The 72,089-nt window shown below is 36.0% G+C and overlaps 2 long non-coding RNA genes across 2 annotated transcripts; both read right to left on the bottom strand.

Annotated features, from left to right (window-relative positions):
* Nucleotides 1-18,011: 18,011 nt before the first annotated feature.
* On the bottom strand, nt 18,012-27,312 carry LOC134477180 (uncharacterized). The gene is made up of 2 exons (XR_010049090.1): nt 27,234-27,312; nt 18,012-18,147 (listed from the first exon to the last, which is right to left on the bottom strand). It is a non-coding gene; the product is annotated as an uncharacterized LOC134477180 (long non-coding RNA).
* Nucleotides 27,313-48,485: 21,173 nt separating this feature from the next.
* Nucleotides 48,486-49,865, bottom strand: LOC134477179 (uncharacterized). The gene is made up of 2 exons (XR_010049089.1): nt 49,588-49,865; nt 48,486-49,277 (listed from the first exon to the last, which is right to left on the bottom strand). It is a non-coding gene; the product is annotated as an uncharacterized LOC134477179 (long non-coding RNA).
* Nucleotides 49,866-72,089: the final 22,224 nt, after the last annotated feature.

Here is a 72,089-nt window from a genome sequence, read left to right as displayed (position 1 = left end):
TGGAAAAGCCAGGAACGTGGATGATCCAAGGAAAGTTGCAAAAAGCCAGCAGAGAGGATTTAAGAAAAAAGTTGCAGGAGCTGGTATCCCTGGAAGTGCCATGGGGTGAAATCACCCAAGCCTTTTGGAGCTTGTAACCAGATTGCTTCAGATGCTGAGCATGGAACTCTAGGACTTAATGTTCATCCTGCTGGATGTTGGACTTGCTTTGTTTCCAATGCTTTCTATTCCCCTGCTTGTAACTTTTGGAATGGTAATGTTTATCTTGTGCCTTTGAATTTCAGAAATGTTGAAGCAAGGTTAAAGGGGGTTTACATTTGTACAGGGGTTACAGTTAAGAGTTTACTATAGATCTTGGAGGAGACTTGGGACTTGGACTATTCAGTAATACAGAAACTGTTAGGACTTTGGCTACTTTTGGAGGTGGACTAAATGTCTTTTGTATAAAAGATGAACATGAGCCCTGGGGGCCAGGGGTGGAATGTCATGGTTTATGTCTGTGTCCCCCAGGCCTCATGAGTTTGCATTGTACATTTGTGATGATGCATTGTCTAGTGTTTGTATTGATGATGATAGTGCTACACCCATCTAGGGGTGGAGCCAGGATGTGATGTAATAGCAGGAAGAAGGTGTGTCTTGCTCTTTGCTGGTTCCTGTTTGCTGTTTGCAGCCGCCATGAACTGTGGCCCAGCCATGCCCACCTGCCTTGGAGCCAACTGAGTGTGGACAGAAACCTCCAAAAACTGTAAGAAATAAACCTTTCCTTTCCGAACTTGGGCATCAAGTATTTTGTCTCAGCAACGAGTAAAAAGTAACCAAGACACATGACTATCTTCCTAAAAGGAAAAATAGTTTCACTTTTTTTGTAAAAAAACTTTGTTCCACCTCATTTCCTGCACACATATTTGAATATAAGATAGAATAAATAAAAGTAGCCTTTTCTTCCATTTCCACTCTATTTTTCCTTTTTATGTAGCTTTTAGACTATACTGCTATTAATATACAGTTGCCACCTAGTGGCAAAAATAAAACTTTAAAAAGTGAACCAATGATCACTATTATTGTATTTAAGGCTGCGTTTTTGGAGGACATATAGTTACAACATATAAACAGATTGCGATAATGGCAGCACAAAGCACTATAGTAAGAAATTTAAACTATTCATTTGAATGTGTATATGATTCAGTGTTTAATATTAGTATTTTTAATTTTTTTAATATTAGTGTTTTATAATATTCAAGACTAAACCATAATATAAACCATCATATTTTAAAGAGAAAAAATATAGCCTCACAAAAACCCTTTGATCCATGATCTTTGATTTTTAGTACATCATAATAATTTAGGCTGCTAAAATATTTGGTATGAAGCATTCCTGCAATATATCATGTGGTCCTCTTGACATCAATATCACTAATTGACATTTACAGCCTACAACAACAGTGCATTTATTTTGGTTTTTAATTTTGCTTTTAATAGTGAAAAGTAAACCATAAACAAATTTGTGATGTACATGCTTAAATTTTAAATCCAAATTACTAAATACTTAATACTTTCATCCTGAGTTGTTAACATAGAAGTCTGTGTTCATTGGCCTTCTTCTAGTCACCTCCTGGGACTTGAGTATCATTTAATTTATTAATGGTCACAGCCACTAATTAAAGTAGCAACTTATTAGGGAAGGAAACAAATCTGCTTGTTTGCTGGTCTGGTATCCAGAGGATAATTAATATTTTTATTACTGTCCTATTTCTAGCTCTTCCCAGCTGCTAACCCACTGCTATGAGAGCATAAATCAGAACGGTTTCTGCCTTACCTTGAGCTGAACTTCTTGCATTTACAACTTGCTCAATAATGGGTTTCAAAAATTGCAGTTCTAGAAATAGGAGGTACTCCTTAGGGACTTCGAACACTTCACCTTATTAATACTTTTATTATTATTTTACAATTATAGTTAGTTGTCTGTGATTTTTCTTCTTCCTAGAGGGAAACAGTGAATCATTTATTTGCAGTGGGGATTCATGCCTGTAGGAAGCCATCAACAATTTTAATGTTATAAAAAGAATAGAAAATAAGTCTATAAATGAATGATGGTTAGTAAGTGCCTGTAACAGAGAAACATAGTGACTTAATACAAGTGACCAAACCTACTTTCAGGAAGGGTAAATAAGGAGCTGGTCAGGTCTCATGAACTCCAACATGCTGTATAATAGGCAGGTCCTAATGCATAGGTCTTCACAGAAATTGAAATCTCTTTAAGGTATCAAAAAGCTCCTTGCTCCACAGTCTTGGTGACCAGTGAGCTACAGAATCACCATGTGCATGAATCTCCTTATAAATGACCACAGTAATTTCCCTCCTCCGAAAGTGACCCTGAGCATACATTACTATCATTCTCCAATTTACTGATTTCAAAATGTAAAGCAACCTACATTTATTTTATTATATGCTCAAATTTTGCTAGACACTCCTCCTATGTCATTTCCTGTACTAAGCACATATTCTTAGCTTATTAATGAAAAACCTCAGGCTAAGAGCTACTCGCGTGCCCAAGGTCCCAAAGCTAGTCAGTGTCAAGTAGGAAGCCATTAAATTTGTTTCTTTGTGTCACTTACCCTGCTCTGAAATGGTGGGAGTCAGAGGAAATTCAGTTCATATTATTCGGGGATGTACTTTGTGTAAATATACAAGCCAATTTTTTTGTCATACTGCATATTGTGATGTTGTAATGAGAAAATGCTGAGTCTCAGTAAATTGATGTCCAAAGGTTCTGTGATAAATTATTTAAGGTTGAGACATTTTAGAGAGAGAAAAAAGCTAGAATATGTAAATCATAAGAGCTGGCTCCTGGACTCTTTCCAATGTCTTCTGAGGTGAGAGTACAAAGCTCATCCCGATTGAAGAATTCATAATTCTCTAAATTAGGCATCAGCTGTCACTAATGGAAGTGAATGGAGAGAATTACTGGCCGCTGGCACTCATAGCTAAAATAATCAATTACAATATAAAAAATAAAAGTAGTAACCACTATCAGGATGGAAGTAGAAAGAAGGTAAATGTGATGAAGAATCAAAATTTAAAACTCCGAAAGTATTAAGAATTACAAAGTGGCCAAGAACCTAAATAAAAATCATGTTTTAAGTTTCAAAATTTAACCATGACACAATATGCAACCTTTGGTGTGCCACTATGGCTTGATTATCCATGGAAATTATTTGGTAAAAAAATTCTCAAAGGAATGCTATGACTATATTTTTGTCTCCTTATAAATGCTAATTACTTCTTTTACAGCAGATTTACAGCAGATTCACTTCTTGGTTATAATTTTTTTCCTTTTTGGGGAATGGATAGTATATTCTATAAATATACACTTTAGGGAACTACGAGTTTATTGACCCACTCATTGTGTTTTTTATCCATACTAAATTTTCAGGCATTATTCTAATTGGTATTGCTTCACCTAGGGTTTAATATTCAAAGTATTAATCACTATGAAGATCAATTGGTCAGAATAAACTGATCAAAAATCCCTCTGGAAGTCATTACTTGTAAGACACAGGCACAGGCTTCAAGGGGAGAATTCATTTAGTAAGGAAAATTGGTGAGCTTATAGGCAAATATCAAACAATATGACACCTGATCTAATAAAAGCAACACATCATGTAAAATATCTTTTCAACTAATCAATTCCATTAGTTTCTTCCAATTTCTCCCTACTCCACTACTCTGGATGCATTAAAATTCATAATCTAGAGGCATTTAATTAAGGCAAACTGCTATATTTGGATCATTTGATTTAATTTAAAATCATTTTCAGTACATTGTAGGAAGAATTGAATTTGGCAATCAGTAGCTTTTCTTCAAACAGGACATAAGTATTTTTGTAGCTGACATCATCCATTTAAAACCACTTAAATATTCATTCCTTTCTTTCAAATTCTTGTGTATATAAGTTGTTGTGTGAGGGTTACTACATTGACCATATGTCATGTTCAATATACTTTATGAAATGTAATGATTTTTCTAAGATATCTGTCAAACACATCAGTAGAAGCAAAGGAAATTAGTGTTTTTAACTGAATCAGCCAACTAAACAATCTTTCACTTCCTTTGTTCTTGTGTGGAAACCTAGCCAGAAATTTCCAAAAACAAATAAGTGATTTTTAAGGGGAAATATCTTGGTTAATTTTTAAGACATCGTTTACATAATTGTTCATTTAGAAATCAAGCTCTCATGCATATACTAAAGCAATATGCAGGTCTAATATTAGTTACAAGTAAAAATAATACTGTAAGAACACATTTTGCAGACCCAGAGGGAGGTTTGTGTTTTGAGATGGTTCAACTGATCTGATTTTTTGGAGCAATTTACGTGCTTTTCTTCTAAAATACGTCATCAGGTACATCATTCAATGTGGTGCATTGCAGATGTTGTATCAACTCGAGTTAATTTCCCCTAGGTGGCGATCTTTTCAAAGAGTATCTCTTAACAACTGAGATCTATATACCCTACTCTAGGTACGGTTTTTACCTTCTCGGAGCCAAAAATAACAATACTGAGACACAATTTGATTTTAAAGTATGTGTTCAAAATCTAAAACTGAGGAGATGGATGCTATATTCTTTGAAAACTTAAGATACACGTAGAAGGAATGTTTCAAATCTATTAGTTGGGATTTTAATTATGGACGTGGCTGTGAAAATTACACTGAAATACTAGACACTGTTATCTGTTGAAAAGGTTTATTAATCTATTTAGAGTGACAGTTCTGCATGGTTTAAATAGCAAGTGTTTTGGAACAATGCTTTCAGATGGACATTCTGTTAAATGCAGAGAACTAGCTAGGGTAAATGGGGACAAGAAGTAGGTAAACGCAGGGGGTTCAGTTCACTACAATTTAGAGCTTTCCATAATATACAGAAAGAAGAAGGAAAGAAAGAAAGACAAAAATTGTAAGATTACTTAGCTGCAAGAGAATTCAATAGCATTAAAACTATTACCAAATTCAAAAATACAGGCTTTCTGCTCAATCTTTTTCAAAGATTGTCTTACTCCCAATATAACTCTCCCAAGACATTCACTGTTACACAAACTTCCCAGCCTTGGAACTTAGCCTTTTAGTTTAGTTTTTTTTTTTTTTTAATTTTAAAAAGAAAAAAAAAGAATAAAAACAATGATACAGAATTTCAAAACAAAGTAACAGGAAATTAACAATGGTCAATATATTGTGTATTGTCATTCATCAAAGTTGCTGCTCAGATTAAAAGATACAGGTATGAAAAACTGATCAAGCAATGAAAGCACAAACGTTTCTTCTTGATGAACTAATGAGATTAGTAGTATAATTATGCTGTATATATATAATCTTTTCCCTTTCCTCCCTTCCCCCATCCTGGTTGTTTCCTTTTGAGCAGTTTCTTCCCTTTTCACTTTCAAACATACACAAAATCTGAAAGAGTAAATAAGGTAAAAAAAAAACGCAACAGATATTGTGAAAATAGTTTTGAATTTAGATTTTTCCCTTGCTCTACCCTAAGGCGTTACTCTTCAAGGGACATAAGTCTTTGAATGGCAAAATGTAAGTGCAGCTTCTCTTTGCTAAATCCTGTCATTTGAAGCAGTCTAAAATCCTTCAAGAAGAAAAACATGATAAAACTTAACTCAACTTTATGTAGACAGTTGCAAGAAAACTTCACATTCATTATATCCTTTGATGTTTTCTTAAAAGCAGAAAAATTAAAAAGCAGGAATTATAAGCACTGCCATTTTACAGATAAACCTGAAATAAATTAAGGTCTTTCATCAGTCAGAAAGTCGGTAACCGAAAAAAGCAGGATTTAAGATCTTTTCTTTTTCCTCATAAGCTCAGTTGGTGCTATGGTTTGTGTTTAAACATCCCCCAAAGCCTCACTGGTCACGGGAGGTAGGCCTTCAATGGCGGCTAAGTCTAGTGTTTGTGATTGGTTCATTGTCTAGCATGGGGATTGGAGGTGTGAGTGCTGCGCCCGCCCAGGAGTGGGCAGCTGGCATACTATATAAGGCTGGGAAGGAGGCCTGCTTTTCCCCCATTTGCTCGTTTTCCTCTTTTGTTGCTTGCAGCCACCATGAATGGCTGCCCCTCAGCCATACCACCCTGTCTAGAGCCAGATGCATATGGACTGAAACCTCCACAAACTGTAGATTAAGTAAACCTTTCCTCCCTTCCTTTTGAGTGTCAGGTATTTTGTCTCAGCAATGAGAGAAAAGTAACCAAAACAGTAGAATTTTGGTGGTAGTCAAGTTCAAAAATGAAATACATATTTTATTTCCATTGCCTTAGGTGGCCTTTACCTGCTCACCCATATTTCTGTGTCCAGTATGTTTCAAATTTGAAGCGAAGTGTATCTAAATAGCCCCTGGGAAAGGATTTATTGAGCCAAGTTGTAAAACCCTTTCAAATTTCTGTTTAGTATCCTAAGTAGAGGCTGTCTACAATAAAGTTAACCATTAAAGTTTAATGTAATCACTAAAACTTAAACTAGATTTCCATTTGGATTTTGACATCCTAACCTCCCTGTTTCTCATGAATTTACACTTTGCCATTGCTCAAAATGTGAAGTTCCTTATCCACCATTACCTCAGTTTACCCATGCATCCTTTCCAGTATTTCCATTGCTGAGCCTTCTTCCTAACTGTCCACCATCAGCCTTTCAATTCTCTTTCCAGAATGAACTTTGAACGCCTTCAATCAGGACATATGATGTGATTTGTGGATCCTATACAAAATGCCTATGCAGGATTATTTGTACAAGATGCAGAAAGGAGAGGATTTTGTTTTGTTTTCATTTCTTCTCTAGTTTCTAAACAAGTTATTTTTAATTTTTCATCTGAATAATGGAATATCATGCTCTCTTGAATATGGAGGTTTCATGCTAGGCAAACAAATAGACTTTCTCAAATGCCTGGACCTCACTCATAACTGCAACTGTAGGGCACATATATCTGACCCTGCCCCTTCCCAAGGCCAGTAGGAACCTGCAGTGATCATTGCATTAGTCCCTGTACAGAAGCTGAGGATCAGATAGCAGAGATTGCAGCCCACGGAGAGGAGGCAGGAACACATAGAGGCCAAATATCAAAGCTCTAGTAAAATCTCCAGGATTTCATCAGATGTCACTTACGAAACACAAAATTATTAAGACTTTGAAGATAATATACAGAGAGCAGTAAGCCTCAAATGCTATGAGAGGGGCCTTATCTGAGCAGACAAAGAGCGGTCATGAAGCCAGGCCAACCCCTCCAAGGTGCTGTCCCGATAGCTTCCCCCTTTGCTCAGATCAGATCTCTTGTGCTTGCCTAATGCTGTGCTTATCAGTTACTTGGCTCCCACTGAACTCCTGGCACATGACTTGCTTATTTTCCCATGCTCAGAAGAACCAGAGTGCAGAGGTGGGAGGCCCAGTTCTTAGGTGTCTGAGTGACAAAGTATTAAAGTTTCCCTGCATACAAACGGATATGTATCATGATTGCAACCTCCTGTACTTCTTTTCTTCTATCTGCTGCCTGTACATTATTCACTTTCCATGGGAACTTTTGTAGTCTCTAAAGTCAAGTCTTCAGCCCCATCCTCCAACACTGTCATCTTCCTAGCTATTTTGAAAGGACACAGAAGAATCTTTGTGTCATGGGCCTTTAACTTTAACCTCCTTCCTGTTCAAAGCCACGTTAATCGTTAATCAGTTACCATGTTAGTCAGATTGTAGGTGTTCCTGTGAACAGGATGCACTAGATCAAGAAAATCTTAATTTAGTTCCTTATTTTGGGGCAGTATTCTTCTCTTATTCTGTTCTCTGGCCTGTTACTCTTACAGAGATTTACATAACACTGTAGTGGAGGGAAACAGATTGGGTGCAGAAGATAAAGAATTTTATTTTCTTTTTAGTGTTTAAATTGTCACATATTAAATTGTCTAGTATATGTTTTAAAAGTTTTGTAATTGATTTCATGTTCTATTCGTTATCACATTTTAAACAATTTAATACACACACATACCATATACAGACACCCAGAAATACACAACACACACACACACACACACACACACACACACGTCACACACACACACACACACACACACACACACACACACACACGTCACACACACACACACACACACACACACACACACACACACACCATTCTGGAAATGTGAGGGGGAGAAGATGGGTTTTCCTTTCTATTCTCCATTCTGCCAACGGTCCCTGTAGACTGACTATACATTTTTCTTTGACTTTCTTGAAATTCTCAGACCCTTCCAGCCCTCATTTTTCTTTCATTTTGCCAAATCTTTTCTGAGTTCACTGTAATCAGTAATGTGTCTAAATTTAATGATCTATTATTGGAACTACTTTCTTAAAAATATCTTCCTATCCTTCATCTCTCCTTTGAAACAGTCCAGAAAACTATGAATTACAGGTCCAAAATAATACCAAACATCAGATGCTTCATACGATTCATCATGAATTCATCTATTTTAATCTTCACAGTGAGCCGATGGTGTGAATACAATTATACTCAAAATGATGGTTAAGCTTCATTGTCTCAATGTGATTGGCTTGGGAATGCCCTAAGGACACACTTGTGGTGTGTCTGGGTAGGTCCTGGTAGATGATGTTGGGTACCATGTATGACCTCTGGCTCTTTTCTGTCTGGCACTCTCCTCCTGCTCTGCTTTCCAGCTGCTGTAAACTAAGCATCTTTAATCTACCACCTCCTCAGCCATGATGTTTTTCCTTGGGGCCAGTTACCCATGAACTGAATCCCTGAAACAGAGAACCAAATTAAATCTCTTCTCTTTTAAATTGGGAATGTCTGTTATTGTGTCTCAGCAGTGGGAAAGCAGACTAAATACACACAAATTACATTTAAAACAGTAAGAACTGGGCAGAAGTGATGGTACACACCTGTAATCCCAGCACTCAAGAGGCTGAGGTAGGAGGATCACTGCTGTCAGTTTGAGGCCAGCCTGGGCTAGAAAGTGAGCTCAAGTTTAGCCTGAACAGCACAGCGAAAAGGATCCCCTCGTCCCCCAAAACATTGACAAAGCTTAATAATCTGTTAGTATAGTTTCTTAAATTATAACTTCCCAAACTTTAATATGTGAAAATATCATTCATAGACCTTAAATGACATTTTTGTGTTCCGCCCTAGCAGTTCTGATTTGGGAGGCTTGCATGTGGCCCGGGAATCTGCTTGTTACACAAATGTTCCAGAAAAGAGTTCACTTGAGACTTTCAAAATTGCCTTTCTATTGGTTCTTCCTTCATATTTTCTCTGATAGGGCGGAATTTCTTCAGCAACAGAAGGCAGCTGGAGGACTGTGTTCTTTCTGGGAGGAGCCTATTTATATTATCAGTTCACAGCAGCATAAAGTATGGTTACCCACATTCAAAACCAACCTGACTTTGAAAAATAAATCATGCAATGAATATAATAAAAATTTGCTCTTATAGCCAATTGTTTGCAAAATAGATTTACCTATGTTACTGGAATAACTTGAAATCAAAGTATTAGTTATAATCAAATATAATAGTTTTTTTTCATTTTTTACCAGTTTTGGTCATGACCTTCAATAAAAATTTTCGAATAAGAACAGTACCAATAAACTGTTGCAATACTTTTAGTTCTGGTCATGAAGAAACAAAATACATAGAAGCATACAATGATTTTGTATAATTATTCAAATAATTATAGAAGACCATACTATATATCCTGTTACAATAAAGTAATAATAAAAGTTTTGCAAATAAAAAGTTTAAATGTCACTAAGAGAAAATTTTACCTTTTTCTTTTGTTTAATAATCTATGGGTTTTCTTGCTTGGTATTTGTGTGCTGTGTACAGCATCACCTTTAAGAGTCTGGGACCCTTTTGCACTGTAGATACATTATTTTTTCCATAATTCTTGTATTTGCATGTTAACCAGATTTCACTGCATTCATATTATTCAGAAGTCCTCAGTGTGTCTGAGAAATCTCTGAATGTTATATTCTATTCTTTTTTATTCCCTTATGTCAGTAGCTGCTTTATTAGACATAGACAGCTGGGAGAGCATATGCTTCTTTACAAGAAACCTTTAAAATTTAAAAATTGGAGAGCATAATTTTAAATTACCCACCAGGGTAAATTTTATTTCTTATGAGACTTAAAACATATCTGAGAGGCTTCAAGACTCAACACATAAGAACTCTCATTCTACACGCTAAGGGGTCCTGTATTAGGAGTTAAGTCCAGAGTTGTTTTCATTAACTTTAAATTCAGCTTCATATACATCATTCTAATTAATGGTATTATATTTCCCTATTTAAAATTTCAGTCAACATTGCTTGCCATATTATGTTAGGATATGTTTGTTAAGACAACATGAGTTAATGAAAGTAAAATCATCCCACAAGGAGTTGAAGGTAAGAAATGGGAAACAGGGGCTGGGGATTTAGCTCAGTGGTGTAAGCATCTGCCTTGCAAGCAGGCAGTCGTGAGTTCGATCCCTGGTACTGATAAAAACTAAAAAGACAAGAAAAAAAAAAAAAGAAAGAAAGAAATGGGAAGCAAGATGGTGTTTTATGGGCACCTGTTAAGTTCCAGCTATGAATCTTAAACATACCACATGCATTTTCCTACTTGATCTTTAAAATCTGTTTGGTAGAACTGAGATAACAGCCTTATTTTAATGAAAGAATACTAAGACTAGAAAAATGAGATGCTTGCTTAAGCCTAAATACTACGTTATAGAGCCTCAATTAGGAAATTCTCTTGATATCACCTTATGCGTGTACTCAGGATCTAAGCACTGCTCCCTGTTACCACTCTGATATAAGCTACCATCAGTTCTTGCATGGAACACTGCAATAACTTCTCACCCATCTTTGCTGTTGTCTTTCTGCAGTCTGTTCTTAGTGCATGTTATAAAAGAGATCCTTTAACATTTCTCAGATCATTAACATCTCTTTCAAAACTTTTTGATACATTTTTAACTCCCTGGGAATAAATGTCAAAGTCCTTATTATGCTGTACAGCCCTTCCACTATCTGGGCACTCATCTTTTATTAGGCCTTTGACTTCTTGAAGATCTGTTATTATCTCTACCTTGCAGGGTCTGATCTAGCCATGCAGACCAGTGTCCCCCTCTTGCCATCTGTCCCATATCCTAGGCACCAAAAATCTCTTCTCATAGGTGGTCTCTTGTGTCTGTTCCTCCTGTCTTCAAAATTGTTTTGTTTTGTTTTTGATTAGAACAAGTAAAAAAGGAATTCATTAGGTCACATAACTAACTACTTCAGCAATAAATCCTAGCGTCATCTCAAGGGCTCAAAGGATCTCATCAGGATTTGGTTGGTCACTGTCCACTCTGGCTTTAGTTTCCGTGTTCTGAGTGCAGTATCAGACATGATCCCCCCCTCACTGCAGAAGGCTGCCAAATGTTTCTAGGCCTACACCCTTCTGTCTTCTTCCGGAGAAGAAGCTTTGAGTCTTGGTCTCAGTGTTTATAGACAGCTTTCTGTCATCCTATTGGTTCGGATGGGTCACATGAATATCTAGAACAAGTTACAGGCCCAGGGGCATAAAACTTTGTGTTCCTGAAGTTCATGTCATACGATTTAATCCTGCAGCCAGGAAACAGTGAATTCTAGAGAAGTGGCCCAGAAATGGAGAGAATTTCAGGTATTGTTTCCTGGGAAATTGATTGCGTTTGGGGCATGTAACAACACAAGAGAAGTTGAACTAGGTGTCATGTTACCATTTGACATATTTTCTTTCTTCTTTCTTTCTTTGTTGAAAGACATATAGCATTTTTAAAAAAAATTTTCAGATCATTTCCTTTGCTAGTACGTTTGTAGGACATAATGCTTACCTTTCCTGTGTAAACATTGGTACAGAAAACATCATATATTCTCCCTTTCCCTTTTTCTTAAATCTATTTCCTTGTAATAAAGATCTATCTTCCTGTTATCTCTCTTATTTTGGTGTTTGTTTATATTTTGGGCCTCTTACTTGAGAGAATACATGTAAACTTTAAGTCTGTGTGTCTGATTTATTTCGTTTCACATTATGGTCTCAAGGTACATCCATTTCCCTACAAATGACTCAACTTTATCTTTCTTTCTTTTGTTTTTCCTTTTTTTTTCATTTGTTTTGTGTGTGTGTGTGTGTATGTGTGTGTGCGTGCGCGTGTGCGTGTTGTGTGTGTGTGTATGTGTGTGTGTGTGTGTGTGTGTGTGTGTGTGTGTGTATGTGTGATTCTAGGACAAGATCTCACTATGCAGTTATGCTGTTCAGGCTGTCCTCAAACCCACTTTTTAGCCCAGCCTGGCCTCAGACTCACAGCAATCTTCCTGCCTCAGCCTCTCAAGTGTTAGAATTATACGTGTGACATGTAAATACCACATTTTAAAATCATTATTAATGAACATATATGCTCCTTCCTAGATTTAGGTATTAGGAGTTGTGCTACAAAATATATGAGTATGCCATGTATCACTGTAATGCAAGTTCTTTAATTTTTTTCAGGAAAATACTTAGAAGGGGAATAGGTAGGTCAAATGGAAATTCTAGTTTCAGCTTTTTTGAGTTTCTATATTGATTTCCGTAATGGTTCTACTAGTTTAAATTCCTACCGACTCTGTAGACGGCTTCCTTTTGCCAGTCCCTGTCAGCAGTCTTTAAATAAATATTTGACTTCTTCGTGATGACTATCCTGTCTGGGGGAAGAAAGAATCTCAGTGTTGTTTTAATTTGCTCTTCTCTAACAGCCAGTGATGTTGAGCATTTCTTTATATATTTATTGGCCCTTTGTACTTCCTTGATGTTTCTACCCATTTGGGTGGCCAGTTTTTTGATTGGGTATTTCATGTGGGGAGTCTGGTTTCTTTGAGTTCTGTATACAACCTACATTTCTACATTTCAGTCTTCAATCTGAGGAATAGTTGCCCATTTTTTCCTGTTCCACAGGCTGTCTTTTCACTCTGTTTAGTGTGTCTTTGGGAACAGATATTTTCTATGATCTAATTTTATATGATACCATTTTTTGAACTTTTATTCTTTGCTCAAAAACCACTTCCTAACCTAAGTCTTAGCTAGGTTGTACCATGCCCACCCCTTACTCTTAGAACTTCCTGTCTTCACTGTATTTTGCTCTTTACCACATACTACCATCTGCTGTAGAAAAACAGGGCTGAGGGCTTCTCTCATTCCCTTCCTGGCACATACGCCTCATGTGAGTAGCCCTCTTATCTGGTTTTACACTGTGGTTTTCTAACTATGAGGCATGATTGAGACCCTTTCCATAAGTGGCTTTTGGCCAAAGCAGATCTGCTTCACTAAGGTAAGCACTTGTCCTTGGAGGGCTCCTATTCAGAGACTGGCGGATGAGAGATGAACCCAGTTTCACAATCTGGGCCAATTCTGAAAAGCCATTGAGCTCAGGAATTGATCCAGAGACAGGCTAAGGACATTTGAGCAGCTGTGTTACATACAGTTCAGCTCTACTCTGTTTCTTTCCTTTTTCTCACAAAACTTCTTCCTAAGGACACCTCCCAATAAGCTTTCTGCAAGCACAAACCCACTGCACATCTTACCACTCGGGGAAACCCATCTAAGCGTCGGCATCTCCACAAAGCATGGTATTCAGCAAGTGTCTCAATACATGCCTTTTTTAAAATTGGATGCTTGAATAAATACAATAGAATAATGATTTAAAAATTTGTTTATGGGCCAAAAAAATCTGGTTTTCAATTTCTATTCTTGGTTTTATTAATTGTGACTTACAACAACTTATTAACTATTTTTCCCATCCCTGAAAGAGATCATAGTAGAAATTTCCCAGAGAATTATCAGGGGGAAATTAAATGTGCTAAATCATATGAATTCCAGGACCTGGAAATTAAATTCTTAATAGATGTTATAAAATAATTAGTTTACATTTAAATATCTTTCTGAATCAAGAGTTCTTTCTTGCAGCTTGGGTCAAATGTATTACCAGGTGAAAATAAACAGAAGCACTTTTCTCCATCATCCCTAAGAAAATATACACGAGAATGACAATGAAAAATATAAAAATTGTCATGATGGAAACAAGTTAAACTTATTAAACACACTATAATCATAGACTTCTAGAATAGAACATACTGAGAGTGTGATACAATACTCCCAGTTATAATCCTGGTTGACAGTTTAAGGGGAGAGCTAATCCAGCTCCTTTCATTCAGACAACACTTACACTGCTGAAAGCAATCTGTTTTCTAAATAGTTCTAGTAGATGTAGGCTCAGGAATACTTCAAGCTATGTCATGGAAGTTTTCTTGGCTGTTCTGTCACTTGTTAGAACCAAGAGATTCCCCATTAAGCAAATTATAATCTATTTCTTGACTTTTAAATTATTTCAGTCAGTTTTGGCCTGAGCACCAGTGTAGCATGACTGATCTCTGTCCTTTGAGACTTAAGTACTTTAATTAATCAAAAAGTCTTTTATTGAGCCTTCAGCCAAGTATTATACTGGGCTTGGTGACAAGGTTTAATTCATGGCCCTCCCTGATGTTCTCTGACCTCTTTGGAGTCCCAGAGTGTTTTTCACCTTTTCTAATAGTCATCCTATTTTCAGTTTTGTTGATCTTCTTTGAATTAATTCCAATTTCTCTACTTGCATAAATACTTCAGGAAAAGCTTTGTTATTGCCAAATATGGAAGAAAGATTATTACTTACGATACGCTAGTTAAACTATTATTAATATTTTCTTGAACAATGTTGGTTTTTAAGATAAGCCACTTTCTGCTTATAAATCATTCAAGTTATACTATATAATGAGTTTGAGGTATTTTCAACCTTGGAATTTGAGTACACAACATTTTTCCTTTATTAGTTCAATCATATTTGGACATAGTTCTTCTTGTAAACTTTCATATACTTATTAAATTCAGTTCCTTGTATAAAAATATTTTAACATACTTGAATTAAATTCTCATTTTTTAAAAAGTTACTTGTTAACTACCCTCTTCCTAATAGTTCATTTCAACCTCACATTTAACATCTATTTTAAGTCAGGCACTAATCTCTATATAAAGGCTACTGAAAGGTAGATATGGCTCTTATTAATATAGAAACGACAGAAAATTTGTTAAATTCCAAGTGCTAAGAGAGAAACAAATTAAGTCAGATCAAAAAGCATTTCCTTGGTCTGGTTGCAGGTAACCTTCCTTGTTGATATTCTGCTTAAGTAAGCTGGGTAGGTTAAATGATATGACGTAATGAGCATTACAGATATACTGCATTCCAGGCAGAAGGAACTATGCGATTAAACGTTGAGAAACACGCTACAGTAGATACGTTTGGGGGCATTAAACATTTTCTTAACATCACTAAAAATGGCAAGTGGAAAAGTGAAAAGAAACTTAACCATACAGTATAGAAAATGTGGCATGATCATTGGCTGGCAGGGAATGAATTGCTTTTAGCATTGCAGGCCCTTCCAGATTCCACATCTATGAATTTTTGTACATGCTAAAGTTTACATGTAACACCTGAAATTAGGACCTTCAGAATTTATGTAATCACTCACTGACATGCACAAAGCAGGGAACGTTTTGATCATACCCTGGTCCCAGGAAAGGCCATGTAAGGAGACGCTTTGCCTTTTTATTTACTATCATACTTTATCATCTTTATATAGTTAGTGAATTATTGTGCTACTTAAATGGCTTCAGAGAATATTTTTAAAGTATCGTGGAATACACAATGTTTAAACACCAGAAGTCAGTGATATACTTTATAGAAAAATACTTAGAGCTGCCCTTAGACAAGAATTAAATGCAAGTGGATGTGACTTCAATGTCATTGAATCTACTTCATTAAACAAGATACTTTTGAAGAGAAATGCACAAGCCACAGGTCATATATTGCTTGGTTATCAAAATATTGTTACTAGAGTTTTGCAGCAACATAATTGTGAACAGTAGTTCAGCATCTAATAATTCAGTATGTTCAGTAACTTTATTGAACATAACTTTCCATGAATAACAAGAATCCACTGCCTATTGTGCAAAACACCAGCTGGTATAGGAGAAACTGATTAAAAAGACAAAAAAATAACCAAAAGTAAAATTCCAAACTAAAGCATGACAGTGCCTGAACTTCTAAATTAGAACAGTATGAGGAGTTGCAAAAATACCTATTCCAAAATTTGAAGATATTGTCACTTATTTCCAGGTCACACTGAAATTTGACCACTGAAGGCAGTGAAGTTCTGGAGTGAAAGTTACCATCTGCATTCAAACTGTTTATACTATACACATTTCTAGCAAAGTGGACACACCTTACATTTGTAAGTGCTCCATGAATCTTGACAGATGATGACTACAGAAGTTGAAAAGGGCAGGCAGAATAGTACACAGACAAATGTTGCATGCTTGTCTCTATAGGAACAGCTACACCTAGATCATAAAATACATGCTTTGAGAAAATGGCTAATCCACTAAAATAAATTTGATGGTTTTTGAACTTTCAGTATATATGGCTTGGTAATAATAACATGAAGGACAACATAGTCTCTGCCCACAAGAAGTTTATAGTCCAATGAATTGTTGACATTTAAAACAATTATTTAACATGATACAAATTAAAGTAAAAGGTACAAGTAAAGGGAGTAAAACAGTGGAGTTTCAGGTAATTAAGACTGCATTTGGTAATTGGGGGAATATTACCACAACTTCGTAGAGAGATGCTATTCTAAATGACCTTGGAAAGACTATGCCCAAAGTCAGGAACACATGATAAACATGAAGCATAGAGAATATTCGGTTTGGTTTTAGTGTAGACTTTGTGAAGACAAGAAACAGGAAATATGACTAGAAAAACAGACTGCATTCCTAAATGTAATTGTGGCTACTGGGTCAAGAGAAAACATGAAGAATACACAACTTTAAGAAATGTTATCTTATGACAGAAGTGGCACATAAAGCATTAAAATTTTGGATATATTTTCTGAGATATTTTTGAGACGGATGGAATTTGAGGGTGGTGGAAATGGAAAGCAGGCATGAAACTATGCAGAGGTCACATCCACAGGCAGCTAAGCATTCATCTCTGAGTTATTAGACTGCGCCATTCTTGGTCAGGAAATTCAAGAAAGCCAACTGCATTCCATTTTGCACAATCTGAGTTTAAAGGAACGGTTGACACTTGAGGAGAAACATACAAGTAAGTAGTTGGTAAACCGGGAATGTTTCATGAGAGTCACTAGAATGGAGTTGCTGGGGAAACACTTGTCCCCTAAATAATGTTAAATCTTACAAAGTGAAAGCAACCAAATTCTGTGTTGTTGCTATTGTTTGGATGTTAAGGTCCCAAAAGGAACCTGTGTTAAAGTATCTCTTGATGAGGTGGGGCTTCATTAGAGGAAGTCAGGTCCTGGGAATGTGCCTCTGAAGGACATCCTGGGACCGTAGATCTTTTCTCTCTCTTCTTTGCTGTGTGGCCACACAAAAGGTGAGGATCTTTACTTCAGCTCATGTTCCCTGCCATGGCATTCTGCCTCACCACAGGGCCCAAAGAAACTGACCGTGCACTGAAGCCTCTGAAACCATTATATACAATAATCCCTTTAAGTTGATGTATCCCAGTATGTTGTCACAGCAAAGCTAACACATTTATAAATACAGACATGAGAATGTAAATAGCACATATGTGTTATAAATTTGTTCAGATATGTTGTCCCATTGTACTCTCAGTGTCATGCAGAGCATTAATAGCATTAAAATGTAATAGGTTGAAATATTTCATTTAGAAGTCAGGAAGAAAACAAATTAAAAATACACCACTCTTCCCCCACAAAAATGAATGGGAAGGTTGAGTAAGATTTGAAAGTGGTGGAAATAACTCTTTCCCTGCTTTTTTGTCTTAATTCAAGTGCTTTGGAATTCTTACCTTGATCACTTGTGTAGCTTCTTACCTGTCGGCTGATTCCATTCAGTAGCCACTCTGATCTGTTAGACCTTCAGATGTGTTCTTTTGTTCCTCTGTTTAAACTGCCAGTAGCTCCTCTTGTGTGTGTTTTTTTTTTTTTTATTACGACATTGAAGTCTTATTTAAGTCTTTCCATCATGGACTCCAAGTTCACTCTGGAATATTTAGCATTTCTCATGTTAGCAACACAAAGCTGTGAGATATTTTCTGATGGTATGATTGCCTACCTCTTCTCAAAAATCCTAACAAAATTTAAGGTAGCCTGTAAGTTTAAAATCAAATGCTGGAGCCAGGGATGTAGCTCTTAGTGGTACAGTACCTACCTGGCAAGTACAAGGTCCTGAGTTTGATTCCCAGTCCGAAAAACAAAACATTTCCACTTTTTTCTACTAAATCCAATGCTAGTGAGATATCTTTTCTGATCTCTCTCATCAAAGCTAATGTACTGTCATATGTTACCCAAGTAACCAGGTGTGGCTGATGCCAAGTTAATAATCTCAGATGAATCTGTATGTTCCTGGGACTTATCAGGATTTCTTTCTTCTTTTTACTATTGAGATTGATGCAAAAAAATTTTGCAAACATAAATTCAATACCTTTTCACTTTTTCCAAAAGTATTGAAACTTTCATAAATTTAAAGCCCCATTGAAGTTAAAATCATAGAGAAGACTCAATTGAACTTTACCCTGGCTGTGTCTGCAACCTACGATAGTGCAAACACTATTTTGTACTTGCTGCACTATTGACTAATTCACTCAGGAAACAAGCCATAAAGCATGACAACTTCAATAAATATTTACTGAAACTGCTTTAATATCTATTTATTCTGGAAAAGATTGCATAGTCTTTCAGTCAGACTCTGTTCATTACATGTACACCATCAGATGATAAATGCTGTCCACAAGCTTATGCAGATACACCTGGGTTTGCATTGGGCTTATCTTCTGATGAAGCTATTCTGAATTTAAAATATCCGGATGGAATATGTCCTTTTATACATAATCAACTGAATGCTACAGCTTAGTAATAGAACAGGTGAAGAGTTACAGTTGTTTACTCTCATGATCATTTTGAGTAACCAGGAATTGCTGCTCTCTGTCACTGCCTATTAAAAGTATCTTACTACATCTTGCTTGCTTGGAAGATCAAAATCCAACATGCAAAGTACAAGCTCAACTAAATGTGCATCATTTTCCCACTGTCACAGAGTCAGGAAACCCTACACTGAAGCACTGTAATTTGAAGGCCATCTGTATTTGTATTTAAATAACTGTGTGTTATGACCTTATTGAATTGGAATAGTACTTAATTTGGAGGGAGAGGGCTTGACTCCATATACAGTTTCAGAGACTAAATTGCAATTGTTATACAATGGATGTTATCCTGAAGCCAGCTGGCTGACTGCTCACCAGTTAAATAACCTAAGTTGACAAAAACGATGTTATGTTAAAGAAGACACAAACGAGATGAGAAACTTTCAGCCTGTACCCTCTCATCTCCATCAAAATGATGCTCCAGACTGTATTACAATGCTACAGATTTAGGCTATAGACAAATTGTAAAAAAAATAGTTAATTTGCTCAAGACATTTTGCACATTCCAGTAATTTTTCCAAGATAACTTTTGTTGTCTTTGTGGTTGTTATGGAACTGGGAAAAAATTAAATAAACTTGATGGCTTGATGGAAAATAAACTTTCTAGAAAACAAGTTAATTAATATACTGAACAACACTGAAGAAATTTTTGAAAACCTTATTTCTGCATAGAAAAACTATGAATTCAAACAGTAGAAATTCTTCATCTTTTGTTCTTGTCAATATTTAAATATTTTCCTACCCCCAAACCTAAAACACCCACTTTTCCACCCTACATTTATTCCTAGTCCTCATTTTGTATAAAAGCATTTTAAATCAACCTTGGAATAAATATTGTTTTTGTATCCACCACAATTATTTTGTGGTTTCCGTTATGAAGATCAGTGGCTCCATTTCAAAACTGTTATTGAGACATTGTTTCACTTTGTTCTATTCCCCTATTTTTTCTGCTCCATTATAAATAGGAAAAAAACTTCATTTCTACTAAAATTTTATTTTTTAAATTTATGTTGAAAGTAAAGAAAATTTATGTCCTATTGGAGTTTCTAATGGGGTAACATTTTTGCACCATTTTTCAGTACGTTAAAATACCATCTCAATATCAAAATGTAATGTAAGTATTACATTTAAAGTTAAATTCCATATTAACAATGTATGGTTTATTTATCAAATAAATTCCATTCTATTTTTTGCATTACTCTTTCTGAATCACTATTGACATTATCAGTTACACCTTTCTTCTTCAGATTCTTCATAGAATTAATTTTAAACATTTTAGAACTCAATTCCATCAAGAACGCCTAACCCCCACTATGGTACAGTATGCTGGAAATAACCATTATAAGATATTGGTCAGTGGTTATCATTTATTTTCAAACACAGATGAGTTTCAGTTTAATACTCCCACTTGGCTACTCTCTTACATAAAATGTAAAAAATACACTAAAATATGAAGAATAAAACAGTAACAAGGGTTTCTGAATCAATAATTCCTGATGCTTTTCCAAACTTCTGACTCAAAGACTTTAATTCTGGTACATTAAATGGGTTCACCTTCCTGAATCTTTCCAAGCTATAGTATCCTCAAACCAGTTTTCTTCTTATCACTCTGGCTCTCCTAACAAGTCCTCCTAATGAGCCTTATAACACACTTACACAGACTAGCTGACTGAATGTCAAACATTAACTTCTCATGGATATGAAGACAGTGAAGTCCAAGACCAAGGATCTGGTGTCTAATGAGAACTCTCTTCCTGATCTTCAGATTGCCGTCTTCTTGCTGTGTTCTGACAAGCTAAAGAGCAGAGACTGGAAACAAGGCCATCCTTTCTCTTCTGATAAGGGCATGCATCTCATTGTAAAGGTTTCAGCTTCTTGATGTAATTACCTCTGAAAAGTCCTGCTTTCTAATTCTTTGTTAGTGGCTGTCAGAATTTTAATAAGTGAACTATATTTAGTTTATCCGTAAGATCCAGAGCAATCCTTAGAGAAGACATAGCATATTGACTAACTCAACAATTACACATTCTTGCTATCATCAGTGGGCAATTGCCATTGCCTGCTACTCTCTTCTTTCATGATTTATTAATTTCCTGGTGAATTTTTGATATTTGCTATTCCGTGTGTGCTGAGGGGCCTCTGGGAGTTCTTTTCATAATATCTTCAATCCTTATGGATGACATTTACATTTGTATTATGGAAATGAAATCGTTCATCATACAACATCAGTATAAGATGAGGGATGCTATTGCATAAAGTCAAAGGAGAGTGAGACTGAAAGCATGTCTGACCAGGTGACACTGACACATCCACATAATGTGGGCAACACAAGTCATGTGCAGGGTGCACACTACAAAGCTGAGGAGCTTGAGAACGTTCAGAGAGTAAGAGAGAAGTCGTCAACAAGCCATCAATGTAGGGAAATAAACTAATCAAATAGGTCTACCCTGAGTGACTTGGTGAGAAACTTCAAAGCTCTAGTGTGGGGACCTGAAATATATGTTCAAGAACATTGGTCAGGAAATCAGAGAAGTTTCACTATATAAATCCAGAAAAAAATGAACACACTATTAAGCATACCCTGAGCAGAAAAAAAGAGTGGGAATAATCTAGGTATCAGTTACAGTCTTTTGGGTACAAAGCCTCGAGCTAAACCCATTGCAGGAGGACGTGGGTGACCTGGGACCACAGTAAGAGTGCAAATTATCTGTGCTGGAGAACAGGTGGGATAGGTGAATAGAGTGAACAGATGCAAAGCCTGGAGCTCCACAACATCTTGGCAGATCCTTAAACCCCTTTGCCTGTGTCTTTGCATCAACGTATATTTACGTCTTTTATAAACATTTCTTTACATTTGTTAGAGAATCATCCTCTGAAGTTAGCAATTAAACCATTTTTTTTTTCAAGCAAGACCTTTGGTCATAAAAAGTTTAAGGAGAGTTTCTTGCAATATTTTCTCTGTTAAGAGCTGTGTTTTACAGTGGCGCAAACTTACTCAGTTTTTCATAGGTGGTATTTTAATGGATCATATGCAAAGATAAGACAGAAATTCACAGAGCATGGTATTTGGAAATCATCTTACTGGTTTAGGAAGAGTGGCTGATGATCACAATTTAGATTCATTAATAGCTATACACATGGGAGCAGAGGAGAGGGCCTCCTTTTATTTATTTGTGTTTTAGTACTGGACACTGTTCACTTGGGTTAGAACATCAAAATCATTTAGAAAAAGTAAAGAGGCTTGTTGGAAAGTAATTAATAGCTTTAAAGGTTTCCAGTTATAGGAGGTTTTACCTAAATAATTGAAGTTTGATTCCCAATATTTAATGAATCTTTATTTGCCTAAACCAAAACATTACATTATGAAACATAAAGCCAGTCATTCTATATGGACTGCAAACCACACCTTTTTCTAGGTTCTTCTACAAAATCATACTTAGAGTGTGAAATCACACAGGCTGCTATCTTTCTGCTTTCAGTTTCTTCTTTCTGTTATCCTGAAAACATTAAGTGAAGATGACTCTTTTACTTTATGCTGTTTCCGTTTTAACTCTCTGTACTTTTTCCTGACAGCTTTTAAGTCACTTATCTTTCATCATCAAAACAACCTTGAGGAAAGTATAAGTCTTTTGGGCCTCAACTTTCAATATAAAAATGTTTGACTAATGAATTACTTAATCTCTTCTTGTAACAAAGTTTTATAATTTTAAAATGAGTTTTTAAAAAGAATTAATATTTTAGACAAATTCGACAATGTAGAAACCTAAAAATTACATTAGCCAGCTCCTTTATTTCACAAAAAAAGAATTATTGTTTAGAGCACATTATATGTTTGACTAGTATAGTATTTCCTCATTTATTAATGATTTCCCAACTTATAGCATTAATATACACTACTTAGAAATTAGAAATCATTATGAAAAATTTTCATGAAAATTATTCATTGTTCTATAAACATGCATAGAAAAATCCCACTCTACCAACATACTTTTGCTCGATGTATCTTATATTAATATACATAGTAATTGGTCCATTGGAGTTTCAGTTTGAAAAATGTACGTGTTTATGGTAATATGAAAGAGATGAGTGTAAACTATTTTTACTATATATCGTTTACTGGATAAAGAAGTGACCAACAATGTAAAACTATCCAGCATGTATTCTGAATATATCATGTGTCATATATTGCCAATAATTTATGTAAATCAGTTCACCCACTCCTCACAACATGTGGAGTGTCTATATCAGAGATAAATGACCTGAGTCTTAAAGAGGGCAAGAAATGTTCTCCAAGTGTGTTGAAAAGTAGGAATGCCAATCCAACACACGCAGTCCATATATTTTGCTGGAATTGATACTTTTTTTGACCTCATCATGATCTTGTACCCCTAACCATCTGCCAGGTTTGCGTGAGTCTTCTTTCCTTGACTCACAAACTGTGTTTCCTTACAGCAACAAGATAGCACCTGAAATCCCACAGGAAGACAAATCTTCCTTTCAGTGACAGGAGGGAAAGAAGAGCTTCAGGAGTAAGTTTCGTCAGTCCTGAGCTATCGCGATGGCCCAGGAAAATGTGGTACCGTCAATGGCCAGATTTCTACCGCATAGCAACTCTAACACTCATTGATCAGTCCCATTAAAACCACTTCAAAATAATTTTAGGGTATATCAAAGTTGTATAAATAGCAACATTTGAGTTAGAATCTGGATTGAGCTAAGTAAAAATTGAAGTCTCTGAGAAATTAATGTAATTCACTGAATTCTTTTTTTCTTGGTGAGTATGATTTAAACACAAAGTTTGAAAACTAAAGGAAATTCCAGCCAAGCTCCTAGGGCTGTCAGTTAACTGAGTTGACACAAGCTCTCTAGATCTGGTTCTAGTAGTTTTTATGGCTTCGAAACTTTTGTATTCTTAAGGAAAAAATTCTTACTTGGATTTTATACCCCTCAAAATTACCGAAAGAAAGAGAGATGAGAAGAGGTTTTAAAACATCTTGTGACAGTTTTCAACTTCCGGGTTTTTTGAGAAAAGAGTGTAATAGTTACATGTCATCCTAATTATTTCCAGGATCAAAGTAATATATCTTTAAATGGGACACGATAAAAAAGAAAGATGCTCAGGCTATGAACATTTTATTTTCATAATCTATAACTGAATTATGTTTGCTTGAGAATAGTGTATCTTTTAAATGAAACACTGTAGGTAAAGGAAGTATAGCAAAGCAATTAATACGGAGGTTTTTCTTTTCTGTGGGATTACAGAGAGTAGAAGAATCGGAATCAGCACTGCCTTTTATGCAAATTGATGTATGTCGACATACATACTTGTTACCAAAGCATTCAAAAATAGTAGATCTTACAATGATGTAAAAGGCAGTGGTTTAAAAAATATGATTTCTCAGACCAGACTTTAAGCATTGCCTAGGAATTTAAAAATACTGATGCTGGGCACAGCCCATGCCTACTGAATCAGAAACCATGGAGCTGGGCCTCCGTCATCTATGTATTAATAAACCCTCCTTATGCTGCTAGTGAATGCTGACATTAAGAAAAACTGGAGTAGGGAATTTCTCATTCTCTTTTCAGGGCCTCCTGACCTGGCCAAATGAATAAGAAATTGCAATCTCTGCTACTTGATGTCTATCAGAAATTTATGTCAGTGATTAACATAATTTCAGATGATTGCTTCCTCAACATTGAATATATTCCTAGATCTGCAACAGTGGTGGAAAATAAAGAAGCAGTCAACCAACCAAACAAACAAAACAGATCTTTCAACAAACCAAGTATTTCCTGCCTTAGTTATTTTTAGTTTTCCCCTGACATCTCAACTTTACCTGGATACTGAGCCCCCCATCTTTTGTCTATGGAAAGACATGTTCATCCCATTGGGGACTGCAGATCTCTGATTCAATGGCTTATGTGTAAATTCATCGTGATATGTTTATTTAGATTGACTGCTCAGTGGATAAAACTATTAGAGTCCTACTGCTCACAAAATGTAGCAAGTAAACATTGAAAGGGGTTATAAGAGCCACTTTTAGTGATTACTCAGGGCATTTTCCACAAACACCCTATGGAGACAATGTATATCACTTTCCTCTGAGAACAAGTTTCAGCATACTATTCACAAGGGTTTGACTGACTCTTATAGGTTAGAAATCTTTCCAGTAGATGATGGATAGTGATCTATCAAGGTTTTTGAACCAATTAGCTAGATCATCACTCATAAAGATCCCTTTACAATCTTTCATTGACATAGTGTATTTTGTTTAGAATCAGTGTGTCACAAAGTCCCATGTGGGAGAGATAAAACTTATTGATATAGGTTAATTTAGCTTGGTCTTAAAAGTAGAGATGATATATCAGCCTGTATTTCACCTAGTTTGAAGAAAAAATACATACATATGTATTTTAGCAGCTCACTAGTTCACTTATAAGCAGTTCAACATTATGTACCATTCTGCTAAAAATGGTGAGCATGAGTCTCATGCTTTCAGGAGGTCTATATAACTAGATCTTTCTAATTTCAGCTACTCTGACTGCTAATAATATTTAGTTGAGTCACTCCAAGAGCAAAATTTAAGTATGACATGCTGTTCACTTTTTAACCATTTTTGCTAAAATGTCATAGTATTTTTATTTCATCCTTTAAATGCTTATGCAAAAGTTTCTTTCATCATGTACTTGAGGTCATGATGGCCCTGTTGACCCAATGATTTCTAAAACTTGTTTTTGAGCATTTAATTGTACTCAAATGATTGATTTTAGACCTGAAGATACAAGCTTGTGACTCAAGAGACCAAGGCAAGAGGATTACTTGAGTTCAAGGCCAGCCTGGGATACAAAGTGAATTCAAAGCTGGCCTGGCCTCCATAGTGAGACCCTGTCTCACAACAAAACAAAACAAAACAAAACAAAACAAAAAAAACAAATGAATAAATAAAAAACAAGACCAGAGTGGATTCCATGTGGAACACCTAACTAAAAGAGCAGAGTAACCTGATTTGGCTTGAGGTTGGAGGTGGTTCAGAGTCACAAACTGTTGACTATGAGGTCCATAGTCACTTAACAACTAGGCAGCCTTCTGATAGGGACTTCGTTCCCACGCAGCTCTGGGGCATCAGATAAATCCTCATTGTTTGGTACCTTCTTTCTTGCCTACACTCATATTTGTTCTCCACGTTTAGGCTGGGCATTTAGGCTTTCTTTTCTTGTCTTCTTTTCTTCCCAGAGTGATAGGGATTTCCTAGCCTTATATCCCTTTTAATCATGCAAAAGCTGTCTTCTTTCTTTTCATTTTTGCTTTGTAGCTTTTTGGAGGCACCTACTCAGCCACTCAAACTTCAACCCCAATTGCAGTCACATATTTTTATGATAATATTGCAGTTCACAATGGGCCATATATGTAACTGTAGTCCCGTAAGATGTTAAACTGAAACATTTTCATTGTGTAGCTATGCCAAAGATGTTATAATGTTTTAGATAACTATACTATCCACATATTTGTTGTGATGATTGTATAAACCTACCGTCCTATCAACCTCATGACAATATAGCAGTGCACTAATATCTGATGATGATGATGACATATTATCAGTTAACTTACTATACTGTATTCTTAGCATTTCTTTAGTGTGTACTTTCTACTAAAAACAAAGGTTAAAACATTCTACTGTAAAATGGTATAGTATGTTACACTGATAGCAAGTGAACTCCTACATTTCCTGTTTACCAGGTCTCTTGATTGGATGAATAGGCCATGTCTAGCCTAGAGACTGACCTGCACCTTTTGGTTCTGTGTAAGTACACTTTAAGATGCTTGTGCAATAACAAAATCATTGGAGAACACATTTGTCAGAATTTAACCTTTTGAGTGACACAAGATTCCATTACTAGCTGCAAAAGTGCCTCCTTTACTCCCACAAGAAGGCAGTGACAAATCAACTTCCTAAGGACAATTAGTTGTTATTTTTCTGAATGGTCACCAGGCTTTGAGGCAGCCTTTGTCAGATGGCTTCGTCTAAAAAATGTTCCCGAAAAGATATGGAGGGTTTTAGGGAATAGGAAATGATGCAATAATTTTGTCTCAACTTAAAGCAATAGTTCATTCCAAAGATATCATCAGTGGGCTTTTTTTACTTACAGTGTCCAGTGTATGAAAGCCACGCATGGCTTGAGTATATTACCAAAGGGTTCTGAGCGCATTCAGTGGAAACTTCAGCCAGTATGGTATTGAATAATTGTTAGGGGCCTCTTGTTTGACCACATCCACTTAAACAAAGACCGACTGTGACAGCACTGGCTGCCAGAGCTGTGATGTAACAAACGGTCCTTCACCAAGGCTGGCCCAGCAGCAATGCCCTCTGTGTCTGAAGGAGAGAGAGGACTGTCGGGTTCTTGCTCCTGTACACTGAGATTTGAAATAGTAAACACATTGAATATGTTCTCCTTAGCCTTGGGAACTCCAAGGAAAAGGTTAGGAGGCAAAATATACAAAGAAGCACGTGGAAGCACATTCTTTGTGACCAGGAAGAAATGAGAAAGCTGACGTGCATGGAAAAGAAGACACCACTGGAGATTTGGGTAAACAGGCGATCCTTCTGGTGAACTTCAAGGTTTTCCCCTGACAGTTCACACAGGTCTTTCAATAACAGGGTGTATTTTCTGAGCCACCTTTCATTCAAATAACTCAACTATTTAAAAGTATTTTTTGAAAGATAGTGAATCTTTCTTAGGTCATTTTCTACCTGGTCTCTTTATATTGAGGTTTCAGCATATTGAGACATATCAGTGTTCTCTGTCTGCCCAATATCTTCCCTTAAAAATTAGAATCGATGTTTTTCCATAGACTCCTCCTTTTCTGCTAGTGATGCCATTTTTTTTTCAGCATCCTGCAAGTGCCTCCTCCTCGTCCACTCTCTTCTCAGTGGAAATAAAAAAGACTGTTTAAGCCACAATAACCAGATTTGTGTGGACTACCTCGAAGTGATTCTGAACTGGTGATTCTCTAACAAGGAGTATCTTAGATCCTTTTGCCCTTTTGCTTATGCCTCCTGCATTGTCTCCTATTTAAGACTGATATAAGCCAAGGAATCCTCAGCAATTTCACATTCCAGATCCTTCATGAGTTTGTTCAAGAGCTGCAGCTATTTCCACCTCACTTTGCATAGGAAGAGAAACTAGCTCGTTTTTCCCATAAGACTCAAGATTAACAGCAAGTTCTTTGAATAGCAAAACTAAACCCAGGATTAATGACCTTTGAGACATTCTTGTATCTCCTGTGCCCTCTGTTACAGAGCTACTATACATAGGTAATACCCAGGCATACATCATTTCTCCAAATCCATTGTCCTAGTAGTCAAAAATATGAAGGTCAATCTGCTTCATTCATCATGTATAAACGTTAAACTAAAATGTTATTGTGGTTTTCCATGTCATTTATACTTCTTGTTCTCTGAATTCAGTGTCTGCTTTATGAACTCTTTTCACTCAACAATCAGAAAGAGACTAAATTGTCTGGCTCTTCTCGTTCTTCCAGATTTACTTTGCAGTATCATGGTATGAGATGAAGAGCAAGACTCTGCTGATGTGTGCCATGGTAAATAAATGCAGAAACATATACTGAAATAAAGAATAATTCAAATTATTAGGAAAACTTCAAGTTGAGGGTCAACAGAAAGTGGACAAGTATTTGCAGTAAGTTGATTTGAGTTTAAAGAAGCTAATATCTTTGAATCATCTGAATTATAGAATTTTCTTCTTTCATAAGAGTTTTATCTGAATGTGTTTACTTATTTCAATAGATTTCTAGCTGATTTATCTGCATTCATGATTCTTTTTCTACCAAAGGATTTCTTTTTATCCCAAAATGTAAATCAGATAAAATAATTTTTTTTTCTTTAGTAACCTGCAGTGGCTGTTCTTTGTCAAGCAAAACATAACCTATGAGATTGTTTTATCATGTTATCACTTCATCATTTTTATCATAAGTTAACATAATATATATAGACTGTGGCAATAATTTTACTTTAAAATGTAGGTCTCATCACCTACTCCTAGCCTGAGCTAACCCTTTGGGGCTGCTAGTGCTTGCTGGATGATAAAGTTATTGCCATGCAGTTATCTGAACTGTGAGCATCCAAGTTTTAACTTGTTCCCGTTTTTTAAAAATAGCAAATTGACAAATTATAGTTGTATACATTTATAAGGCAGAAAATGCTGTTATGATTATTGCATATATTGTGAAATAATTGAATCAAACTACTTAACGTATCTTTCACTGCATGTACACATTTTTTTGTGGTGCAAACATCTGAAAATATGCTAAGGGAAATAAAGTACAGAAAGACAAAAAGCATATGTGCTCACTTAGGTGTTACGTTAGGTTACAAACTGGTGGTCAGCTTGCAACACCCAGCTGAACTGAATCAGCTTTGTACTGGGTGTGGAGGGCCCACCTGGGGATTGTTGTCAACAATATAAAAAGGAGAACTGGAGAAGAAGAGGTGTTGCTGTTGATTGTCTTCAAGAAGCTTGTCCCACTGATCTTCCCTGATGTGAACTATATGAACTTGGTGGTTCTCATCATCAGAGGAGCTAGGAACCTCACTGTTGTTGAGGATAGCTGTGATACTTCTCCAGGAAGCCCTGGTTCTTTCTTTGAGGGTTGTTCCCTTGTTTCTGTGCAGATCCCTCAGCCTACTGGCACAGGTCCTTTATTCTGCTGGTGCAAGCTTTCTGGCTTCTACCTTTGGGCCTTCCCAGTGCAGATCTTTGGTGCAGACTTGCATGAGACATTGTTGTGGGCTCTGACATCCAGGTGGACTCATGGAGGACATTGCTGTGGAACCCAGGCCTTTCACTAAATTCTTTGAATCTCTAGTGTGTGGGCAGATTTCTTGCACTCTTTTGTATTTGACTCCTTGCACAACTATAATAAAATAATCCTATAGATTATGTTTCCTGTATTATATCTTTTCCCTTGCAAACTCTGACTACAATATGTGTAGAATCCAAACCAATGAAACTTACAGAAGCAGAAAGATTCATAGTTACCAGAGAATGGGAGTAGAGGAAGAGATCATGGTTAAAGGTGTCAAGGCAAGAGTAGCAAGGTTTTATTTTCACTGAAGTACTTTATCTTTAATAAACCTGAGAAAATGGTCTATCTCTCTTATGAAAGTCTATGATCTCTTCCCCTTTTAAAACAGTAGAGTCTCTTTCACAAAACAAACAAGCAAACAAACAAAAACCTTATGTCCCTCAGTCTTTTTCCACCTCTCCTCTTGGCCACAAAGCATACTACAAGTGTTAGGTCAGTATAACCAGGCAAGACACCTATTTTTGTGGGCTTGATAGTGGAGGGAAGAGACTGTATATTAAGGAAGCTTCTAGAACCTGCACTAGAACCTGCACTAGAGACCCTGCAGTAGCTTGAGAGCACACAATGGACCTGGAATGTAGTTTGATAAGAGAATTTATGATCTGGGAACATTTACCTGAGAGACAAGATTTCCTGCCTTAGAGAAAATTGCAAGAGATGGTGCCAAGTCACCAATAGAGTGGCTCCTAGATGCATGGAAAAATGATTGCCCTAAGTGAGGCTGAATGTCAAAATTGCTGTAGCAGGTGATAGAATTAATGGGTGATGGAAGTGGTCATGCCAAAACAGATACATTATACAAGGCTCAAAGACTCTGATGATGATTATGAATACCCACAGGGCATTGCATTCATCATGGTTATGAGGAATTCTCCAATGAGAGAGGCACTTGCATCAATCAGTGGTTCAGTGGTGCATCCTTAGTAGGGGAGGTATGATACAAGAAAGTCTGCCATAGATTGACTCATTTTTATAAATGAGAATAATAGAACCCTAAATATAGAAGCCAGGCAGTGACATCTAAGTATCAGAAGCCCCAGAGAATGCAGTTATTGTAATGATGACAAGCTTAGAGGCCTTGACCACATGCATGACCCACAGAAAGTTATGGAGATGATTCAACAGATGATGGAATTCCTAAGGGAAGACAGGTATTACATAATATACACCAGGAAAAGTTTTAATCAGAGGCTGAGGAATACTGTCTTACTGTAATGGTTGTCTACTATATTAGGTTTTCTTTGCTGCTGCATCAAATTGACACAAGTTCACTGGTATAAAAGAAGACGTTTTTCCTTTCACTACCTTGTAGGTTGTAACTCTGATTATAAAACGGTTAAATGAGTTCTTTGCTTACTTCTAGTCTCACAAGACTGAAATTGAAGGCATGACAGGGTTGCATTTTTGAAGGGTTTACTGATGAATCTCTTTCCAAACGCAGTCATGTTATTGACCATATCTGGTTCCTTATGATCATGGAGCTGAAGTTGTCATGCTTTGCTGGTTTTAACTTGAAGCTTTTCTCTGTCTCCTAAAGGTCTCTTTCTGGTTCTTATGTGTTGGCCACTCGTATCAGAACCAGCCTCAATATATTGAACTTTTCTCATATCTGGAAACTCTTAGATTCCTTTTATCACATCTTCTTCTCTATACACATCTTTCAGTCTGACAAAGTTCTCTGTGGTGTGATTACATTGGGCTCAATCAAATATTCCATGATGCTTTTGCAATTTTAAGGTTAAGTTCATCTAATTATAATGGTAAAGACATTCTGAGAGGAATAGTTACTACAATTTTGGATAAATATTTTATTCTCTTACCTACAGAACCTCTGTCAAAATTGCATACAGTGTTGCACACTCATGAGCTGCTATCATTATATCAGCACATAGAAGCAAACTCATAGTAACTGCATGAACTTCTACAGTCATGTTGCATTACACACTAATCAGAAACTGCAACCTCACAGATCACTGGAGCTGTTAAGGGATAGATGAAGCTTCAGATTCCCACAAGCACAAATTCCGTCAGAATTCTTGATAATCGTTCTGCACCTTAATATCTCTTTCATGGTCTGCCTGTCAGCCAAACAAGCTCAAACTAAATACTACCCATACAACCAATGCTTTCTTTAATTCATGTGGCTGAAGTTATCTCACAATCAGGTGTTAATATACTCTGCATGGACATAATGCTTAACTTCCCAACGTGAAATCCTCCCAGAAGATCAATCTAAATAATGAGAGTCAGATGAATCCTTTGTCTAGGGGCCAACGTATTCATTTTTATTTTTACAATATATTTTAGCTAGCAATTTTGTGAATAGTAAGTTCACTAAACACTTGTTTCAACCTGAGGGGAGGGTCATAGACACTTTTTTCCCATGTACCGTACTCTGCCAATTTATATCACTTGCATGAGTCTGTTAAGATTAGAACATTTGAAAAAGTTAAACTACTTGCAGATAGGCAGGAAGAAGTCATAGAAACTTAGGATTCATGGAGAGATGCTCCCCTAAGGCTCAGGAAAGCTGCCCAAGGCAGATGGCATCTTATTTGCATGCATTTAACTTGCACTGTTATTGAGAAGCCCTGGAAGGAAGCCTGCCCTGGAGTTTAACTTTAGGGTAATAAGATACACACACTGAGCTGAAGGAGGGTAGACATCCTGTTCTAGAAGGCACTGAACAGAGCTGGGACTCTTCTAGTCATCTTCCCTTTACTTCAGGGTGCTGCAGTTATTCTTGAGAACTGAGACAAAGAGATGATTTAGCTAGTTTGATTTAGTGTCAGCCAGAGAAGAATCTTGTTCTTCTGATCTTCACCATTTACATTCTATTTTAAGCCACACTTATCTGATTCTGCACTTAACTCCTAAATTCCGTTCCTTGCTGACAGAGTTCTCTTCTGTTTGTAAGTCTGGACATACGTCACTGCTCTTCAAAGCCATGCAAAATCTTCATATCACATTAAAAGAAAATTCAGCGTTCATACCAGTACCTTTAAGATTGTTTATGACCATTGAACCTTACTTTCTGACCTCATCTACACTATGTTCCTCAATCTGTCCTAGCCACTCTGGCTTCCACAGTGTTCCTGAATATGTCAGGCTCGTTCCTACATATTTGGCTTTGGACTTGCTGTTCTGTGTAGAAATAACTTTGCTCAGATATTTGCACAGCTCCCTCCTGACTTAGATCTCTCCTAAATCTCACTTTCTCTGGACTACTGTCTTTGTTAACCACTCAGAAATTCTCCTTTATCTTTTACTCTTTTTTTTTTTTCTTCATTGAACTTGTCATTATATGACCATACATGTTTTTGATTTTTGGGGGGGGTACCAGGAATCGAACTCATGACCTTGTACTTGCCAGGCAAGTGCTTATGCCGCTGAACTAAATCTTCAGCCCCTATTTTTGATATTTTTAAGTTTCTGATTCTTCAAGTAGAACACTAGCTCCAAGAAAGCAAGACAGTTTTTTTTTCCTTTTTGTTTTTTAGTTCAATGCTGAAATATTTAAAAATCTCTAGGATTGTACTTGGCATATTATATGGATACACTAAATATTTGTTAAATGAATAAACCAATCAAAAATTATGGTATACTTTTGATCTATGACACCTGAAAAGATGTGTTTTAAATTTCTTCTGCAGAAACTTCATTATCTTAAGGTATATCCATAGGATGAAACAAGAACGTCTTTTATTTCTTTGGATGTGGTTTTGTTAGAAATGTGAGCAGTCACCTTTGAATCAGCTTGAGAAAGGAACCCATGAAAAGACCCAAGGAATGAAGACATGACAACAACTAAGGTCCTTGATGATATTACCGAGCTGTGATCACCTGAACCAGCCCTGCGGGGATCCGTTGTTGGCAGGTGCAGTCTAATGGATTATGCCGGTGTTCTGTGGGATATAATTTCATTCATGGCTTCGTTTCTCACAGACGAAAGCAATCTGACAGAGACTGGTGTATGAGCCTTTGCTAGCTATTACACAATTTCACCTATTCACTCTTCAGATTCTAGATATTGATAAAAACCATCACACATAGTTGACGACTTTCAGATTTCATCAGACAGATAGAAACCTTAAAGTACAATATACCTTTATTTCAAGTTATGTAAAGTATTTGATGTTTTGTTACTTGTGATTGAAAAAAATTCGCACCCAATTCAGCATAAGCTACACTCTGAAGTTGATTTCTTTCCTGTGATTGCCAGTCACGCCTGTTTCATTATGTTCTTGCTTCTCTCCAACATTTTCCCCTTCAGTGACAAGGAATTAAATCTTAGAAAAATTACTTAACCTTGTTTACTGTGACAGTTAGGCTTGGTGATTAGTATTTTTTTCTATGAATGTTTTCTAAAATTGTACTTGGTGAAATGTTTTCTTAATTTATTTTATTTCTATAAATTAAAAAAAATATCATGCTTATTTCACTTTTCACAGGCAGAGCATTAATTCTTAGAACTGGTGCTTATAATTTAATCATCTTTCACATTTTATAAGTTATAAAATTGAAGTTAGAAAAACCTTCCTCCAGAATTCATAAATATTTTATATCTTTTTTCCTATTTCTTAAAATAATTCTGCTTTTCCACACATTATTGTTTAAAAAAGACTGTTGACATTATAACAGGAAAAAAGCGTTGAGTGACTCTTTGTAACCCCATTCAAAGTAAATAAACCACTAAATTTAGTATTGTGATTTAGTTTTTCTAAAATATTGAACTTCTACTTTTATATTTACATTTCAAAATTTAACCAAGTGACAAATTCAGTAAACAAACACATCCAATTAATGTTTTATTATTTAGAATTAGCTGAAAATTTTTGACCTTTATCAAATTTAATTATTTTATAGTATCCTGTATGAAAGTCATTGTTAATAGAGACTACTTCACGAAAATATATTGAACTTATTTTTTGATTCCAAGATAGTTAGATAAAGTAAGAGAAAATCCAGGAATAAAGAATATGGTAAAGCATCAGAAATCTGAAGATCAGCTTCTTTCTTTAAGAAAATACTCCTAGACAAACGAGTTAAATAGGACGTTAAACCAGATGTGCTATTCAATGACTTATATTTCAACATAGAAAAATACTATGCCAGCTTCTATGGAAGAAATTTAAATACACACATATGAGACAGTTGTATTTCTTTTAGATATTCATAATATAGCTGAGCAAATAAAGTATGTATGAAGCAGTTCATGGCATCTCTTGAGACATATATGCTAAAGTCACTGTATAAAATTGTAAGGGTTTTGCAAGAAAGGTAAAATAAAGCGACACACACACTAAGGGCCAGCAAAATGGCTGCCACCCCGCCAGCATAAGCAAGTAGCTTTTATGAGATAAAGGACAAAGAAACTCATATTGTTCATGCTTAGATTATATAACCTGTGTGCTTCTTTTCCATAGGGGACCTCATGTTTTTATCGCGGTGGGGAATGTTTCAAGGCCTGCACTTTCTACCAAGACACCATCAACTGGATGTGTCCATGACAAAGGGGAATCAGTGTGGCCGCTCTATAGAAAATCTCAAAGACCTTTACAGTCAGGTGATTAGGAAGGAGCTCATGGAGGAGGTGTGCTTTGAGCTATGACCTTGACATTCTTTGAAGTTACTGAGACTGTGGATTCTAGAGCAACATTGCTTCTGCAGAAGTTTCAGCTCAATTTAGTATATATCTGTAGATGAACCAATGCCTATTTTGTAGGCCTGATGAAAAATGTAAAGAAGTTATGAAACATAAAGCTTTAGAACAATGTCTCATATGATATTGCTTAAAAATGTAGATTGTCATTTTAGTAAGATCCTAAGAATGGAAAGCATACCAGCAGGCAAAACCATCTCAAGCCAGGGATAGCTCCAAGAACAGATACTTTCAGGGAGACTCAGTTAAACTATTATATTACTTTTCTATGGATGCTGGCAGGTATTCCATAAACAAGGTGATTAAAACAAAGGACATTACTTACATGTAATTCCAGCACTCTGAGAGACTGAGACAGAGGATCACAAATTGTATTCCTGCTTGGGAAACTTAGCTGCTTAGTGAGACCTTGACTCAAAATAACAAGGTAGGGGATCTCTGAGGATGTAGCTCAATGTGAAGGCCCTGAGTCCAGGGTTGGGGGAGAAAGACAGGAGAGAGGAGAGCAGAAAGATGGGGGAGAGAGATGGGGAGAAGGGAGAGGGGATACAGAGAGGGACACACACACACTGATTCTCTCCTTTTTTAGAGGCCATAAATCCTGAATTGAGTAAGTGTTGTTAGCAAGGTGTTACATTCTCCAAGGACTTTAGGGACGATCCTTTTCTTGCATGTGATTTTTGGTGGCTTCTGACCTTATCTGCCTCAATAATGTCAATCTCTGCTTGCATTTACACCTGTCTTTTATCTCTGTGCCTTTCCTAGTCCCTTCTTTTATCACATCTACCTTAGACTACCATCTGTCTAGTTACTTTTCTCATTTCTGGGACAACATACCCAACACACAAAGTTAAAGGGGGGAAGGTTTATTTGCTTCACATTTTGTAGAGGTTTCAGTCTATAACTGGCTGACTCCAAGGCAGGGTGGCATGGCAAAGAACAGTTCAGAGCACCCACAGTGCAGCAAAAGAGCAAGGAAGAGGAGACAAGACTCCTGTTGTCCCTTATATTGAATGCAGGTTGTCTGCCATAGGGTCTGTGTAGCACTCATAAACTTAATCCTAGCCAGGACTAAACCAAACCAATGAGTGGAATATTTTATTAATCACATGCCTTTAATCCCAGCATCACACACACTAAATTCAGCCATCTCCTATGACTGCATTAGGCTTTGGGGGAACATCTAGACATAAACCATAACACCATTCACCCTAATCCAGTGTCACTTCATTCGAGATTATTAGCTCAGTGACATCTATGAAGACGTACAAATACTCCTTTTCCAAATAAGGCTGTCTTTACAAATTCCAAGTAAATAACTTCTGTTCAATCTAATAGACTTATTTTGGGAGTTAAAAAAATACATAAAGGGGGTTTTAGAGCATAGCTAGCAAACAAGAAGTAGCTTTCAGTGACATGACATGAATTTCATAATTTTTCTTATAGATATTGGTAAGGCATTAAAAATTTGAATGATAAGAACTATGTTTCTAAGGATTTATCTGCTGACATGATGGGGAACTTGGCAAATAGAAAAGTCACTAAAAGGACAATGTGGCAGTAATACATGAACATCTGCAGAGAAGGTAGCTCTAATGTGGAAAATCAGAAAAAATACTATAAAATAAAGATTTAAATAACATAATGAGTAAAACATTAGATGTAAGTGTTTAAGAATATGAGACAAAATAAAGGCACCCTTCAGGTTTAAGGATGTTACTTAGAGAATTCTAGCAACATTTTCAAAACCACAACTATGTCCAGAGAAGGTATTATTTGGGGTACAAATCATTAAGTTTTCTTTATGTGTGTGTGTGTGTGTGTGTGTGTGTGTGTGTGCATCTGCGTGTGTGCATCTGTGTGTGTGTGTAAATCATATCAAAATTTTACTGTAGATTTGGAATTAAATCCAAGGAATGAATGAAGATTTAAGAAAAAAAATGAGAGGAAATTTTAAAATTAGTGTACTTGATACAATAAGGTTAAATAATGTTCTTAAAATACATTAGAGTCAAAGGCTTTGAGAGACTCTATCCAGAGATGATCCTTATAATACCACATAGGTAATGTTTTTCTTTGGAAAATTAATTTTGAAAGTAGGAAAAAATGTAAGTTAAGTCATTCAGCCATTCAGCCAAGGGTCACGGTCATCCATAGAAAACAAAATAAACAAAACAACGTGCCCCTCTTTCCATATATAGACTGCAGATGCCTAACTTCAATTGGCTTTGTTTTTCAGCTGTAATTACTTTAGTGACTGTGGTATTTGGTTATGTGAGGAAAAACATTCTGCCAAGTCTCAGGTCATTTCAATCCATCATCTTGGTATAGGTCAAGCTTGACCCCCCACAAAAATACGTTTTTCTGTTTTGTTCCTATTGCTTTTTTCCCTACAGACAGAAACTATTGATTTGCCACATTACTATGACACACAAAACAAACTTTAGAACCCATTTCAGTACAAGTAGCATGGACATATGCTTTTCTGAAAGTGTTAACCATCTTTTAATAAAGACAATGGACTTTTCCTTGTACGACATTATTGAGTTGCATTGAGACAAAATGGTTGACAGAGAGAAATAACAAATATAAAGGTTAATAAAGTATAGGTATTTTAAAAATTGTCCATGGTTTGGCAGATAAGAGAAAAATAGATTTGGATAAATTTTACCAAAAATACACACGCAAGTAGGTTAGCACAAATGACTTTTTACTAGAAGGTTTATGGGCACCAAGGACTCTCTCTAGATTAATTCTCCTCTAGAATGCTCTAAGTAAGTGTGATTTGTGGGCCACTGCTAAAAAAAAAATCAATGTAGTTTATGTATAATACATTTTTTTTCTCCAGTAGGGTTCCTTTCTCAATTGCTACTATATAAACATTTTTCTAAAGCCCCTTAGAAATATAGAAGAAGGAACACAGGTTAGTTTTAACCACTCTGTTCCCTGAAATAGTCAGAGGAGCTGCAACTTCTGCTCATCTTTGGTCATTCTCTCCGAGAAGAGTCTCAGACTGAAGGAAACCAAGAGCCACCTTCCAGCTGCAGTCACTCTTAAAAAGGGTCGAATGCACTTCACCTACACAGACAAACACATCACTCTTACCTGGTTTTCCCGTCCTCATAGTACATGGAGAGTCTGAAATGTCTTCAGCTACTGGAATTGTTTTCACTTGTTTGGGTCACAAGAAGGAAATTGTTGAAAATAACTGTCTTTTCTTTAGCAAATGTGTGGTCAACTCATTTTATCAAAGTGTGAGTTAGACTGTGTGAGCTGAATAGGAGCTTGCATGTTAATCGAGGTAGGAAAGAGATCAGGAAGGCAAAGGGGTCTAATTCAGCATGAGAATGAGAGTGCAGCTTCAGCTCTGGGTTTCACTGATTTAGAAAAGATTTTCATTTTTTTGAATTCTCCATTTTCCAGTCTGTGAATGGAAAGTATTAGAATGGTTGCAAGGCTTACCTGAGACAAAATTATTCTGAAACACCCTAAATGCTCAGGGAAAAAATATTCCTTTTCACTTTCCTGAATTTGATTCATGATTTATGCTTCATGTAGTTCAGAAACTACAGAGGAATGTAACATTACCATGGTGAAATAGTCACATTTTATTTAAGACATAGCATGCATCTGCAAAATAGGAGACTTCAGAGAGGGATGAAATGACTGATACTTTAATTATTTGCCACATTCATGAAGATTAGCATTATGATCAGGCTCTGATGTACAACCCAGGGGGAAATATGAGTCCCAATTTTAAAAGCAAAGTCTTAACTCAGGTATTAAAGCTTAGCCTTTTTGACCTTTTTACTTCTGTTCTCCTCAATTTTTTATCACTTGACTTTTAAATCATGCTCTTGACCTAAGGTGTCTGATTCTGGTATCTGTATCCAAATCAACTAAATTCCTTGCCTATCCCTCATGTTTAGTAACTATCTCTTCACCTTCTTAGTGCACACACTGCTCATAGATAGAACAGGGGTATTTATGTCAAGTCAAGTAATTTATAAATCGAAAGCTTTATAGTTCTGTCATTAAATGGGATCATAGTATTTAGTGAATTGAATTTTCCCCCTAGAATTGTAGAAATCAAACTATTTGTGCCAAATGACTTATTATTTATTTTTAATAAGGCTAGTTTCTAAAGCAGAGGAGGTTTGGTCCTAGGGGATGAGTTAATAGCAGAGATATCTGTACATTGATGGAGACATTCATGATTTTAAATTTATATAGACTGATTAAGAATTAGATAACTTAGCTATGGAGGAAAAGCGTATATAGCATTATGAAAGATACAAAAAACACTGTTCTGGTTTTGGGGAATCCAAATTGTTGAATTTAATTGTATTCATTTTTCTCTTTTATATAAGGTGAAAACATCTGCCTTTTTAGCTTGAGCTACACTGTTTCACTTTTTATATTTTAAATATTTAATATTTTTTATTTCTTTATAGAGAAAGAAACAAAAAATATGTGGAGAAAAAAAGTGTAGAAAGAATACAGAATTATAGAAAAATAAATGGTAAGAAATCACCAGTTGATAAGTTACATATTGTCATCTTAGAAATAGTTGTTCAGGTAACAAAATTAAAGTATGTAATGTGACATTCAAATAGTGACACTGCGAACAGTTCTGCTCAATGATCTAACAAAAACTTAGTAATATGGTCATCAGTTCTACACACTTGTTTTTTTATCTTAAAGAGGATAAGATTAAGCATATCAAAACAGATTAAAACAGTTCAAAAAGAAACAATTTAAGGAAATACAGATTTCAAAGCAAGTCCACTGGAGATCATCACTGTTTATATAATTGTCTCTAGTTTCTTCCAAATAGTTGTCCCCATCTTCACACACATTAAATACATACTGCATATTATAGAACTAATCAAATCATTACAGGATGATGAAGGCTTTTTAGGTCTTCAAGATTTGACATTGGGGAAGACAATAATAACTACCATCATATCTCTCATTCTCTTTGTAGTAACTGTCCTTATCTTTACATATGCTGAAATTGAACTTAAGAGACTAGACTAATATCACTCTGAACAGTGAATAATAGTATTGCTAGGTTTTATGTCATAGTGCTACAGAATTAGCATTGGATTTCTTAGTGTCTCTTCTTCAGAGTATCTATTCATTACATCTTGCATTATATAATCTGTCTCCATAAATAGTATAAAAAAATCTTCCCATGTGTGAATTTCTACATGTATATCTATCCTCTCTGTATTATAGGGAAAAACAAATCATAACAAGACAGCAAAACAAATTCCTAGAAAAACATGCAATGAAAAAGATACATATGACCACAATATTAGGTGATCTACCATAGTTACTATGCTTTCTTTTGTTATTTTCAATAGACTTGTCCACATCATCAGGCTTAATATAGTTAAGTATAGTATTACATAGCTATTTTTATAAAAACACAACTTAGAAAACATTGTAGGACTTGAGAGCTGTTGTAGGACTTGAGAGCTGTTAATAATCAAAACCGGTATGGATATCTTTTACATCTTGTCATCTTCAGAGTAGCTGCCTCTACTTTTAGGGTTGATACTATCAATCACCAAATTCAAATAAAATCAGCCAAGGCAAAACCGCGGTCTAACGAATCAGATTCAAGTAAGATCAGTCATAGTAAGACAATGTAAGTAATACAGGCTTTCACTTTAAGTTAATAGGAAATTAAGGATAGTTACCATGGTATAACCTGCTATTTTTGGGTCAGATATCTGTGCCCTGAAATCTGATATGAGTGGGCAGACCAGAACAAAATAAATTCAAATTAAACAGAGCGATAAGACTACTATGACTTTTAAATCCTGATACACTATTAACAATGACCTCTGCCTTTTTTTATAGTGTATCAAAGCTATCTATACTAAAGATTACCATCTCTGCCTCATATCTGCTACTCCACTTTACTGCTCTAATGTGTCCACCTTACCCCCTCATTCCACTGTCTGCCCCATTCATTGAGGCCTCTCTGCCACTGTTACTGGAATCCTGGTATCCCTTCTTCTCTCTCTCTCCTTCAGCATTCTTTGTAGGGTTGGGTTGGTGGCCATGAACTTCCACTCTTCCTCCTTGTCTTGGAAACATCTTATTTCTCCATTAATTTTGAGAGAGAGTTTTTCTGGGTATATCAGTCTTGGTTGCAAACTATTTTCTTTCAGGCCTTGAAATATTTCCCCCCAGGCCCTTCTCTATTTGAGAGTTTGTGTTGATAAGTCTGTTGTTATTTTGATAATTTTCCCATTGTAGGTTACCTGCTTCTTTTCCCTGGCTACTTTTATATTCTGTTCTTTTGGTGGATTTCTGGAATCTTGATTATTATATGTCTGGGTGTAGATCTGTTTTGGTTGTAGGTGGCTGGAGTTCCGTATGCCTCATTTATCTGGATATCATTTCTTTTTCCTATACTTGGGAAGTTTTCCTTTAATATATTTGTGAATATTCTTTGTAATTCATTTTTGGTTGCTCCTGCTTCCTCGCTCACATGCTTTATTCTTAAGTTATGTATCCTTTAGTTGTCTTCTAGCCTTTATTTCTTTCTGGTTCCTTGTTATTTTTAAGAGGTCTTTTCTTTCACGATCATATATCATCTCTTCAAGTTTCGAAAGGCTAACTTTAGTTTCTGTCAAGGCATTTTGCCAGTGTTCAATGGAGTTTTTAGCTTCCTGCTAATCTCTTTGGATCTATGTATTCTAGGTTATGTTTAAATTCTTCCTCAGAGGTTTCTCTTTCTTTTCTGATTTCCTCCATTTTTCATCGGTGTTCTTTTGGGCGGGACTTATCATTTCTTTAATTAATCTCTTTATATCTTGCCTCACTTGGATCAGAAGTATAGTTTTAAATTCGTCTATGAGGTCATGAAGGTATTTCTTTATTTAGGCTATGCTGTGTCTAGTATTAGATGATTACTGTGCTGGTTCTCTTCTGTGTTTACTTCTCCTGGGCTTATTTTCTCACGTTCAGCAGCTAGAGATTTTTTAAAATTTTTATCTCGTCATGTTTCTGGTTTCTTTCAGACTGGTGTGTCCTGGGGGTCTCTGGCCTGCTCCATATGGCTTAGGACCTTTCTGAAGTGTGCTGACTTGAGTTTTTGCTGCCCTCCCCAATTTGCTGTTATCTGAGGTAGGCAGGGATACAGGGATGCTGCAGGCTAGCCTCCAGCCTCTGTGCCAATCAATCTGCAAGTTAGGCTGTACCTTGTGGACGTCACAGAGTCGCGACTATTTTGTATCTGCTTATTGGGTCTCAACCAGAGGCATGGTTCAGCCCCAGCAGACCTTACCAGTTCTCTCTGCATCAGAAGCAGCTGACTAATGTCTCTGTGGGGCAGGGCTCTGCCTAAGTCCCAGCTGTCCTCTACCAGACCTCTCTGTGCCAGGGGTGACTATCTGATGTCACTGTGGTGTCAGGGCTGCCCAGTTCCAAGATGTCCTCCACCAGTCCTCTCTGTGTCACTGATGCCGCTGTGGTGGTGGGCTCTGCCCAATTCCAAGATGTTCTCCAGCCAGCAATGAGACCCAGTCCCTAGTACTCACCGGGACTCAATGCAGATCTTCCTCTTGGGTCCACTGCACACTGCTCTGCTTGTCTTCACTGCGTTCCAAGCACAGTAGGGATCAATCAGAAAAATGCACGGTATTCAGCTTTGGAGCTCTGGAGCTTCTCACAGTCTCCTCCGGCGTAGTCAGGTAGCTTTGGCTGCTTCACGGGGTCCCAGGTCTAAATTTCCAGCAATTGCCAAGAGCCAATACAGCTTTTCCCCTTAGATCCATTGCTCAGCATGCCGCGTTAAGGTTGCAGGATTCGAAGACTCCAGTTCTCGGCAGCCTCGGTCTCAGCACGACCTTAAATCCTCTGGGTGTGCCTAGTACAGCATAGAATGGGTTTCAGTGAGTACATTGGGCTTCAGCTCTCCATCTGCGCTTTGCCTTTCTCTTCCTAGTTTTATTTTTCCCTTTGGTTACCGCCTTGGTTAATAGGAATCATTATCCATTCGTCTGGCCCTCTCCATGTTGTCATATTCTAGCATCTAATCTGATTTCTCTGCAGGGACTCTCCATCCAGCCACCTAGCAAGCCGCCATTTTTCTCCAACCCAAATATTTAATATTTAATACTGAAATTAATTGAAGTTTTTATTGTGTTTAATTTTGAGACTTACCAGTCATAAAAGGGCAATAAATAGCCCTTGTAACAATCACACTAATGACTTCCTTCATTTAATCTCTTTTTAATAATAAATGATAGATTCTTCACTTTGAATATAATTAACTGATATTGTACCTCTCTTAAAACTCTAATAACAGTAGTAATTATAACTCATGGGAAATGTAAAACTTTGAGCAGATAGCTGCCTAACAGAAGAAATACCTTAGGTAAGCCTTAGGATTTAGCTAGCAGTGACCTACATACACTAGCTTAAGGGAAAAACAGGGTGGAGGTGGTTTAGATTAGAGCTGTTAAAGGGGAGTAGCAGGGAGGCAGACAAGCTGCAGAGAAGAGGTGCACTGAAATGCAGAACTGATATGCCATGCTGACTTTTACTGTCACATCTCTGCTTCACTCTGCAACATTTGCTTTTCTCCCTTAGGGCTCTGGGGATGACTGGTAGAAGATGCTCGCTCCATGTTTCCTGTTCCTAACCAGAAACAGAGGTCTTTTCCACATACACGTTTGCAATCAGAGGCTTGGATTATTACTCTGGAGTTCACAGGAAGAGGCTGCATTGATGCATGTGATTGCCAGTGCTGATCATTAGGGAAGCTGGGCAGTAAAGAATGGCAGCATCTCCAAAAGCATGCTACTAAGCTTAGTAAGACATTGAACATGGATTTAGGCTCTTCAATGAATTAAATTTCTTTTTAAAATTTTTTATTTATTTAAAGAAAAAAATATATAAAAAGGGTAGAAATAATACATAATTTCAAACAAACAGTAAGAAATCACTAGTTGATAATTACATATTGTCCTCTTACAAATAGTTTTTTGAGTTACAAAAGTGAAGCATATAAAGTGGACATTTAAACAGCGAGAATGCAAACAGTTTTGTTCAGTGATCCAACAAAAACTTAGTAACATGGTTATCGATCCTATACACTTAAACATACATGCAGTTATATCTTTTAGAGCACTTTCTTTTCTTTTTTACAATAGCAATTATACATTTTGGGTTTTATTATTCCTACATTTCTTACTACTTTTTACACTAGAGATACAATGTGATATTTATAAATATGATTCTTGTTTATTCACTAATGAGGATAACCTCAAGTTGTCTCCATTTGCCTATGAAGGCCTCAAGATCATCTTTTTTATGGCTGAGTAATAGTCCATTGCATAAAAAGTACCACAACTTTTAAATCCACTCTGTGGTTGATGGGCATCTTGGTTGTTTCCAATATTTACGTATTACAGATTCTGCTGCTATGAACATGGGTGCACATATATAACTGTGATATGACCTTCAGTGTTTCTGGGAAAATACCCAGAAGGGGAATAGCTGGGTTTAGTGAAATTTACAATCCTATTCTTTTGAAAATTCTCCATACTGATTTCCATAGTGGTTGTACCAGTCTACACTCCCAGCAGCAGTGGAGCAGTGTTCCTTTTTCCCCAGCCTTGCCAATATTTGTTATCAGTTGATTTCTTGATGGCAGTCATTCTTTCCAGAGTGAGATGAAATCTCAATGCTGTTTTAATTTGCATTTCTCGAATGACCAGTGATTAGTGAACATTTCTTTGTGTATGTATTTGCCATTTGTATAGCTTCATCTGAGAACTGTGTGTTCATTTCAGATGCCCATGGAATTATATATCTACATGGAATGACTAATTACTACCTTCTGAAGGATAGAAAGTCTTTGCCTGAACATATTTGCTACATTACCTTTACAATGTCTTTTATTTAATCTCATAACATTATGACCACTACATTCTTCTTATTTTCATTTAAATAAAGTTTATTATTTAGAGAATTGTTAGGTTTGTCACATTCCTCAACAGAAGGTACAAAGTTTGTCTTTGTACAAGGTACAAAGATTGATGAACCTAGACTGGCAGATTATTATCACTCAAAGACCATAGTTCATGTTAATGCTTAATGTTTACATTTTCATTGCCTTGTATTGTATTATATTGTATTGTATTGTGTTGTATATTTGTGGCCTTGGCATTTTTTTAAAGAACAGGAAGAATTTATTGAAAGAAATAAAGTTTCCATCTGAGAGGTACAAAAAGAGGCCCAGAAAGTATGCTGTCCAGAGGTTGCCCACCAACCTCACTTCTCAAGGGTATTTCATTGAGGAAAGCCACAAGTTGAGGTGGGCTAAAGGTGGGATAGTACTATCATCAATCAATAAGTTTAAAAGTACAGTTGCTTAGGTAATATTGATCCAATGGTAAATCATAGAATGGGTATGAAGGGGGACAAAGCTGTGTCAACTAATAAATACACAGCAAGGAGAGTTGCTTGATTAATGCTGATTACATGGGACTCAAATGTGGGAATAAATCATGTAGCAAGAACACTCAGGATGCACAAGCCATTCTTGGAAGGGGTGGTTACTTTTTTCTCTCATTGCTGAAATAAAATGCCCATCACGCCTAAGTTAAGACAGGAAATGTCTATTTACTTCACAATTTGTGAAGGTTTCAGTCCATAATCAGCTGGCTCCAAGGCTGGCATGTCAGCAGGCAATGGCTCAAGGTGTCATCAGATACCAAAGGGAACAAGAGCATGAGGGAGGAACGCTCAGAGACTCTTTCTACCCCTTAGAATGTATGCTGAGTATGCACCCCAGGGTGGGTGTAGCACTCATACCCATAATTACAGCACTGAACATGAATCAAACCCAAACTCTAGAAGCTCGCCTCTAAAAAGGATGAGGCTTTGGTGGGAAATTCAGACACAAAACGTAGCAGGTGAGTTAAAGAGGTTTAGTCCTCCATCCCAAAGTAATTGATGCCTACTTAGAATATCAAGCATTGCAGTTCATCTCTAGGGGAAATACATGGGTAATTCCTCTTTTTCTTGAAACCTGGCTTTAGTGAAGGTACTTCCAGCCACAGTTGCTTGCCAAATGGACCTCTCCAGGGCCCAACCCTATCTGAATACCTGTGATGTCTCTACCTAATTTGAATAGATTCATTGCCTTAAAAATTCCCTGACTTACACCTATTTATCCCTCTCGCTGAACTGTGGCAACCGTAGATCCTTATTTTTTCTCTACAGATTTCCTTCTCCAGTATAAATTTAAATAGCTTTCATATTAATAATACACACTTAAAACTCCTCCATATTGTGATTGTTTAGCCTTTGTTTTTAATGCTGAACAAATTTTCTATTCATTTATGCTTGATAAGCTGGAATCACCTCTTCCATGTTAACTAAATTACTACTCTCAGACATGTATCTGGGAGTGAGAATTGTTCCTCTCAATGTTCTCACAGACTAATAAATCTCCTAGTAAGTTTAAGTGCACTTTATCACTGTGTGCCTTATTCCAAAAATAAACATCTCAGCTTTCCTCTGCTTTTCAAAATTCACATTTTCCACTCCTGAACATTTACTGATGATGAAATTGCCATTATTCTTATTCCATAGAGATCCAGAGAGCCCAGCTGAACTCTATGAATATCTAAAAGGAAGAAAATAAAAGTCAAACCTGACACAGTACAAGACCTATCCAAATACACCTTTAAAATTACTTTTCTCACTTGAACTGATGTTTTGTAATTGAATCCCTCAAGTGAGAGGAGAATTAGCCCTGAGTAGTTTACAAGTTAAAGTGCACAATTCAGGAGGCAATGAAATGTGAAGAGCACCTATACTCTCTCACAAAATGATTTAAAAACAACCTTGTCTTATTCCATCAGAAGATAATGGAAACTTACCTTGTTATCTCCCACTCTATTTAAGAGCAAGTGAGTGCTACGGAAGTTATATAATGGTCCTTATGTGCTTAAAGTAGAGATCATGCTTTTCCTAACCTTCCTTTTCTTTGATTTTTAGTTCCATATCAAGGAGATGGCACACTTAGAGCACTCAACACAATCCTATGGATGAACAACAAGAGCCTTACACCAAATACCATGTAGACAGTCATACCCTTGTGGCTCACTTTGGCTCTAAAGTTTTCATGGGGAAGTTCCTCCAGTTGCTGATCCTCTTGTTGAATCCTGGGATCTTATCAATTTTATCTAGTTAACATCAAGTTAAATTAATAATCTTACAATTAATTCTCAAGTACAAAGCCACCTAAGGATGATGCTGTCTTGAAATGGACATCATCCTAGTAATTTTCTCATTGTTGGGACAAAACACTCGAAATTCACAAGTTAAAGAAGAAGAAGAGCTTTCTTGGTTTACAGTTTTAGAAGTTTCAGTTCATAGCCTGCTGTTCCCAGGAAGAGGGCATGGCAAAGGAGAAAGAGCTCATGGCATGGCAGGCAGGAAGAAGAAGGATATATGCATCCTGGTCATGCCCCCAGTGACACCCTTCTTTCCACCAGGCTTCACCTCCCCACATCACACCCAGGTATAAACCCATCAGTTCACAACTCCAGTGAAAGCTGTCACACCTCTATGATCCATTATTGCACACCTATGAATCCATCAGCTTCTCAAAGCCCTGCCTATGAGCACACAATACACAGAGGAGACAGCTAGATAAAAACCGTGACAGAAATATAACACACAGTATAAATTAACGTTTCCAAAAGCTTGAACAGTTTAGTACCAACTAGAAACTTCTGGGGAGGGAGGGAGAGAGGGAAGGAGGTAGGAGAGGAGAGAAGAATAGAAAGAAGAAAACAAAATATCTGAAGCAATAAGAGTTTCAAAATCTTTTTAAATCCATTGTTAAGTCTGGATACAGTGAGTCATATGGATGGGTAGTTTTGCCAGCAGCAGATACAGAAGTGGCCTTAAGGCAACAAGTGTAAGCTAAATCTTAGGTTCTAGAGGAATATTGTAATATTCACTTAGAGGCACTATAAGAATTACAGATTTATGGCAAGCAATCTCAGCACTTAAATTAATATTCATTTATTAAATATATTTTATAAAACATCTTAATGTGAGAACCAAAATAAGCATACTAGTGAATAGAAATAAAAGCATCATTTAAAAAATTGTATTTATAAAGTTCCTAAGCATTACAGAAATGGGAGATAGTGAAAGAGTGGGGAAATCTCTATTTTAGGCATGTATGAATATATTATGTAACTCCTGCAGCATTCAAATTTTAATTTGCATATAGTGTCACTTGCCAGAAGCAGATATTTTATGCATAACCACAGATGGAAGCTGTTAGCTAGGATTCTGTCTCTATCGTCATTAGATAATAATTGGAATGGATCGGTACCTACCTGCAGGCTTTCACAAGAAGGAAAAGGCAAAGTTAATCAGTTTGAAGAATAAAGTTCAAGTGAGTATTAAGAGAGCATCACAGCTTTTGCAAAACAGTCTACAAAAATGTTTCGACATTGAATTGGGTCCACTTGATTAATTGCACAGTGTTTAAAAAATGTCTGATACTGTAAGAAACCCACGTTAGGAGTATGGAAGAGCTGAGCATTCATCATCGTCTTGTACAGTCTGGGGCAATATTCCTGAAAAACCTGTCAAAATGAATTTGAAACATACAATTAGTCAAACACTAAAGAAATTTAGAGAGATAGGTTTCCTTTACATTTTAGCATGTTTGGAAGTGTTTGTATTAATGAAATTCACCAGTATCTTTCATCAAGTTATTAAGTTATCATTACTGTGATATATAGCACAAGGCTATTTTAAGTCTGCTTTTGTCTATTTGCTTCTTTTCAGAATGTATAATTTTAATTATTTATTGTTTTAGTTTTAAACAGCCCCAGCATAATAAGCAAAGTTAAGAACAACAATGAAACAAAGAATATTTTAAAAATTGATCACCTAAAGGAAAATGAGAGAAGAGAGTATATAACCATCATTTGGCTTCTGATCTGAAATAGTTGCTTCAAGAAATTTGCTTCCTTGGTGCTGGCTCTGGTCTCGTCTCCATCTATTCAGTCACTCCTATGCTCAGTGTCTTCCCTTCGGGCCATTCAGACACCACATCTCTATTTACTTTACAAGGTTCTAAAGAGGATAAAATAAGACCATCACACTGAAGCACCATTCACACTGCGTCTTGAAAATCATTTTAAGAGCCTCATGCAAGAATAGCAAAAGAGACACAACAGAAAGCATCTTAGAATGAAACCTTCTGCAGACTCACTGAAAAGCAGGGAGCTGTAATACAGAATCGCTTCCCATCAAACCACCATTTTCTCCACCTGGCTTTTATTGTTTTCTCCTTTTTTTCTTTCCTAGCAGTGGTCAGCAACCTGATAATTGGAAGGCCAAACTTCACTGATTCACTTCTTTACCAATAGGTGGGATTGAAGATGCTTATTAAAAAGAGAGAGAATGGCAGGATAGAGGCGTCCCAAGAGCTTAAGGGTGTCACATCTATTTTTTTTTTTTGTCATCTGTAATTTTGTTTCTCCGATCCCTCCTAGTGGGTTAATTTCTTAACCTGATAAACAGAGACTCAACAATCCACTAAAACCAAAAGCACTGTCCACAGTTCCTGGAGTACAGGAGGTGAAGTAGAGCTCGGTATGCTGGGCTGTGACATCAGATAATCAGCAATGTCAACCTCCACCTGCTAGAACAGGGAAGACACACAATGGAAAGAAGGCAAAGATACTGTAAACTCCATCCCGTGGTCACACTTCCTTTCCCTGTCACAGGTAAGTCCCTGTCCCTTTGATAAACTAAGACTCCTAAGGGCCAATGGCCTTTGATTTTGTGAAATTTGAGAAGTTCAATGGGATGATAACCCGGGTTCCCGATAATGATAATAATAAATTTCCTCTCTGCTTCTGTTGAGCCCCTGTCTTAGTGGCTCTTTTGCCACGCTACTGAGTTAACCTCTGAAGCCCATGGGCTAACAGGCAGGGAAGTGTGATCAATACGTTTCTGAACTCCCTCTCGTCACATGTGTCCTCTCACAGAAAGCAATGAAATGTCTGAACAATTCCATGCACCTCTCAAATATTAGCTCTTTAGTAAAGTGGTGTATTTCTCTACACCGTACTTTTAATCATCATCATCATCTAGTCGTTTCTCAAGCTTAAGGTTTTGAACATTATTAAGTGCACATATATCAAGTATATTCACAATATAAGAGCCAGTAAGTGAGAGAGAGGTACATGGAAATTTAGCAAACAATTTTCCTTGAAGAATTTTCAGTTTGTTTAGAAAACAAGACACACAGACAGTAAATAAAGAGAAACTCACACTGTAATCCCACACTACATTCCTTTAAAGTGGAAAAGGAACTCATTATTTATGTAGGCCCATGATTTCAGCACACACACACTACAGACTCAACGTGGCTTAAGCTAGATGTGATGTCAAAGTTTGAATTCTAATTTTCAGTGTCTGTCAGCTTGTATTAAAACAATATTTGACCTTGGCAAAGGAGGATGGAGAAGCTTTGGATAATAAGGAAAATAAATATTTTAGGCAAGCAGTTTGGTAAACTGTAAAATAAACAGTTTTAAGAGCTTGCTATGTTTTATACCATCAATAGATCTCTCATGCAAGTCATTGAACTGATTTATAGGACAATCCTGGGAACAAAGATCTTTAACATATGGAGAGTCATGGAACATTTGTTGAATTTAAAAATAAGAAGATGGCTCATTCAAAGGAACCTGTTTCAAACTTCTGTCCTTTTCGACCCTAGAAGAGTAGATGATGGAAACGTTAGGCTTACAGTGAATGCTTTCTAACTTGGAGAGAGCAAAGTCAAATTTAATGATAAAGGATTAAATTTATATCTCATTATCTACCACAAAATAGTTTTATATCTTTATATGATCATCCAAAAAGGAAAATAATTGGTAACTTCAAATACTCTTTCTGATTCATCAGATTTTATTAATGAAAATTTCTGAGTGACATAAAAAAACAATCATTTGAAAGTTAAAATTTGAAGAATGAACAATGTAATAGAAGTCTTATCTGTTGAATTTATGTTTCTCAGACTAGTGTTTTCCCTTGATTTCTAACTGCATAATATTCTCATCTATTTTATTGATTTTTCTCATGATTTTGATCCTATTTTTACTGACTTTTCTATTTGTTCAGAGAACATTTTTAAAGGTGCACTCTGGATTGAACAATTTGGTAGGTATTGAAAATCTGCAAATACAAGGCAATCATTTTGCTAAATAGGTAATTAAGGTACAAACAATAAAACATATTTTGTTCTATTATGTCCAAGGTACCTTATATATGCTAATCAATTCTCATAAAAATCTATAGATTATCATTCCATTTGTAGAAAAGCATTGAAATATTGCCTATATAGGATAGAATCCACAAAACTTAAGTGGAAAATAATATATAACATTTTTAATATAAACATAAAATTGTTTTGTATTTTATGTAAATCTTATTTGAAAATGTAATCTTCACTTCCTCATTGATATATAAAGCTTACAAATACAACCTAAAGTTTCAAAAACATGATTAAAAATGATTCATATGATTAAACTCTGTAATTAAATTTTCTGAATATAATAAAAAGTTTTATGTATCATCTCAAAAATATTTGAAGAGACTTTGCTTAGAGAAATTGCTTTTACAGTATAATGTGTATTCACATATGCATTATACTGCAAAATATATATATATTTTATATTCTATATATATGTATTGTTCACATTGTATTTAAAAAGCAAAAGTGTGAATAAAATAATGACTACAAGTTTAGTTCATGCAAAATCAATTTAATCTGACCTGCAAACTTATCATTTGAAGCCTATTCTGAGCACCCTAATTATCAAAAACATTTAATTATGAAACATATGTTCTGTTACATGCTGGTAAAATAAAATGAAAAGATAAGATGTCACTGATCAATTAAGAGATAGACCTCAAGGAAATAATTGAAATATAGTGGACAAGTTGTTTAAGGTCTAGGTATTATTAAGAGTCTTGATATTTTTAATTATTCAGATATTAAGATTTAGTATAAGGACACAGAAAATTAAAGAGCTATTGGGAAGTGTGGTAGGCATGGGGAGGCATCATCTGACTCTTCAGTTATTCTGAAAAGTAGCTCTTCAAGGTGAGCTTGCTGTGCAGTAGGTCCCTTGGTCCGTGGTCACATCAGAGCAAAAAAGAATTATGTATTCCTTGCCTTCCTTTAGATTTCTCACCTCCTCTCCACATTTACTGTTATCTCCCTACTAAACATTTTTCCAGCATTGTAATTGCCAGACTATAACTTGTCATCTTATATTCCAGTCACTTTATTCCATCCATTATCCAGTTAATAGCAGAGATGACTTTTCTGAGATGAGCATCTCTTTATATCACTCTTCATTTATACACTTATATCCATCAGAAAAATTCTTAAATCTTTTAGGTGACATACAGTGCCCGGCATCATCTACTCCACATTATTACTAGCTAATCCTCCAGTTTGGGGCTCAAGTCATTCTGCACAATTTATTTTTCCAATGCCATTCTACCCTCACATTTTGTTCCCATACCTGAAATAATACCCTCATGAGTTTGTAATTTCCCTTTATCAAGCAACCACAGAGTGCAGTGGCATTTATGCATACAACTGAGAGTTGGTTGGGTTTTAGTTTGTGAAGGCTAAGTTGTGCACTGGGTGATTCTCATCTTCCCCCTGGGGTCACCAGTCCTAAGTCATGATCTTTCCAAGGTGATAGCAGAGGTACCAGAGGGAATGTGGAAGCACCTAAGATTTTCTAAGTCTCCACCTCAAAACTAGACTCCATTTATTTTTAATTAATATCTGACCAAGCTGAATAACATGTACATATTCAGAGTCAAAGGAAGAAATATATCTTACTCTTTTATGATACCAACTTTAAAGTCATACAAAAAAACACACAATAAAAATATGAGTTTAAGGAAGAAAGATTTGGGACCCATAATGTAATCTATAACACCATGATTTTGTTTTTCCCACTAGTTCTGTAAATATCATTTCAATCCTCAGGTCTTTCAGATACCGTTGTCTGATTTTTCAGTCTCTTTTAAACTTTTATATTTTTAACCAGTTAGCATCATCTACTTTGCATTATAGCTATGTAAAAATTTATAATTGCAATTGCTAGTGCTTATTTTTTCTTTTTGTTACAATGAAGATTCCTTAAGGTAATGTGTGTTTGGATTTAATGCATATTCAGTAAACTGAAGTAAATTCTATGAACTTCATAGTGATTTGTTAGAATAAATGGTTGTGTAAAACGTGTATGAATATGAATATGAGTGAGTGAAAGAATAAATGTGTAGATACAGGAGTAGGGCAGGCAGAAGGTAATGAGACCTGAGCCAGAGCAGCAGGAGTGAGGACAGAGGGGAGGTCATCAGTGCAAAGCACGCGTAAGTAGGCAGAACTGTCAAGCTTTGCTAAGGAAGATATTTAGGGCTATTTCAGATTTATGATTGAGCAATTGAAAAATTAAGGGTTATTCTTTCAAATGAGCTAGATAAGTGGTCAGAAAAGACTGAGTATGTAACACATATTCATAGCCTTTCATTTAAAAATGAATGGACCTAACACTTAATCGTGAGGTTCTAAGAATGTGTATTTGGAGAAAAAAATCATGGCATTGCTATGGTGTTATTCACATGGACAAACATGTTAAAAGTGGCTCATATTGGGAAACAAGAAGAAAGAGGAAGGCTCGATTCCTGTGCTTAGCCTCCAAGACTTCCAGATTACTCCCTGTATAGTCATGCAATGTTGGACAACTTTGAGTGCCATCTCACTCTGAAGAAAGAACACATATCACTCAACTGTCATGAGTTAAAACACGATGATATATTAGAGCTAGTATTGAAAGTAACGATCAAAGGGCTGGGGATTTAGCTCAGCAGCATAAGCACCTGTCTTGCAGGTGTGAGGTCCTGAGTTCGATCCCTGGTACTGCTAAAAAAAAGACAGAAAAATAAAACAGCAATCAAATCTAAATATTATATAGTGCTTTTCACATTTGACATTTTGAGTCAGACGATTTCCTCTTGGAATCATAAAGAAAATTGTCATGTCTATTTTATGTTTAGTAGCACCCCTGGTTTCTGTTTAGTAGATTCCAATAGCATCACTGAATGCTACCATCAGAAACGTCTCCAGACATTGCCAGATATGAAGAATGAAAATATCAAATCATGCCATGCTGAGGACCACCATATTTAGGGTTTGGAGCTGAGTATTTGGATCTGAGTCTTGGAGGCAGATAGCAGTTGTAGGCTATTTTAAGTGATGAAAGGCTTCTGGGAAATAAGAAGAAACGTTTTCCATTGATAATTCACAGTGGTAAACTGACTCAGGAAATATTTCAAAGGCATGATCTAAACTTTCTAAGCAGAAAGTTGATAATACACCTTTTCTTACATCCTTTTTTTGAAGTCCTTGACATAAATTCAGCAGCTACATCCATAGGTTCCAGCCTCTCCTCCATCACTGTTCCAAAGGACTTTTACCTCTAGTGTCTTAGCTACTTTTCTCACTGCTGAGACAGAATACTCAGCATCCAAAGCTAAAGAAAGAAAGGTTTATTTTGGCTCACAGTTCATAGAGGTTGCAGTCCATAGTTAGCTGGCTCCAAGGTATAATGTTGTAGCAGAGAGGCCTCACAGAGAAGAAATGGTCCATGGCAAAGCATGTATGGCAGAAGCCAGCTGGTGGTAAAGTACTAAGCAGCAAGCCCTCTTTCCATCCCCTAGAGCACATCCAGGGTCCCCACCCTTTGGGAGGATAGCACTCATATCCAAAGTGGGCAGCTTTAATCCTAGCACCACGCCATGAATCAACCCAAGCATCACCTCCTTGATCCTAGCATCATATCTTGAAAAAGCCCCACCTATGACTGCATGAAGCTTTGGGGGTACATCTAGATACAATATACCTAGTATTTGAAGAAGTCTGTTGTTCAAGCCTCACCTCAGTTCTATTTTCCATGAACATTTTCCAAAGAATTCACCTTTTACTTATCTCCTTCTGTATGCAAGGCAATTTTGTACAGATGCCCAGGATTTCATGTAGCTCTGGGTGATTTGCATAATTGCTAATATTTCTAATGTATTCACTGGGCTTCTTTCATAGCTTTAAAGTTTACAGAGCATCAAAAGGATTTTTTGTTTATTTTTAATGAAAAGTTTGTAACAAAAATTTAAAAAGTCTAAAATTAGTGAATTTGTTAAAATGAGAATGTACTTTTTTAAATTCAAGGACATAAAAGGAAAAATACTAGTATAAGCAGGTCATGATAATATGTGTTACTCAGCTAGAAATTTTATGATAAACTATTTTATGCAGTGAAGATAAAACCATGACTTAGTCAGAAAAAAATAACTTTATCTTAAATTACTTTGTCACTCTAAGTCAAATAAAATTGTTGAACCAATAGTATATTGATTTTCACTCCCTAGAATAGGTCTTAGTTGGAAAGAACTTAACAAAAATAAACTCTGACTAAGGAGACATTTTCTTGAGACACAAAATGTAAGAAGATAGATGTGCTAGGTTGGTCAGAAGCTGATGAATGTGACGGAACAGGACAGCATCTGAGCCCCAGCTAAGGGGAGGGGCGACACAAGATGGATTGTTCCTTCCTTCATGTTGCACAATGAGGAGCCAAACTGAAAGCATATTTTCAGACACTAAGAGCCTGGAATACAAATGTCATCACTCTGCTGTCTGCCAAGAGCATTCACTTTGCCTACAAATGCCCAGATAGAGAAAATCCACCACTTGAAACCATGAATGTAGATGGTAGATAGCAAAGTGCTTGAAAGAACTATGACCACTTTCCATCTTTTTAACTTTAATTAATGAATAAGACCTCTTGCCTCGTAGAGAAACCTTGAGTGACAATCATTGTACAGATTGATAAGACATCATAATGTGATGGTTGCCAGATGATACAGAAGTTCAAAAATGTATGCTTTTAAATTGCTTATGTATAACAAAATTTCCATTCCTATTTCCTATGTATATGAAAATCTTTTCAGTATTTACTTCTATTAAAAATCAAGCTAGTGTTAATCTTAGACTGTTACATTTTGGCAATAAATAATATTCATGCACCAAAGCATGAACATGAGAAAATATATGGAAAAAAATTACTAGTCCCATTCATCATTTCTTTGGAGACATACATAGAAAAAATACATTATAACATATGGTTATTAATAAATATTTGTTATTTTGAATAGTTCCTGGAAAAATTCAATACTTAAATTATCAATATAATACATATTTATCAAAATTAGAGCTCAGAATTTTTAAAAATACTAACTATAATTTGTTAAAACATTTTGTTTCAAGACATATAAGATTATGAATTTAAAACCTCCATGCATAATATAGTAGGATTGTGTTCTGTGGAGGAGGAATGGAAATATGAGGTCTAGGAGAAAAACATGAGTGAAATAAGATTTCCATGTTAAAAAAATCAAATGGTTCGATGATTTCAGGTTTGCCTAGGAGACACATAGATAATGATGCAGATAGAACACATGGATCTAGAACTCAGGAGATTCTGGGCAAAAGATAGTATTTGGAAACAGGAGGTCGATGGGCAGTAACTGCAAGCAGCCTTCATCTAAGCAAGGACAATCAATCTATGATCAAAGAATGTGCCCAGGCTCTTGCATGTTTTTCCTTATATCAGTCACCAAGATGCTTAAAACATGCTAACTATTGTGTCTGTTGACATGTTCATTTCCTACATAGTCCTAGCTGCCTATGGATAGAGGGCATATTTTAGATAACTTGATGTTTCCAGGAGCTGTGTCACTTTAGGTGTCTAAATTATGCCCATATTAATATCAATAGTGTTAAGTGCTTAGTAACTGACTGATAGAGTTAAGAGAAAAAGATTAAAGAACACTATCCACTGAATATGTTGTTCTGCAGTTGAGGGTTCACTAATAGAGCCAGTGAGGTGTTTCTGTTCCTGGAGTTGTGATGGATTTATATCAACTCACCTGACTTTCCCTTTTCACGGCTACTTATCTGAAATAAAGGAAATTAAAAATCACAAGAGGTTGGGTTAGCATGTAGTTCTTCTGTGGTAGAGCGCTGACCTGGCATGCTGCAGGCCCCGCTTTGATCCCTAGAACTGCAAGAGAAAAATAACGATATTTCAGAAGAGAGTTATTTTTCAATTTTTTTTTTTTTTTTTTTTTTTTTTTTTTTTTTGGTCTTTTTGAGACAGAGTCTCACTGTGTGGTTCTGGCTGGCGTTGGGCTCACCTTGTAGTCCTTGTAGTCCAGACTGGTCTCGAACTCACAACAATCCTCGTGCTTTAGCCTCCCGAGTGCTGAGATTACAGGCCTGAGCCAACACACCTGTATTTTGTAGGTATTTTTGTTTACTGTTGTCAATTAGGTCTTTTAGTTGTGTGTACTCTGTTTCTAACAAATAAAACCTTAAAAAGACCAAATATATGATCTATTGCTTTTGATCAAGATTTTCCTAAACACTGAACTTGTAGTTCTATGTTTTCAAAATGCCGAAACTTTAAAAAAAAAATGTATATCAAGAGAGAATAACTAAAATGTATTATTATGTTGCCAAGAATATTTGGGAAATGGACTATGAAATAATCATAATTTTAAAACTGGGCTAGGGATGCAGCACAGCAGCCCAGCGTCTGCCTGGCAAATTCAAGATCTGAGTTCAATTCCCAGAAGAATAAACAAACAAACAAACAAACAAATAAATAAATAAATAAATAAAATTGAGGGAATATTTAATGTAATTTTCAATATTTTTCTATTTCTCATTTTTATTTGCTTATAGGAATAAAAAATTGCAAATATAGCGTGATTTCTGTCTGTAAATGACAAGGTTTTATCTGTCTTTCTCCAGTATAGCTTGCTATTAAGCTTGTGCAAAAAGGGTCATTATTATTAAAGGACTAGAAGAACATAAATTATGGTTAGAAGAAAATGTCACAAATAAAATGGAAAATAACACCTTCATAGGAACTCAATGATAGAATGCAATTCTGCTTAGAAGCAACATTAACATCAAAGCTATTATGTGTCTTAGCTAGTCTCACTTGAAACCTTGAGGAACCTGTCAACGAACATTGGCATCTAAGATAATGTGCTAGAACATAATTTTACTTAAAAGAAAATAGCATTAAGATGATCTCTACATAATTACTTCCATAAGAAACAATGTTGCAAATTTCAACTTTTTAGTGTATCTTGTGACTTTCAGAGTGTAGACTTAAGCCTTATAATTTCTTTTCCTTAAACCTGTATTCCTCTTAAAGTGAACTTCTTGCTTCAAAAATATATATGACACTTTGAAAGTGAACAATTATCACCTTGAAATCATTGCAAGATTTTTAATTATATTCATCTTTGCTCAGTTCAGATAGGAGTGTTTCATTTTAACTTCTGGTTCTCAGATGATTGTCAAGATAATAGAGAAGCGGAATTATGAATCTAGGCTTGTGTGACTTTAAATTCCTGTTTAGTTGGCTCCCCATGACTAATAAAATCAACATGTAATACTGCTCTATTTAGATGCCTCCGATGTATGAATTGGAAAAATGTAGTGTCATTTAAAAATGAGTTGTTTTTTTTTTAATGAATAGCAGGTTGCTAAAGGGATGTAGAAGCAGGTAGATAACTGACCCCTTTTTCTTTTAGATTATTTTTGGCAGAACCAATTCAAAACCATTTTTGCTTCATTCTGATAAAAGCTGGTAATTATAACTCATTCTTCAAACACACACTTAACATTCTTGCTTGAGTGCACAAAATGGCAAACAATTTTTAAATCTCTTAGCATCGTTTTACCTACAATTATACTTCCCTCATAATAGTGTCTTTTGAGAATAAAATACTAGGCCATAAGTGAAACAAAAAAGTACAGCCTGTAACCAAAAATGCAAATCAAAATAGAGAGTTGAAAAGCTTTTCCATGAATTTAATCTGATCAGTTATCCTATTTCTCCACAGAATAGTTAACTAGGCTGCCTTCCCATCTCTCTGTTTATCAGTTTCCTACTCCCTGCCTTGAATCTCACTGCAGGTTCATTTTGGTGAGTGTGAAATAATAATACCGATTATGGAAATAATACACCTATCAAACAAGCTGTTCTATGGTTAAACTTTCTGTACAAAATGACTTGGCATATTTTGGCTTTTCTTTTCCCATGAATAATTCTAGATTTAGGTAGTATTTTACAATTAGGTAAACACATTCAGATGTTTAAAGTATCTGGGTTAATGTCACAAATATGCTAACTAACAGAGCCAGAATTATACTTAGAGAGCTCTGCCCGCTCTGGCTTTCCTGAAATTAACAATCCATCTATAAGACACCATTAAAGGCTCAGAAGCCAGAGAAACTAAAAAGTTAGATAAAAATACCCAAGTTAAAATGTCACAGCCTAAATTTATGCAGACATTTCCCTCTCCAGAGAGTTTATGTGTGTAGATGAGTTTAATTGTAGTCCCAATTGTAACCATGACGTTGATGGTTTTACTAAATAATTTAAGTGTTAAGATAATTACTCACTGCACAATTATGTCCCATGAGATAGCATGAGTAATTTTTGAGTTTTTGCTTGGGTTTTGAAGCTAGAGGATTTTTTTTTTCAATTTTGCCTTAAAACTTTGTAACATTTCTAGAATACAAAATGGCATTTGTACAAAATGTAGGGATGAAAATACAGATATTTAAAATATGGTCAATATTCAAATATTGTATATGCATGTGTACACACACTTCCACCCATACTGCATCGTACACATAGTATACGCACGGCCAGGCAGTGTACGCAGTGGAGGAAAGTCTGTATTCCAAAGCATCATCTGAATGTGTGCTTTTTATAGTGTCATGCTACTTTGTCACTGATTTAAAAAGTCCTTTAAAAAGGGAAAATAAAATCTGAATAACCTCTGAATAAATGTCTGGGAAGTCATTTTAATTTTTCTATTTGCCATGTAGGAGACAGTGATGTGAAAGCTTTTCACGTAAACAAGGCAAAAGGACTCTTCTCTTCTTTTATCTCTCCCTTCTTTTCCTTTCTTTTCCTTCCCTTCCTTTCTTCCATCCTTCTTTCCTTCCCTCTTTCTTTCCTTCCCTCCTCCCTCCCTTCCCTCATGCACACCCATTCATTCTGAGCACACGCCCTATCTGCCTCCCACTCCTGCAGAGGCCCCTGCCCCAGAGCTCAAGGATCATCCTGTAGTTGGAGGCTGAACTGACTTAATACTGCTCTCGATTATTATGTGATCTGAGCGAACTTCTACTCTAGCAAACTTGTTGGTTTTGTTTTGTATTGAAGGTAATAAAAGAATACACTTCTAAATGGTGATCCATTGGAGGACACCGGCACATAGATTTATGAAAATGAGGTCATAGAGGCTCACATTAGTGCTAAGGATGTTGTGATATCCTCTCTCTTAAGGAGCCCTGTTTGTTACAGCCAAGAACAACTCGATATGCAGTACCTGGTTCCCAGTGTATCCTTTGCAGTGCGCTTAATATTTGGAGGGTTTTCTTCAGGAACAATTTTGTCCTGGAAAAGCAGAGGCCAAGAGGACGACCGTGCAGGAAATGAGCGCACTTGCTGTTCAGTATGAAATTTCAGAGTCCTCTGTGCACATCCCAACATTAAAACAATTGGACAGCCCCTTGAAGAAAATATCAGAGCTCTGGTGCCAGGAAGACTGTTGAACAGGGGGCTTCATTGAAAATTTAGGTGCGAGGGAGAGATACGTGGCAGGGCTTGCAGAACTTTGTGCTGTGACTCATCTGCAACCTTTTGCAAATTCTAATGTGGCAAAAGTACTGCGTTATAATGATGCACCATGTGGTACCCTGATGTGTCATCTTCACTTGACATATCTTTTATTGAGGGGTACAAGAAGAAACCCCACACTGGCTGAGGAAGATTTCTCTACTTACATCCCACACAGAGATTTAAAAATATATTTCTAGAATTTGGCATTTACAGGAACATATTTCACTTTAGTTGTTCTGAAAGAAGATAGCTATTTTTTGTCCTTGGAGTGGAAGAATCTGTAATGCTACCATGTCGCCACTAGAGGGCCAACGGAGCGCATCTGATTTTCAAACAGGGATTGAAAGAGGGAACAAATATTTGAGTTTACTTTGCATACGTATATTTTTATTCTGCTGGCTGAATTAATATTTCAAATGATATTCTGAATTTGTGCTTGTAATTTGCTTATTTTTATAGTTACAGAAAATGTTATGTTATTTTATCAAGCACCACCAACTATAATCTTTTATCCCAAGAGATAAATTTACTGCACTAGATTTTATGCTAAGCCCTATTATTTTCTTTTAGAGTTATTTAAATTATCTTACAATATGGTTGTCATGACGGCATGACGGATTTGTGAAGTTGAATAAGAAAAACATAAAAACCCACACAATGTACCTGTGATTGGAGAAAGGAAACATCTTTTCCTTGCAAGGAATGCAATAATTTCCTTGGAATAACCTCATTCATAGTCGAGAACACCTCATAATGAAATTCATTTGGGATATGTTCATATTAAACTTTATAGAGAAATAAAAATAAACCGCTAGTAAAGTGCTTTTAGTTATCAATAGCATACAACCTCATAGATCTGCTTTGGAAAACATAAAATAGTTACATTTCTGTTTAAATGTTTTTAATACTGTATGAAAAGCAGAGAAATGGATTGTGATTTATTAATACAATTTTTTTTGTGTGTGGTGGGACACACTTGTAATCGTAGCACTCAGGAGGGTGAGGCAGGAGGATGGTTACAAGTTTAAGACCAGCCTGAGCTACAAAGTGAGCTCAAGGCCAGCCTGAACTGCATAGTGAAACCCTGTCTACCAAAAAACACCCTTTGCAATTAAAATCATTGTTTTTAATGTTGGCCATCTTCCTTAGATGAAATAAGTATGCTAGCAATGACCACATGAAAGATGTCTAGGCTGTATCAACTCTCAGTTGATTTTATTTTCAATTGAATACTGGGGCAAGTAAAGTGATCTTGATGGCTTGATGCTCACTTACGTTCAAAACCAGTTGTAATGACTGAATAGACAAATACCTTTGCTGCAAGTATCTTTCATGATGGTTATTCTCCTTTGACTTCTGGAATAAATAATTATACAGCCTATGATAATCCTTTATACCTATTTATGTCATAGTAACTGCCCCACTGTATAGGGTTCCTGGTTTTAATATGTGATGCTTTTCCTCACCCTCCCATGAGCTCCTGGCATGAGGAGACAGTATACAATTCACCTCTAAGTCTGCATAGCTATTCACAGCATTAAACCCCAATAGAAACTCAGTAAAATTTAGTTCAGCTTCTTTAAGCAACAGGAAATTTGTGCCCTGATGATATGGACTTGAAATTACCGCCCAGTTTCTGGCCATCTCAGCATTCACCTCCCGGAGGGAAAGACCCCACATCTTCATCTTAGGTTGGCAGTCGTGACCCCAGTTTTGACCCCTCAGCACTAATTTTAGGTAGGCTGCAGCACGCATTTCTTTCTGTATTGCTTCACCTCCTCCTTACCAATGAAAGTTTTGAAAGAGCTTATATTTCACGAGGGAGCTGTCATGAGTTAGCATGTTTATTCTTAGAAGATAGTTTATTACTTAAATGCTCAAGCACCGCTAATTACAATGGCCCTAAGAAGTGTCAAGTGTCCTGATGTCAGAAAGAACATGCCCTAGCTCTGTTTTACACTCCGTAGTAACAGTGTTAGATAGGAATTCACACTAACTGAACAAAGACTTTGTCCCAGGTTTCCCCAAATGCTAGGTATATGCAAAATATGCAAAATTGGGCAACGTGCTCATTCTCTATCTTCAAACATGAGATGTGTTTATGTGTTTGTCTAGAGGAAATGGATATTGCAAAACAGGCCACTGTCATAATTAAGTCTTCTACTAATAATGATTCCATTCTCTCCTCTTAAATAAAATCCACCCTTGTTCAGTGATTGCTGTGATTCCAAAATTCTCTTCTACCCCTGCTTGTGTACTTGCATGGAGCCAGGACCTACATATTTCATGTAAACATCTCGTTTCATCTTTACATTGATAACCACATGTGTTTACAGCATTATCTTCCTTTTATATATAAAAAGTAATAAATAACTTGCCTATTGAAAAAAGTAATGATGGGATTCAAGCATATGCAGTCTCAAATTGAGAAATTTATGCTGAACTATTTCATATAATCTACAAATATTTTATCATTAATTTGATTTTTCTCTAATAAGTAACTTCTGAAAGAGCTTTATATATTAATTTTTAAATTTAGATTATATCAGATGATTATTTCATCACTTAGTCCTGTGGCCATCCAAAAGAATTACAGATACATTTTTATTTCAGATGTCATTTTTAAAGTTTTATTTTAATGGATAGTAATTGTACATGTTTTTGAAACATATTTACAAACACATGGTATACAACATGTAATGATCAGCTTTGGGAGGTGGCATATACATCATTTCAAATATTTATAATTTGTACTGGAAATTACATTTGTATTCAAAATCCTCTAAAATATTTATTTTGAAATATGCAGTGATATTAGTCAACTACAGTCATTGCACTACTGTGCCAAAAAAATAAAAATGTTATTTCTCCTAATTACACCCCTGTACCCATTAATCACTGTTTCTTCAGCGCTCTTTATTCTTAATTGAAAAATAACAATTTCATATATATATATATATATATATATATATATATAGCATAATTATATAAGTAGGGTATTATATATGGTATAAAGTTTGACTTATGTTAACAATATTGAAAGATCAAATCAGATTCATTAAAAATTCTTTGAAATGAAATCATTAGATTTAGTATTCACTTACATTGTTAGTTACTAAGGCAAATGAGCATTTCTCCATCTAACTACAGTTCTTCTTTGAACACGTGTAGTTTCTCATATCCTTTCTGTCTTAGAAGACTATGAGAATAAAATGAAAATTTTGGAAGTTTGCTAAACAACTTCAAAAGAAGATACTTAGAAAATCTTTAAATCATTGTTTGCTATAAAGTTTCATAGCCCTATATTGTGTTATTCCCAATATTTTTAATCTAAGGATGGAGTCTCAGTATAATAAAAAATCAATCCTATTAATGGTCTCAAAATTAAGACATGCATGTTGACTCTCTTTAATTCAGAAACCTTCTTTGATTAAATTGAGACTGATATGAACTTTGGTGGTTTCAAGCATTTCATGGAATAAAACGTCACATTATTTTTCAGTTATGTTGGCAAATAAGTAGACCTGATATGGCATCATACAAAATGCAATTTGAATTAGAATACGTGCATAAATAAACTCCATAAGAGCAATTGAATTTTGTATTGCATATTACATCTGATACTTGTTATGCTATAATCACTGTCTATGAGAGTTTGAAGATTGGGCTTTAATGTGCAACATAAAATAATTTGTAGTGAAGCACTGATAAAAATGCTTACAGAATTTTGTTCACTTTTGGTTATCTTGAAATGTTACAAGACTTTTGCATGTGTAAAATATAATGTGGGCAATTCCAGACAGAAGTCCACTTACCTGTGAGTCTTGTGCAATCAGAAAAAGAAAAGCCAGTAAATCTTCATGCTTAAATGTGAGAAATCTCTTCTCAAAATCCAGAGGATCAGGTTCTTCCAGCTACTTAAAAATATTACATGAGAAGATTATGCAGTCACCCTGTCTGAATTTCCTTATATGTAAAGGGAATAAGTGTATCTACCTTATAGAAGTTTTAAATTAATTTTTTTATTTTGAGATAGTGGTAAGTGTTAGTAAGCTCATCATCACCACATCACATACCTGAAATGTCAGTTGATAGAGTCAGAGGAATGTCTCTGCTCAGGGTTTGAGTTCATGATTAAGTGGTCCCTTTAATTTGGGCTTCTGCGAAGCCTCAGTTGAGAACCACACGGTGAACAAAGCCCTTCACTCCATGGCTCAGGCACCAAAAGAGAAAGAGGGGAAGAGGCCCAGGTTTCAGCATCCCCTTCAAATACACTCCCCCCGGCCCCGTCTTCTTGAATCTTTATGGCGTCTCATCAGTGCCTTGTCTGAGACCAAGGCTTAACCAGGGGCCTTTAGTGGACATTTACAATCCAGTCTGTAGCTTTCTATGCAGTTATCGAGAAATCTCATTGAGTGATCTTGGGTACTTTTTGTTACTTTCCAGTGTACCTTTTTCTTTCTTTCTTCCTTTCTTCCTTCCTTCCTTTCTTCCTTCCTTTCTTCTTTTCTTTCTTTCTTTCTTTCTTTCTTTCTTTCTTTCTTTCTTTCTCTCTCTCTTTCTCTCTTTCTTTCTTTCTGTCTGTCTCTGTATTTGCTGCCCTCTCCCTCTTTCTCTTCTTTGTTTTTCTCTCTTTGCTTCTCTCCCTCCCTCTCTCTTTCTTTTTTTTTCCTTCTTTTCTTCCTTTCTTTCTTTCTTTCTCTTATTTATTTATTTGGTAATGGGAATCCAAATCAAGACTTTAGGCTTGTCAGGCAGGCACTGTGCCTCTGAGCTATGCCCCTGTCCCCACCCCGTTTCTTTTAAAGTTAATATTTTGCGAAACTGTGACCTTACAATCCTAGTATCCGTAGTGATGCACCACGAGGCAGATGATTGCCTCGTGACCCTTCAGGTGCATATCCACAGCCACACTCATCTCCCTCCCATTTCCACTCCTACCAATTATGAATCTGGTCTTCATGTCTGTAATTCTGTTATCTATGAATGTATGTAAACCACACCCTGTTCATAACATTCTGGGATGGCTCTGTTTCAGTCACCACAGTTCTCTGGAGAGGAACCTAGACACAGTTTTAGTAGGATCTTCCTAATCATTTCTTTGTAGCATTCCCTGGTATACACTGCTGTTTAACCATCCACCCACTGGAAGATCTCTGTGTTGTTTCTAGTTCAATGTGTCACAAATAAAGCACACACATTTCTACACAGTTTTACATAAAAATGTGTGTTCATTGTTCTGGGATAAATGCCCATAGTGTGATTTATAGATCACATGATACTTCTTCTTTATGTAAAGAACTCCCCCATCTTTTCTTATGGTAGCTACTAGACTGCCAGCAGCAGTGCACAGGCCACTCGATATGTCCATCTCCTCTCCAGCTGGTAGTGCTGTCAATGCTTTTCTTTTTACCCACTCTAATAGACGCGTTGTAGCAACTTATTGAGTTGTTAATTTGCATTTGCTGATGGTGAGATTGAACTGCTCTTTTTATATGCCAATTTGTTGCCCACATACACTATTTGCTAAAATGTCACTTTGTGTGTTTGCTTATTTTCTAACGAGACAGTTTTCTTAGTATTGAGTTTAGAGTATAAAACTAGGAAAACAATGTATAAATAGTATGTATATATAAATGGTTATGTCTTTTAGATATTAGTAAACATATGGCCTACAGATATTTTTCCACAATTATAACTCATCTTTTTCATACTTTTGACAATGTATTTCGTAGAGTGAAAGTTTTTAATTTCAATGAAGTCTAATTTTAAATTTTTCTCTCTTATTGATCATACAGTTAGAATCAAGTCTAATAAGTCTTTACTCCATCTTAGGTTTGAAAACTTTTCCTCTTACTATAAAAGTTTCATATTCTTACATCTTATATTTAAGTTCATAATCTCTTTTTGATTTTTTTAAGGACTCCCTCTTTGATCCATGAATTATTTAGGAATGTGTTGTTTAGGTTTCCAAGAACTTGATGGTTTCCCACTGTTGCCCATTTCAACTTTGATCCCACTGTGTTCAGAGAATACACTCCAGAAGATTTCAAATTTTACACTGGTGAATGATGGCTTGATGACCCAGTTTTTAGTCTAGCTTTGGATGCTTTGTGGGCCCCTTAAAAGTCTGCCTCCAGGTCTGGCGTGGTGGCACATACTTGTAATCCCAGGATTCAGAAGGCTGAGGTCAAAGGATTGCTGTGAGTTCAAGGCCAGCCTAGGCTACATAGTGAGTTCAAATCTAGCCTGAGCTACATAACAAGACCCTGTCTCAAACAAACAGAAAGACTACTTGCCTTCATATTCTTCCTAAATATGAATCCAATTTTGGATATGATGCACATAAACATAAGTAGATTTTGACATAATATTTCAACCTATTCCAGTAGTTTTTCTTTTAGTGCATATATGATAGAAAAATAATTAAAGCTTCTAGAGATTTGATATATGTGTATCACCTCTTACCAATCAAGAAATTCAAATCGCAGGCTAACTTCACTGATTCACTCAACAAATAATTATCAAATGCCTATTACGAAGTTTAAATGGTACTAGTGAGTCAACCCTACTGGTCTTTTGAATGAGGCAGGTGTTCATAAATAATCGTAGCAATGAATTTAAAAGGCTGAGAGACATTCTTTGATGGATGGGAATTCAGTCGCAAGAGACCATGTAACAAAGAGACCTCATCCTGCTGGGAAAATGTTTGTTGAGCAACTGAAAATAAGTATAAGATACATTGCAGTGCAACTAACTTTGCAAGAATTTACTAACCTTTAAGCACTGGTTCTCAAAGTTAGAGTAAGAAGGTAGCTTTTCTCAGGGAAAGATAACCGATTCTGATTGGAAATAGAGCGACCCAAAGAAACAGATCTTTTGGAAGTGTGGAGAAAACCAAAAGATGGGGGAAGGGAAAGGGAAGGGGATATGAAAAGAAACACATGTACTCCGTACATGTACCAGCTCCCCATAATGAATGCAATCACTATGTACTGCAAACTTGTACTAATAAAAGTAAAAATTAAATACAATCTCAGTGGGATTGGTTTCAGCTGCTGTTGGCAGGCTTCCTTCCCATGAATATCCAATAAGCATTTCCTTCCTGTTTCTGCCATTTGGCCAACAGTTCACATTCTTACAGATTGCATTCAAAGTAGAGCACTCCTCAGATGGCTTAGTATCTCATAAATAATTCTTCTGTATTCCATCTTTTCATTGGGTGATGTTTTTTCAGAGTGCATATAATGTAATATTTATTAGCATGTACAGAACAAACATTGCAGATGACATGTATGGGGACTGGCAAGGTGGCAGAAAATGTGATGTTATAATCAATAAAGAATAAAAATGTGCACAAAAATAGATCATTAAGTGCAACCTCTGCTGTTGTCATATTTTTATTTCCACAATATGTTCTTACAATCTTTTCTCACCAAGGATGCATTAGAAATATTCATAAGTCTTGCTCAGAACTGTTTTCCTTAAATGTTCTTCCTTTCAAGATCCAGAAAGATTTATCTCGGTTTAGGACCTTTGATGGCAAACTTTAGAAGCTTTCCTTCATAGGTAAAAGGAATAATCATTTCAATTTCCATTGTTTTTGGCTTACAGCGTTCCAAGAAATTTGCTTGGAATTGAAATGTTACATCCTCCATCTTATGAGAGATGATATCTTTCATTTGTTCCACAACCCATCTCCACCATTCTTCCTCCAACACCCCACTATGAAAGGAGTAAATTACATTGGCTCAGTTATTTTTGAGTTATGAGACAGTGAAAAATATATTTTTTCTCCTAAGAATTGCCTGAGGCTTTATTTGCACTGGTTTAACTCAAAAGTAGATATAAACTTCACAATTGGCAGCATTACAAGAAGAAAGAAAATCAAACCAAGTTTTAAAAAAATCTTATAATCTCTAAAGTTTAACACAAAATATTTGTTCTGAATTTTTATTATCCAAATATATTGTATCCATAATACAATTAGGATTTTCTTAATTGTAGAAAGGAGAATATTATAATTTTGTTTACTATTTGATTTCTTAGAGTAAAGAAAACATCCAGAAAGCAGGAGAGAAAGCGATGAGCAAGATTTATTCTTTGCTTCCAACGGAGCCTAAAATGGAACAAAAGATTGTTTTTGTATAAAGAAGGAGGTTAGCAACTCAGTGCTGAGGTCCAGTGGAGGGGGATGTCCCAGAAGACCTGAAGTTTTATGACAACCATCCTATCCCAAGCAGCCATTATCTATTCTTTGAACCAAAACAATTGTCTCTTGACCCTCATATCTTGTTCCTGTAACCTTTATTCTGATCTCATCCAGTGCCAGTAGACTTTTCAGAGTGCCAACTCAATCGTATTATTTCTCTGCTGAAAAATCTCCAGTTGTTTCTACTTATGCTTAGAATGTATATCCCTTTCTTCAGTGTACCCCAAAATGCAGCCAGCCCCACAAGTTTCTTAAACTCGCCAAGCTCCTGCCTGTCTGTGTCTTTGCCCCTATTGCCTCCTGAAATGCACAATTTTCTCCAAAATCTTGTCTTGACTTGTTCTTTTGCATAATTCATGCCATAGGTCAAATATTCATGTACAGTCCTGAAAGCAAAGCCTTGCTCACACTAAACCTCTGAGAAATGTTTGCTGTGAAGGATCATCTTGTCTTTTTCAACACTGAGTCTTTTTTTTTTAATAGGGTAGTATTTGGTGTTATCATCGAACGCTCCATTATACATGATAATTGTTATGTATTTGTCTGCTTGTTTATTGTATACTTTGCTATTTGATAAGCATGGGAGGGGAAAACTAGGTTTTGCTTTTAGATTTCTAGGATTTAGAACTGTTCTGCTATACTGTGAGCATTTAAAATATAAAACTTCTACTTTTTTGTTTAAAAAAATTACATTAAGGAAAGTTCACTTATATCAGCTTGTGTCAAAATTAAAAATTCCTTTAGACAGGAACTTTCTCATGTTACTTTTACCTTGGCTCTAAAGCTATGTAAGTAATGAAAACAAATGGGGGAGATGTCTTTTTAGGGTAGCGATGCAATGGTATTGCTATGAAGACCACCATTGCCTTAGTACCCAAAATGCACGCACTGACCTTCATTCTACCACTGTAATTTTGTGTCTCTGAGATTGGAGGGGTTTGGGAAAGATTAGATATTAATTCTTATAACATTCATAGATCAGAGATGTTGATTTTCACATTGAACTGATTTTTAGAACCTAGAACTATGTCAGAATATAGAAACAACTCAATGAATGGTACTGAAATAATTAAAAAAATAAAAACTTTGAGAAGAGTATACAAGCAATTAAGTATGTCTCAGAATATTCATCAGACTCCAAGATCCCAACAAAATACACCCTTTTCCCTGGAAGTAGTAGACAATAAAATATTGTAGGCTAAAGAGCACAAGTGATTCAATTACAAAGTGGAAAGACAGATTAAAATGAGTTTAAATTCATAGCCTACTGCTTTTGGCATTGGGAAAGTTATTCATTATGTATGTTACAGGAATCTCTGACTTTTGTGACAAATCGGTCCTGATTTTTTCCAGTGGGTGTATCTTCAAGATGGCTTCAGTACCTTTTTAGCTATATAGATGCATAGTATATTGTTAGTGGTTTTGTACTGATCACAATGTACCTCTTAACTTCTCACAGGCTACATAATTAGCATTATATTTGCATAAAATATAGGATCCTTGCACAGCTCCATCCATACATTACACTATACTTATCTCATATGTATCACCTACACACATAATAAACTCCCAAAATACATTCTTGCTTACAATAGTCCTACTTGGATGAATTATGTGGAAAAATACTTTTTTATATTTAGTCAGGTATTTGCTATATCTGGTTCTTTGTACTCTCCCATGAAGATCTAAAATTCATTTTAGTCTCATATGATGTCTACCTAAGTAACTTCCTATAGACATATCTTACAGTAGCAATATGCTGGTGATAAGTTCTCCATGCTTGCTATCATTCAAAAATGCCTTTATGCTGACTTCATCCTTGTTATGAACTGAATGAAAGGAATTCTGCGTGTTGCTCTAACCTGAATGTGGCTGCGTTTTTGGTAAGAAAGCAAAGAGTGTTACATGGGGGTGCTAAATGTTGAAAGAATGTTATGTATAGTGCGCTGACCCAGTGACATGTGTCCTTGTAAAAAGAAACACCAGTGTTCCATATCACTGTTCCTCTCTTTCCCCCAAAAAAGCCTGCATCAGCACATGGTGGTGGGCAGATACACCATGTTTATGCAGAGAGGCCTCCGCAACAATGCTGCCACCTGGAATATGCAGTTCTAGTCTCTAAAACTGTGAATAAAATTTTGTGTGTGTATTTATAGATAAATATATAGATAGATAGAAGATAGATAGATATAGATATATCTGTATACATATCTGTATATGTAGAAAGATATATAGATATATATCATCTAAGGCACTAGTCTGTGATGATAGTCTGCACCCAATACAAATATTTGTTTTTCATTATTTTTATTTAATATGTTTGCTATGCATAATGATTACATTTACTCTGGGAGGTTGTGACATGTGCA

This window comes from Cavia porcellus, unplaced genomic scaffold (genome assembly GCF_034190915.1).
Source record: "Cavia porcellus strain 051 isolate PalLab524CR breed Dunkin Hartley unplaced genomic scaffold, mCavPor4.1 scaffold_8, whole genome shotgun sequence".
NCBI lineage: Eukaryota > Metazoa > Chordata > Mammalia > Rodentia > Caviidae > Cavia > Cavia porcellus.
The sequence above is the reverse complement of the archived record's forward strand: the minus strand, read 5'-3'. Positions and strand labels throughout refer to the sequence as shown.